At 43.5% G+C, this 62,390-nt stretch overlaps 2 protein-coding genes and 1 non-coding gene across 3 annotated transcripts; 2 read left to right on the top strand and 1 right to left on the bottom strand.

Moving 5' to 3' along the window:
• Nucleotides 1–32,088: 32,088 nt before the first annotated feature.
• Nucleotides 32,089–32,962, top strand: LOC124681957 (dehydration-responsive element-binding protein 2C-like). Its single transcript, XM_047216730.1, has one exon. The coding sequence runs from the start codon at nt 32,127–32,129 to the stop codon at nt 32,787–32,789; it is 663 nt and encodes a 220-aa protein (XP_047072686.1). The 5' UTR covers nt 32,089–32,126; the 3' UTR covers nt 32,790–32,962.
• A 4,032-nt stretch (nt 32,963–36,994) lies between these two features.
• TRNAL-AAG lies at nt 36,995–37,075 on the top strand. Its single transcript has one exon. It is a non-coding gene; the product is annotated as a tRNA-Leu (tRNA).
• A 604-nt stretch (nt 37,076–37,679) lies between these two features.
• On the bottom strand, nt 37,680–47,100 carry LOC124681947. Its single transcript, XM_047216721.1, has 9 exons — nt 46,762–47,100; nt 46,194–46,352; nt 45,640–45,687; nt 45,470–45,532; nt 45,215–45,307; nt 44,976–45,119; nt 38,671–38,778; nt 38,077–38,128; nt 37,680–37,996 (listed from the first exon to the last, which is right to left on the bottom strand). Exons 1-9 carry the CDS (start codon nt 47,098–47,100, stop codon nt 37,959–37,961), a joined length of 1,044 nt encoding a protein of 347 aa, XP_047072677.1. The 3' UTR covers nt 37,680–37,958.
• Nucleotides 47,101–62,390: the final 15,290 nt, after the last annotated feature.

The following is a 62,390-nucleotide window of genomic DNA, read 5'->3' as shown; positions in this document are numbered from 1 at the left end:
CACGAGCTCCGATCTGAGCAGCGACTCGGAGAGCATCGACAACTTCGATTTCATCGACAGATCTACTTCTATTCGGGAGGTCTTCGCCGATCTATATGGCGGTGTCACCAACCCTGAAGATGATGGAAACACAACTACAATATATCAACAAGTCCGTGCGATCGTGGAATTGAGCCGACAAGAGGATGAAGCGTCGAAGACTTTCGATGACTTGGGCAATCCATACATCGACCCTGCAGATCGTACGCGTGGAACAGGAAACAAATACATCAGGTCCACGCCGCGAGAGAAAATACAGCTATCGCATGCAGCTTGTAGAGCTCAGAGAGCCATGAATGGCACAGAGCCGATGACTACCACGGCTACACCGAAAGCACGCAGACATATCAATATAAACTCGCTCGTGCTGGACGAGAGTTAGAGAAACAAAGAATAGCACTCGACGAAAGGAGAGGTGCAACTTCTACGTCAAGTGCGCGTGGGGCCGCCCTAAGTCGACAATCAGGAACTTCGGGAGATAGTCACAGAGATGCCCGTGCGAGAGGAAGATCTCGACTGGCAAATGTGCCCGAGAATGAACGAGAGAACCTGATCCAAAACCTCGATATGTCTTTTATGTTGATAGACACGAGAGGGCACATCATCCCCAAAACACCGGAAGCTGGATATATGTCGACACATGCCTTCATATTGGCATCTAAACCACCTCCATGAGATCCTAGGGAAGCACTCTATCAGATGGTCATGGCAGGAGTTGGAATCATGGGAACAACAATAGCAGGATCGAGTACACCGCAACCCAAAAGTGCTCCAAGAAATAGTCCAAGGCAAAATAGTCCTCGACCCACTACGGTGGCGCGAGATCCTCCACGAGAAGGTGACGCGAGAAACACGGTGACACAAGCACAAGTCGACAGAGCACGACAAGAGAGAGACCGTGAAAACAGAACAAGAGAGCGTCAACACTCACTAGAAGTTAGCAAGGAGGATTTATGTGGGCTCCCTTGCTTCAGACGACGAGTTCGCAAGACTAAAGTGCCTTCTAGTTTCAAGTTACCTGACAACTACAAGAAATTCGATGGATTTCAAGATCCTGAGGACTGGATAGTTGATTACTTGGAAACAGTGAAGCTGATGGGTGGAGCCAGAGCAACGGCCATGCAAAGTATTCAGGTTCACCTCAGCGGAGCCGCAAGATTTTGGATGAAGAATTTACCGGAAGGATCCATCGACAGTTGGGAAACTTTCGAGGACTTCTTCGTGAGGAATTTCCGTTCCACGTGCAAGAAACCCGCGTCAATAGAGCAGCTAAGGACCTGCAGACAAAAGTCGGATGAATCAATGAGGATGTACATCCAAAGGTGGAGCATCATAAAAAAACTCGGCCGAGAACGTGTCAGATGAAAGGGCAATCGACGTGTTTATCGCAGGAATCCGAAGAAGAGATCTAATCGAGAAATTGGGAAGACCAAACCCAAAGACAATAGCTGATCTCATGAAGATAGCAAATCGCTGGGCTGACGGAGAAGATGTTGTTCATAACAAACGGTAGAGGTCACCCGAGGAGGATCGTAACAGGAATAACAATCAAAATAGGCGACGTTTTTGACCCTTCACAGATTATGACGGTCCCAGCCAGGTGGCGACTGGCTTCCGAGAAAATAGTGGAGGAAATCATCGGGATGATTACCAGCGGAACAATGACCAGCGCAACGATCATAGAGATGCGCCAAGTTCTAGCAGGCAAAATAACCGGCCTAGGTTCCTAAGGCCATACAACATGTCACCTGGACCTGGCCCGTGCCTAGGGATGGTCTGGGGCCACCAGGCCTCCACCGACCTCGCCCTTCCACCTATATAAAGCTCCCGACGCAAAAAAAAAACCCTAAATATACAAGCCTCCGTCCATGAAAAGTTCCGTAGCTCCGCCGCCGTCGCAGACAAGATTCGGGGGACAGAAGTCTCTGTTCCGGCACCCTGCCGGGACGGGGAATTTCCCTCGGAGCCATCTCCATCGACTTCACCGCCATCTCCATCGTCGTTGCTGACTCCTATGATGAGGAGTGAGTAGTTCTCCCCCGGGGCTGAGGGCTCTACCGGTAGCTATGTGGTTTATCTCTCTCTTCCATGGTGTGATCTTTATGTGACCATGAGCTTGGTAATCTAGATGTCGTTATGATATTCAAGTGGATTTTACTTATGTGATCTCCGGAGACTCCTTGTCCCACGTGTGTAAAGGTGGAGTGTGTGCACCGTGTGGGTCTCTTAGGCTATATTTCACAGAATACTTATTCACTGAATTATGATTTGAGTTGGATGTCTCTATAAAATTGTGGTGTGTTAGTACCGCCTATGAATTCTCAAAGTGCAGCGTGGGGTGTTCATTAGTACTTGAGAATACATTTTTAAGGTTTGCTTTTGCAGACCTACGCAGTGGATTAGTGTTCGTTATCCAGCCGGAGAGTCTTTCAGAGTAGCATAGTGAAGTATTTATATTTATATTCCTTTATGATATCATTGTTGAGAGTGACCACTAATGAAAGTATGATCCCCGGGCCTTGTTTCCAAACATCGAATCACCGTTTATTTGCTGTTTTACTGCATGTTTACTTGCTGCCATATTTATTTCAGATTGTTATTACCACTCATATTCATCCATATCACTTGCATTTTACTATCTCTTCGCCGAACTAGTGCACCTATACATCTGACAAGTGTATTGGGTGTGTTGGGGACACAAGCGACTTTTTGTATCGTAATTGCAGGGTTGCTTGAGAGGGATATCTATCATGCCTATGTTTAGAGTACTTAGATCCTAGCTCACAATGCTTTACATGCTTGATTAAGATTGTGTTGGCTTCATGTCACCTCAAAAATTATCTTTTATTATTACTTACCTACTCGAGGACGAGCAGGAGTTAAGCTTGGGGATGCTTGATACGTCTCGAACGTATCTATAATTTTTTATGCTCCATGCTTGTTTTACACCAATTGCTATATGTTTTATTTACACTTCGTGAAACTTTTATGCATTTTCTGGAACTACCACAGTTGTTCCCTGTATTCTGCTGTTTTTGTATTTCAGAAAAGTTGTACATAAAATATTCTCGGAATTGAATGAAATAAAAGCCAAATTTCCTATTTTTCCCGGAGCGAAGACGGAGTCTAGAGCAGAGACGGAGGAGGGCCACAGGGTGGCCAAACCTACCCTAGGCGTGGCCTGGACCTGGCCCGCGCCTAGGGGTGGTCTGGGGCCACCAGGCCTCCACCGACCTCGCCCTCCCGCCTATATAAAGCTCCCAATGCAAAAACCCTAAATATACAAGCCTCCATCCACGAAAAGTTCTGTAGCTCCCCCGCCGTCGCATACAAGATTCTGGGGACAAAAGTCTCTGTTCCGGCACCATGCCGGGACAGGGAATTTCCCCCGGAGCAATCTCCATCGACTTCACCTCCATCTCCATCGTCGTTGCTGACTCCTATGATGAAGAGTGAGTAGTTCTCCCCCAGGGCTGAGGGCTCTACCGGTAGCTATGTGGTTTATCTCTCTCTCCCATGGTGTGATCTTTATGTGACCATGAGCTTGGTAATCTAGATGTCGTTATGCTATTTAAGTGGATTTTACTTACGTGGTCTCCGGAGACTCCTTGTCCCACGTGTGTAAAGGTGGAGTGTGTGCACCGTGTGGGTCTCTTAGGCTATATTTCACATAATACTTGTTGAGTGAATTATGATTTGAGTTGGATGTCTCTATGAAATTGTGGAGTGTTAGTACCGTCTATGAATGCTCAAAGTGCAGCGTGGGGTGTTCATTAGTACTTGGGAATACATTTTTAAGGTTTGCTTTTGCAGACCTACGCAGTGGATTAGTGTTCGTTATCCAGCTGGAGAGTCTTTCAGAGTAGCATAGTGAAGTGCTTATATTTATATTCCTTTATGATATCATTGTTGAGAGTGACCACTAGTGAAAGTATGATCCCTAGGCCTTGTTTCCAAACATCGAATCACCATTTATTTACTATTTTACTGCATGTTTACTTGCTGCCATATTTATTTCAGATTGTTATTACCACTCATATTCATCCATATCACTTGCATTTTACTATCTCTTCGCCGAACTAGTGCACCTATACATCTGACAAGTGTATTGGGTGTGTTGGGGACACAAGAGACTTCTTGTACCGTAATTGCAGGGTTGCTTGAGAGAGATATCTTTGACCTCTACCTCCCTGAGTTCGATAAACCTTGGATGATCCACTTAAGGAAAACTTGTTGCTGTTCTACAAACTTCTGCACTTGGAGGCTCAACGCTGTCTACAAGAATAGAAGCGTGCGTAGACATCACATAATCAAGAAAGGCATTCCATATTGAAGCGAGCAAGATCTTCATCATCTAGCTCAAGTTTAAAGCACAATGTTAATGTTTGTTCTTGATAGGTACTTTCTTACTGTACTCCTAGCATAGTTGGTAGACCGGTTTATAGAATAGTTGGTCGTACTATAAAGAGGACTCTCGAATGAGTAACTGATCATATTGTTCGAATAGAGATCAAACACTTGCATGATTTGCATCGTCTTTCTTGGTTGTTCTTAGTTCTCATCCATGTGCTGTTTTAGAGCTTGTGTTCATTCTCATGACAATCTCTAGCTCATCGAAAATGAATTTCCTATGAAAAACTTGTTGCATTTTTTATATTGGAGTACTGGTTTTTCATGTTAAGAGGTTTCACCTCTAAATTCATGAAAAATCTATCCCACTTTTTATCAATACCTTTTGGGGTAGCCCTTCTGTTCTTCTTTCCAACAAAATTGGTTTCGCCCAAATCGTACTTTCCAAACTTAAGTTATTGTGTTTCTCATATTTGCTAGTTACGCCGTTTATTTAAAAGAAAATATGTAGATAGAATTTGTTTTGGCTTGGGCGGTACTTCCTCCCTGGTTGTCGGGCCACTACCGGTACCCGGCCTGCTTGCCCCGCGTGGCCTTATGTGGCCGGTTTGTACCAGACCGGTACCTGGCTGGTACCACCGGGCTAAGCCGCATACTCCTTGCATGTACAAGTCCGTTACTACCGGGCCGGCTTAGTCGTCCCTGCCTTGGTTCGCTGCCTAGCTGGGCGTTGACCACCACACACGTGCGGGGGCGTTAGTAAGCCTCCCGGCCGGCCCAAGACATAGTTAAAACTCACAAAATTCTTGACAAGAAATGGTTCGATGTTCGCCGAGCAAGTGATGGAAACAACTCTGTGTACCAATTTGTTGGGACTCCAAGTGCAGAGTGTTGTAGCAAGCGTATTTTCCCCCCACAAGGGCAACTTGTGGGTTTATATCGAACTCTCGGGGAATTGACTTAGAAGCTGACTTCTTTCTCTCCTATTGTAGCAACCTGCAAAATAAAGTTCTTGCCTTGTGTCCCCAAATCCACCATGTGGTTGTCAAGCACTAGGTTTCGTATTATCCATAGGAAATACAAGTAAAGTAAATTAAAGTAAACAACCCAAGTAAACTAAATAAAAGAAAATAAAGGCTAATGGTATCTGAGTTTTCTTTGTGTGCATGTGGAGAAAGTATTTTTGTTTTTTTTCCAGATTATTAAATAACAATAAATATAAAGTGCGATAAAAATGTTGGAAAGGTGTTTCTAATGATTTAAAATGGACCGGGGTTCACTTGTCTACTCTCTTTTTAAGTTTTAGTGGACACAAATAATTCATCAATGATATAATATTGATGAAACTTCAACATGTGTTTGATAAACATTCATATGGACATTACGTCATAGGATAGAGATGATGCAACACATCTCTCTTATACTCCTCAATAAAGGGAATTCCAAACAATCTTGAATTAAGAATCAATTGAATATAGCCTTAAGTAATTTGACATAGTTGTTGAATATCAAATATGCTACCTTGAACATACAAGATTATCACACCGTCACATGATAGTTATAGCACATGTATTCACTTTATCCCTAGTGAGCCAGCAAAACAAAGGTAAATACCATAGTAGATCTTGAATTTGTTGCCACTATTTAATCACTACTACCATGCTACTCCATCTAATACACACTTCTCCCCACACATGTTCTTGCATACAAGTTGAATTAGAACAAGTACTTAAGAATGGGTTACACGATATGCATATATCAATACATCTTACACATCACATGTTCCAATCTCATATACCAATATTGTAGAACAAAGATCCACCACATAGGAATTACATATATGATCATAATCATCTTGGGCAACTCATATGTGAAGAACAAGAGAGAGATAGATCAAGCTATTGCCACAAACCCATAGTACAGAGGTGGAATACTCCCTTTTCATCATGGTTGATGATGGTGGAGACGTTGGAGAAGGTGGAGATCCCTTCTGCGGCAACTCCAATGGAGTTTCCCCCTCCAATCTTTGCTGGTCCTGACTCTATTTCGGTGTTTCTCTATTTCCGCTGCGCTCTCCTCGAGGAAGCCTCGGGAATTCCTTTATATAGGGATTTTTTAGGTCAGACAGAGTCTGTGGGTGAAGAATCAAGCGAATCAGATGGTCAAGGAGGGAAAGAGGTATGGTGGCACGCCCCCCTAGCTAGGCGCGCCACCTGGCCCTCGTGGCCCATCTCGTGAGATCCAAGTGCTCCAGATGTTTCTCTTGATGAAATACTGAAATCCCCGGAATCCTAACTTAATTTGACTTCGTTTAGTTCCCTGAAAGTTAAAAATACACAAAGCATGGTTTTTCTATCCTGCAGATTTATAACCAAAATAAGGAAAATCATTGGTAAATCGCAAAAAATCAATATAATACATGGATACAACATCATATATGTTGCAAATATGTGGGAATATATGTCAACGAAGTACAAAGTTTATGCATGCATTTTACATGCATCAGCAAGTCAAAACTCGCATTGCAGTTTTCGCGATGGGTGGTGAGTGTGTCCTCAACCCACGCGATGAACTTGTAAGTCGACTCCCGATAAATAACTGTCTCGAGCTGAGCAAAAAAGGACATGCTGGCATTGTGCTCCATGGTATGAAAGTCCTCCTCGAGTACTCCCCTTGAGAGGATCAGAAGGTCTCGTCGGCCCAACGAGTGGCTATCACCTTCCGCTGCGACACCCGCTCGTAGGCGGCGTCGGAGTCAATGCGGAGGCGCTCATCCCCCAACAGCGCTTGGAGTGGCCCGTGGATGAACCCGAACCACGGAACAAACAACTTGCCATACCTACACTAAAAACTTTCACAACAAAACCATATGCATCAGGTTTATATATCGTCTAAATACAATTCTACGTAAAAACTTTGAATACGAACCTTGAGCCATAATATAGAATCGGAATAGATGATACTCATCTAGATAGCTAATGCAAGAGATTTACCTAACCAAAATCCAAAGACAAGGGATGGATGAGAAACTTACAGATGCGAAGGATTTCCAAGTCAAATGGACGAAATCGACAAAGAAACGAAGATTCGAGGAATTAGGTTTCTGTTTGAGAGAGAAAGAGTGAAGAGCAATGGCTGGTTTGGGCTCCTAGCCAGCTGCGATTTAGCAATGGCTGGCACAGGCGAGTAGTACGACCACGTTCAGGTCGTACGAGTGCTTAGATTTTTCCAATTTTCGCAGTGTTGCCTCGAGAGCTGCCGTACGGGCTCGTAGTACGAGCAAGGTATGGTCGTACGAGTGCAACCTAAACACTCTGAGACTTTTTCCAATTGGGAATTGCTTCACACACGACGTTTCTTGTCCGATAACTATACGATAATAGCCTAAACCCAAACCGTACGTGAAGCACTTTGGTGTGAACACGAATCTGATATTCTAGCGTCTTAAGCTGAGGTGATTTCCTTCTATGCATGTGCTCTAAGCCTTCCACAACTCCGTCTGTTCGCTCTACAACATGACAACTCATCTTCTTCACGATATCTTCTTTGTTGATCTACAAATCCAGTCTCGTTTATTTGTGATCTTTCAGGGCATGTGAAGCCAATCTAGTGAGATGCAACCTGACAGCGACAATAAGGCATCTTGAGTGACCCGACGTATTTCGGATATTAAAACTAACGGTGCGCGTCCGTTTGTGTCTCGCGGACGCGAAAATATCCTTCGGGTCACGACTGTCTGTTTGTGTATGGAGGTGCCCCGAGCGGCATGAAGCATTTATTGTTCACACAAACTTTTTTTACATTATATTGCATTAAAAATAAAAACATGAAAATTAAAAAAGGCCATGACCTGCTAAAACCCTAACCCTAGAATATGATTCTTCGTCGTTGGGCACCTAAGAGAGCTTGACGAAGTTGGGGACCGGTAGAGGAAATGCCGGTGTGGGCGGTGGTGGAGGTGGAGCAGCCGCTGGTGCCCACGCGGGCGGAGGTGGAGCGGCCGCTGGTGCCCACACGGGCGGAGGTGGAGCGGCCGCTAGTGCCCACGCGCTCGATCTCTTCTTCCTTCTCCAGGCCGGAGTGCGGCATCGGTGAGATGGGCACCAATGTAATGTTGAGGCTCCACCCGTCAGGCAGCTGCACGTCCCTCCACCCCGTGCACGGATGCCAGTGCTCGTAGAACATCCGAGCGACGTCGGAAAGGAGGGGGAACCTCATCCATGGTTTTTTCTCCTTTGCCGCCTTCGGCGACCATGCCTCGTGGTTGTTCTTCTTTTTTTCCATGGTGTTGTGGCGGCGCGGTGCGGCTGTCGGTGTGTTCGGGTGGAAGCGTGGCTCGGAAGGTGTGGACGATGACATGATGTTGCCGACGCAAATTTTACATCCACGTGGTCGCAAGCTAACACAGAGCGTCCGTTTACGTCGGGCCGCTGGAGATACCCTACGCCTGCAATCCGTCTGGAGTAACCAGGCACAAGGGAGAATAGACATCGATTTGTTCTAATGGATTGGTCTTGGGCACAGCAGTTCAGCTTAAGTTTTCGCTTATGCTAGTCAGAAAAGTGGAGTCCTCCGTGAAGCCACACTGCCATCGTACAGTCGTCGGACAACATTTCGTCGTACGTATAGCAGAACTTTTCCAATTTGCGTCGCGCTGCCTTCAGCCGTCGTACGGGCGCGTGGTACAGGCGGAGTCCCGTCGTATCAAATCCCGTTATGATTTAAAATTCATGTATTTTGGTCTTCTTCTTCTTCCATTATTTTCCCAAAAGTATCAAAACCACCTTTGTCAATGAATATTTTTCTACAGAACTTAAATCTTGAAAAGTTTATAAAAAAATATCTAAAAATAAAAAGTTATTGAAAGCTAAAACAGATCACATAACACATATGAATATCAATTTTACCAATAGCACAAGAGATAGTTGGTATACCTAGGTCTGCTTGCTTTGCTGGAAGTTTTTCATTATGTGGATAACTTGTCATTACCGCAACTATTTCAGGTATTTTCTTATTTCTATTAAGAATATCTCTCATGAATTTTATAAGAGTGAGAATTTGTATAGCATCAACCATAGGAAGTTCTAAACTTAAGTCCTTTAAAACATTGGCAAAAGAGTTATATAATCCTTCATTAGGATCATTCTTTCTACGATTGGTGTAAGAATTCTTCTTTAGCCTAGAAGTATATCTTACCTTTAGAGTAGGTTTGCGATTGGCCATTGCCTTCTTCTTTTGCTGCTTTGGCTTTTCAGCCTACTTTTCTTTTACCATTATCACTTCTTACTTTTGTTCATTACTGACTTCACTTTTTTCATTTGCATCAATAGTTTCAACATCGAAGTCGTAGAAATTGTCTTGCTCTTCTGTATTCTCTTCAGAGTTCTCTTCAGTTGTATGATTTTATCTTCGAGCTTCAGGTTCAGCATTGTTTTGAGAATCAACAAGGTTCTCATCTTCTAGACTCATCTCTTTGTGTTCCTTTTTTCTTGCGGGCTTTTTCTACTTCCCAATGAGATGGTCCCACTGGTCCTTTTTTCACTTTTAATGTTAGTGGAAACATGAATATTACTCTTATTAAGAATTGAGTCAAAATCATTTTAATATGCTTAGCTAATTTTGAATTCGTATGAGATTTATCATCATAATTTTCTTCTAAATCATAAAGGCATTGCTCATTCATTTGAACATGTTTAGACAAACTTTCGTGAATCTTCTCGTGTTGGTACATGCATTGTTTAATTGTCTTAGCTAATTCATCTTCTTCTACAAGCCTTTGAAAGGTATCACCTTTACTATCTTTAAGTTGTTCAGCGTGTATACCTTTCTCCTTCATAGATTTCTTTACTTCATGCATTATATCTTCAGATATAATAAGCATACCATTTTTAACTTCAGTACTTGTATCAGGATTGTATTGTTCATCATGGGAAGCTCTCACCTATATGAGTTTCTTACACTCTTTTATTGGTAGTTTACTCAAAGGTCCTCCTGCAGATAAATAATTCATTTGCTTATATTCACTATTAATACCATTATAGAAGTATTGAATAATAGCATATTCAAAGAATCCATGATTAGGCACTGTATTAAGGATTATGGAAAATTTCCTCCAAGCTTGAGCAAAACTTTCTCGAACCTTCTGCATAAATGGGTTATCTCAATTCTAGCCTCAATCATTTTGTTAAAAGATAGAAATCTTTGTGTAATGCATTCTTTACAAATAGTTATACCATAATGAGGTAGAGCTTGTAACTAAGCAAAGGCTTCATCCTTTAAAGACCATCTAAATAATTTTAGGTAGATAAATTCTTTAGAAACTCCTTTGGGTCCTAGGATATAGTAGAGACTACTAAAATCAAAAAGATGGCGCATAGGATTTTCATCATTTTGTCCTTTAAAATCTTGCTGCTAGATTTTAATTATTAACTCAGTTTTAGTTTCGAATTCTTCAACTTCAACATCAGGAACATGTATGGGCTTCCTAGAAGCATGTCTAGTAGGTGATCCATATTCCCTCAAAGTTTTCTCGTGCTCCTTCTCGGTCCATTCATGATGGTCAGGTCTGCCATCAAAGAACACAAACTATTCGTACCAATAGTGTTGGAGTTTGCAAGATTATTAAACATATCTGAACATCTGGATTCTGGTATTCGATCCGAATAAGGGGGTAAATAAGTTTTTCCCGAGCATGTAGATCATCTGTCTTCAATAGAGATCATTTATATCAAGACTTAGTAATGTCAAGAAACAACACTTAGCGCTTAGCTCCCTGACAACAGTGCTAGAAAATAGCTTGATGACCTGCAAGAGCACATAATCATTTAAGCACGTTTAAGTTGAAGTATTAATTCCGGTTTTATATCGATCCCAACAAAGAGACGAAAGTTAAGTGTTTTATAGGTGTAACTGCCGCACCCTAGGTGTCACAAGTCTTGAGTGAATTGACTGCAAGTAATGAAAGGGGAAAGGATGATTGATGAGTGTGGTTGAATACAAAGTGGTAAATAAAGTACAAAATTAAATAACATAAACAGTAAAAGATTACAAGAGTTGTTTGGAGTTCCTGCAGATGAGAAGTTAGGCGTGGAGAGATTCAGTTCATGATAACAGTGAATGTGCCAAATGGAATAAATGGAATACGTGTATTGTGACAGTAAAATATTATGATATGAATAGGCAAGCAACCTGTAAATAGTCAAGACTCCTCTTGGTAGATTTCATCTGACTTTATTAGTCCTGTTACCTGTTACCACCAGCCATGGTCAGTGCAACAATAACGGTCTAGAGACCGGATCAATGCAATAAGCTTTATGGTTCCTTGTTATCCCCAAGTCATACTAGATCAACTCTGAGGTCTGACATTTAAGTCGAAGGTCGCGGAAGTTCTAGTAAACAAGATCTTGCCTGTGGGGTTCTCGGGAGTTGTTGAGGCCTTTAAATTAGACAAGAAGCATTATGAATAACACAAACAATCAAAGCACTCATAATAATAATTATCATAGGCACAAATGGATGAATATAAAAAAGGCACAACACATCTCACCACATCTCCCATGCCTATGGGGAATTACTCGCACATGAGGGGGGAAAACACATGAGGTAATTATAATATAAATAGAGCTCATCCCAATATTACCGTAGATCTTCACAATAAAGTTGTAGGTCAAACCAAATACAAGAAAATGTATGGATGGAGTTCTTCAAACCCAATTCTTACAAATTTGAATCCCCTCTCTCTCTCTCTCTCTCTCTCTCTCTCTCTCTCTCTCTCTCTCTTATGCAATGGGGAAACAATGGTGAATGGATGATTAAGAGGGTGGAGATGGCAGATCAGATTGAAGTGATGTTCTTCTCCTCTGGACCCCTTCTCCTCTGTTTGCGGATGTGCGGCGACTATTTTCTCTGTTTTCTGTCTTCTCATATTCTTTTTTCCTCTCTCCTCTCTTCACGAAAGTTGTTCCTTTTAAAGAGACGGTGGCACCTGGTACGGCCAGGTCGTACGGGTGGGTTCCCACCATACAGGTGGGTCCTCTCTTCACGAAAGTCTATGAAATGTATTATGGTTTATCCATGAATTAGGAAGTTGCCAAATTTCCTCCAGGTAGCTCATAAATGGATTCCACTCCTCCCAAGTGTTGGGAACGTGAAAGTCGCAATATAAAACAAGGTTTCTCTATTTTCGTAATTGTAGCGTTAGTTGAAACAAGATAACCGTCGAAACTAAACAAGGATGAGTAGAAAACCCCTTGTAAAAGTGATCAAAATAGGAGATATGAACTATATATACAATCATTCAATATCATTGTTGGGATGTGTTACTATTTATATGCAGATTGAAATTGTTGAGCATTTACTCAGAAAGGATCAAAACTGAGATTGATGAGGCTGGTGCAAGATGATGCCACCCTTATCTTCTAAATACTGCTGAGGTTTGTCATTATTCAATTATTCATACGCAGGATGAAACTGTTGGAGATATGCCCAAGAGGCAATAATAAAGTGGTTATTACATATCTTTATGTTTATGATAAATGTTTGCATACCATGCTATAATTGTATTAATCGAAACATTGATACATGTGTGTTATGTAAACAACAAGGAGTCCCTAGTAAGACTCTTGTATAACTAGCTTGTTGATTAATAGATGATCATAGTTTCGTGATCATGAACATTGGATGTTATTAATGACAAGGTTATGTCATTGATGAATGATGTAATGGACAAACACCCAACTAAGCGTAGCATAAGATCACGTCATTAAGTTCAACTTGCTATTAGCTTTCCGATACATAGTTACCTAATCCTTCGACCATGAGATCATGTAAATCACTTATATCGGAAGGGTACTTTGATTACATCAAACGCCACTCCGTAAATGGGTGGTTACAAAGGTGGGATTAAGTATTCGGAAAGTATGAGTTAAGGCATATGGATCAAGAGTGGGATATTGTCCATCCCGATGACGGATAGATATACTCTGGGCCCTCTCGGTGGAATGTCATCTGATTAGCTTGCAAGCATATGAATGGTTCATAAGAGATCACATACCACGGTACGAGTAAAGAGTACTTGTCGGAGACGAGGTTGAACAAGGTATAGAGATACCGATGATCAAACCTCGGACAAGTAAAATATCGCGTGACAAAGGGAATCGGTATCGTATGTAAATGGTTCAATCGATCACTAAGTCATCGTTGAATATGTGGGAGTCATTATGGATCTCCAGATACCGCTATTGGTTATTGGTCGGAGAGAAGTCTCGACCATGTCTGCATAGTTCACGAACCGTAGGGTGACACACTTAAGGTTTGATGTCGTTTAAGTAGATATGGAATATGGAATGGAGTTCGAAGTTTTGTTTGGAGTCTCGGATGGGATCCAGGACATCACGAGGAGGTCCGGAATGGTCCGGAGAATAAGATTCATATATAGGAAGTCATATTCCAAGTTTGGAAATGATACGGTGCATTTATGGAAGGTTCTAGAAAAGTCCGGAAGAAATCACCATGGAAAGTGGAGTCCCGGAGGGACTCCACCTTGCATGGTCGGCCAACCCTAAGGGGGAGGACTCCCAGGTGGACTCCACCTATGGTGGCCGGCCAAACCCCCCCAAGGAAGGGTGGGAGTCCCACCTTGAGTAGGATTCCCACTTGGGGTAGGTTTCGTCCCTTTGGTAGTTTTTGGTTTCGTGTCTTATTCGAAGACTTGGATACCAACACTTGGGGATTTCCACCTATATAATGAGGAGCAAGGGGAGGGGGCCGGCCACACCAAGCCCTAGTTGGCCGCAGCCCCCAAGTGGCCGGCGCCCAACACCCCCTCTCCCCAAACCCTAGCCTCTCCTCCTCCACGCAATACTCCCGCAGCGCATAGGCGAAGCCCTGTCGGAGTTCTCCACCACCACCGCCACCACGCCGTCGTGCTGCCGGGATTCCGAGGAGGATCTACTACTTCCGCTGCCCGCTGGAACGGGGAGGAGGACGTCGTCTTCATCAACACCGTACGTGTGACCGAGTACGGAGGTGTTGCCCGACTGTGGCACCGTCAAGATCTTCTACGCGCTTTTGCAAGCGGCAATTGATCGACTACATCCACCACGAGATCTAATCTCGTTAAGCTTTGCGAATCTTCGAGGGTTAGTCTCTTGATCTCCTCGTTGCTACCGTCTACTAGATTAGATCTTGGCTCTTGTTTTCGTTCTTGCGGTAGGAATTTTTTTTGTTTTCTATGCTACGAATCCCATCAGTGGTATCAGAGCCGTGTCTATGCATAGATTGGTTGCACGAGTATAACACAATTGTTTTGTGGGCGTTGATGCTTTGTTGTCTTTAGTTCGTGTACTTTGCATCTTGCGGCATAGTGGGATGAATCGGCTCGGGCTAACTTTACATGACCGCGTTCATGAGATTTGCTCCATGCTCGACATGCAACTTGTATTGCATAAGTGGCTTTGCGGGTGTCTGTCTCTCCCACTATAGTGAAGATCCAATTTACTCTTTCTATTGACAACACTAGTATCACCGTTGTGGTTCATGTTCATAGGTAGATTGAATCTTACTCGAAAACCCTAAACCACGTAAAATATGCAAACCAAATTAGATGCGTCTAACTTGTTTTTGCAGGGTTTGGTGATGTGATATGGCCATGATGTGATGATGAATATGTATGAGATGATCATTATTGTATTGTGGCAACCGGCAGGAGCCTTATGGTTTTCTTTAAATTTCATGTTGAGTATTATTTCAAAGTAGTTGTAATAGTTGCTACATGGAGAACAATCATGAAGACGACGCCATTGACCTTGACGCTGCGCCGACGATGATGGAGATCATGCCCGTTGATGATGGAGGATCATGTATGTGCTTTGGAGATGAAGATCAAAGGCGCAAAGACAAAGGGGCCATATCATATCACATATGAATTGCATGTGATGTTAATCCTTTTATGCATCTTATATTGCTTAGATCGCGACGGTAGCATTATAAGATGATCCCTCCCACTAAATATCAAGATAATAAAGTGTTCATCCTTAGTATGCACCGTTGCTAAGACTTGTCGTTTCGAAGCATCACGTGATGATCGGGTGTGATAGATTCTACATGTGCATACAACGGGTGCAAGCTAGATTTGCACACGCGGATACTAAGGTTGCCTTGACGAGCTTAGCATGTACAGACATGGTCTCAGAACACGGGATACCGAAAGGTAGAGCATGAGTCATATGATTGATATGATGAACACTTTGAGTGTTCGCCATTGAAATTACATCTTGTCACGTGATGATCGGACTTGGTGTAGTGGATTTGGTTCGTGTGATCACTAAGACAATGCGAGGGATATTGTTTTGAGTGGGAGTTCACCTAGTTTAATTTTTTAGAATTAAAATTTGAACTCAATTTGTCATAAACTTAGTCTAAACTTTTGCAAATATATGTTGTAGATCATGGCGTCCCCATCAATCAATTTTAACCAGTTCCTAGAGAAAGAAAAACTTAAAGCAATGGTAGCAACTTCACCGACTGGTTCCGTCATGTGAGGATTTTCCTCAATTGCGGTAATCTGCAATTTGTGCTCGAAGCACCGCTAGGTCCCCCACCACCCCCTGCAGTATCCAAGGACGTAAAAAATGTTTACGAGACCCGGTTGACTCGTTACTCTCAAGTTTAGTGTGCCATCCTATGCAGCCTAGAGGCAGAGCTCCAAAAGCGTTTTGAGCACCACGACCCTTGTGATATGATCAATGAGCTCAAAGTTATCTTTGAAACTCATGCGGCTGTGGAGAGCTATGAGGCCTCGAAGCAGTTCTTTGGCTGTATGATGGAAGAGGGAAGCTCCGTTAGTGAGCACGTGTTCGCTATGTCCGGACACGCGAAGAAGCTCAGTGACTTGGGGGTTAGGATCCTAACCAGCTGGGTATTCATCGTGTCCTCCAATCACTGCCACCAAGTTACAAGAACTTCGTGATGAACTACAACATGCAGAACATGAACAAGGAGTTACCTGAACTCTTCTCCATGCTAAAATCTGCTGAGATTGAGATTAAGAAAGAGCACTGATACATCTCCAACGTATCTATAATTTCTGATGTTCCATGCTTGTTTTATGACAATACCTACATGTTTTGTTCACACTTTATATCGTTTTGATGCGTTTTCCGGAACTAACCTATTGACGAGATGCCGAAGTGCCGGTTCTCGTTTTCTGCTGTTTTTGGTTTCAGAAATCCTAGTAAGGAAATATTCTCGGAATCGGACGAAATCAACGCCCAGTACCTTATTTTCACCGGAAGCTTCCAGAGCATCGAAGAAGTACCGGAGAGGAGCCAGGGGGGCCCCACACGCCAGGGCGGCGCGGCCAAGGGGTGGGGCGCGCCCCCCTAGTGTGTGGCCCCACCAGGGCCCCTCCGAGGCTGCCCTTTCGCCTATATAAAGCCCCTGCGTCGAAAACCCTAAACGAATAAGCCACGGAGCCAAGATCTGGGGGACAGGAGTCTCTGTTCCGGCACGCCGCCGGGACGGGGAAGTGCCCCCGGAAGGCTCCTCCATCGACACCACCGCCATCTCCATCAACGCTGCTGCTCCCATGAGGAGGGAGTAGTTCTCCCTCGAGGCTAAGGGTTGTACCGGTAGCTATGTGGTTAATCTCTCTCCTATGTACTTCAATACAATGATCTCATGAGCTGCTTTACATGATTGAGATCCATATGATGAGCTTTGTATCGCTACTAGTTATGTGCTACTCATGTGATGTTATTAAAGTAGTCTATTCCTCCTACATGGTGTAAAGGTGCTAGTGTGTGCACCGTGTGGTTCTTGTCGTAGGCTATGATCATGATCTCTTGTAGGTTGTGGAGTTAATTGTCATTATGATAGTATTGATGTGATCTATTCCTCCTTTCATAGCGTAATGTGGACAGTGTGTATGCTATGTTAGTTCTTGGTTTATTTTGCAATGATCTATTATGCTCTAAGGTTACTTGAATATGAATGTCGAATGTTGTGGAGCTTGTTAACTCCGACATTGAGGTGCTCTTGTAGCCCTACACAACGAATGGTGTTTGTCATCCAACAAAAGAGTGTATGTAGCACAAATGAGAGAAGTTATTATTTATTATGCGATCAATGTTGAGAGTGTCCACTAGTGAAAGTATGATCCCTAGGCCTTGTTTCCAATACTGCAAACACCGCTTACTTACTGTTCTGTTGCATGTTTACTCACTGCCATATTTTATTCAGATTACTATTACCACTCATATACATCCATACTACTTGTATTTCACTATCTCTTCGCCGAACTAGTGCACCTATACATCTGACAAGTGTATTGGGTGTGTTGGGGACACAAGAGACTTCTTGTATCGTGATTGCAGGGTTGCTTGAGAGGGATATCTTTGACCTCTTCCTCCCTGAGTTCGATAAACCTTGGGTGATCCACTTAAGGGAAAACTTGCTGCGCTGTTCTACAAACCTCTGCTCTTGGAGGCCCAACACTGTCTACAGGAAAAGAAGCGTGAGTAGACATCAAGCTATTTTACAGCGCCGTTCTTTGGGGAGGAAAGGTAAAAGGCACTCATACTCCGTTCCCAGGTAACTAAGTTATTTTCTGTTGCCGTTGTAAGTGCTCGAAGCTATTTCCTTTAGATCCTACAATTGCATCTTTTGGTTTCTTGTTTACACTAGTTAGGCATAATGGGAAAGCAACAGTGAGCTTCTTATTCTATTTCCTGAGTTAAGAGATGGATAGTTTGCTGCGAAAATTAAAAAACCTATGGAATCTTATTTGCTTGCTAGTAGCAATGATATTAGTATGAACGCTTTGAACACCATTGTTGCTAATGATATGGAAAATTCTAAGCTTGGGGAAGCTGGTTTTGATGAGCATGATATTTTTAGTCCCCCAAGCATTGAGGAGAAAATTTTCTTTGATGATACTTTGCCTCCTATTTATGATGATTATAATGATAGTGGTCTTTTGGTGCCGCCTACTATGGAGAGTAAATTTTATTATGATTATACTATGCCTCCTACACTTGATGAGAATAATAATGATAGCTACTTTGTTGAATTTGCTCCCACTACAACTAATAAAATTGATTATGCTTATGTGGAGAGTAATAATTTTATGCATGTGGCTCATGACAAGAATGTTTTATGTGATAGTTATATTGTTGAGTTTGTTCATGATGCTACTGAAAGTTATTATGAGAGGGAAACATGGTTATATGCATCTTAATAATATTAAGTTTCCCCTCTTTATGTTGAGAATCTTGAAATTGCGCTTGTGTTGCCTTCCTATGCTTGTCACTTTGTTCTTCATGAATTTATTTGTGTACAAGATTCCTTTTCATAGGAAGTGGGTTAGGCTTAAATGTGTTTTGAATTTGCTTCTTGATGTTCTCTTTTGCTTCAACTCTTCTTTCTTGCGAGAGTATCATTAAAATTGTTGAGCCCATCTTAATGGCTATAAAGAAAGAACTTCTTGGGAGATAACCCATGTGTTTATTTTACTACAGCAATTTTTGTTTTGTTGAGTCTTGGAAGTTGTTTACTACTGTAGCAACCTCTCCTTATCATGTTTTTTTGCCAAGTAAAGTCTCTATGTTAAAGTTGATGCTAGATTTGGATTACTGCGCAGAAACAGATTTGCTGTCTGTCACGAATTCGCGCAGAAGTCTCTGTAGGTAACTCAGAAAATTCTGCAAATTTACGTGTGTGATCCTCAGATATGTACGCAACTTTCATTAGTTTTGAGTTTTTCCATCTGAGCAAGTTAAGTGCCCCTGAAAAATTCGTCTTTACGCACTGTTCTGTTTTTGACAGATTCTGCCTTTTATTTCGCATTGCCGCTTTTGCTTTGTTGAATGAGTTTCTTTGTTCCATTAACTTTCAGAAGTTTTGTGCAATGTCCAGAAGTGTTAAGAATGATTGTGTCACCTCTGAACATGTGAATTTTTATTATGCACTAACCCTCTAATGAGTTTGCTTGAAGTTTGGTGTGGCAGAAGTTTTCAAGGGTCAATAGAAGAGGGTGATATAATGTGATCAAGAAGAGTGAAAGGTCTAAGCTTGGGGATGCCCCGGTGGTTCATCCCTGCATATTTTAAGAAGACTCAAGCATCTAAGCTTGGGGATGCCCAAGGCATCCCCTTCTTCATCGACAACTTATCAGGTCACTTCTAGTGAAACTATATTTTTATTCCATCACATCTTATGTACTTTACTTGGAGCGTCTGTGTGCTTTTATTTTCTTTTATGTTTGAATAAATTCAGATCTTATCATGCTTGTGTGGGAGAGAGACACGCTTCGCTTTTTCATATGAACACTAGTGTTCTTCGTTTATGCTTTTAATGTTCAAGGGCGAAAGTTGATCGCTTCACTTGTTGCTATTTGGTTGGAATCAGAAAATGATTCATATGGTTTTGAATAATTTGATACTTGGCAATTGTTTTGAGCTCTCATAAATCATGTTTAAGCTCTTGCATCATGTAGTTAAATCTAGTAGTGGAGAACTACTGTAGAGCTTGTTGAAATTTGGTTTGCACGATTGGTCTCTCTAAGGTCTAGATATTTTCTGATAAAAGTGTTTGAGCAACAAGGAAGACAGTGTAGAGTCTTATAATGCTTGCAATATGTTCTTATGTAAGTTTCGTTGTACCGGTTCATACTTGTGTTTGCTTCAAACAACCTTGCTAGCCAAAGCCTTGTACTGAGAGGAATACTTCTCGTGCATCCAAAACCTTGAGCCAAAACCTATGCCATTTGTGTCCACCATATCTACCTACTATGTGGTATTTCCTGCCATTCCAAGTAAATACTTCATGTGCTACCTTTAAACAATTCAAAAGCTATTATCTCTTATTTGTGTCGAGTGTTTTATAGCTCATGAGGAAGTATGTGGTGTTTTATCTTTCGATCTTGTCATTTACTTGACGAGACTTTCACAATGGACTAGTGGCTTCATCCGCTTATCCAATAATTTTGCAAAAAGAGCTGGCAATGGGGTTCCCAGCCCCAATTAATTAAGTTGCATTAATAATTCTCTTCACATGTTTTGCTCTGATATATCAGTAAGCAACTTAAATTTGCAAATAGACACTCCTCCATGGTATATGAATGTTGGAAGGCACCCGAGGATTCGGTTAGCCATGGCTTGTGTAAGCAAAGGTGGGGGGAGTGTCATCTAATAAATAAAACTAAAGTACATGTGTAAACAAAAGAGAAGAGGGATGATCTACCTTGCTGGTAGAGATAACGTCCTTCATGGGAGCCGCTCTTGAAAGTCTGGTTGATAAGGTAGTTAGAGTACCCATTACCATTCGTTGATAACAACAAACACCTCTCAAAATTTTACTTTTATGCTCTCTATATGATTTCAAAACTTGAAAAGCTCTAGCACATGATTTTATCCCTGCTTCCCTCTGCGAAGGGCCTATCTTTTACTTTATGTTGAGTCAGTTTACCCATTTCCTTCCATCTTAGAAGCAAACACTTGTGTCAACTGTGCATTGATTCTTACATACTTGCTTATTTGCATTCATCATATTACTCTATGTTGACAATTATCCATGAGATATGCATGTTGAAAGTTGAAAGCAAGCTGCTTGAAACTTATATCTTCCTTTGTGTTGCTTCGATGCCTTTACTTTGAATTTATTGCTTTATGAGTTAACTCTTATGCAAGACTTTTTTATGCTTGTCTTGAAAGAACTATTCATGAAAAGTTTTGCTATATGTTATCTATTTGTTAGCAAACTATAGATCATTGCTTTGAATCACTCCATTCATGTCATATGCTTTACAATAATGTTGATCAAGATTATGATGGTAGCATGTCACCTCGAAATTATTTGTGTTATCGTTTACCTACTCGAGGGCGAGTAGGAACTAAGCTTGGGGATGCTGATACGTCTCCAACGTATCTATAATTTATGATGTTCCATGCTTGTTTTATGACAATACCTACATGTTTTGTTCACACTTTATATCGTTTTGATGCGTTTTCCGGAACTAACCTATTGACGAGATGCCGAAGTGCCGGTTCCTGTTTTACTGCTGTTTTTGGTTTCAGAAATCCTAGTAAGGAAATATTCTCGGAATCGGACGAAATCAACGCCCGGTACCTTATTTTCACCGGAAGCTTCCGGAGCATCGAAGAAGTACCGGAGAGGAGCCGGGGGGCCCCACACGCCAGGGCGGCGCGGCCAAGGGGTGGGGCGCGCCCCCCTAGTGTGTGGCCCCACCAGGGCCCCTCCGAGGCTGCCCTTTCGCCTATATAAAGCCCCTGTGTCGAAAACCCTAAATGAATAAGCCACGGTACGAGAAAAGTTCCAGGGCCGCCGCCATCGCGAAGCCAAGATCTGGGGGACAGGAGTCTCTGTTCCGGCACGCCGCCGGGACGGGGAAGTGCCCCCGGAAGGCTCCTCCATCGACACCACCGCCATCTCCATCAACGCTGCTGCTCCCATGAGGAGGGAGTAGTTCTCCCTCGAGGCTAAGGGTTGTACCGGTAGCTATGTGGTTAATCTCTCTCCTATGTACTTCAATACAATGATCTCATGAGCTGCTTTACATGATTGAGATCCATATGATGAGCTTTGTATCGCTACTAGTTATGTGCTACTCATGTGATGTTATTAAAGTAGTCTATTCCTCCTGCATGGTGTAAAGGTGCTAGTGTGTGCACCGTGTGGTTCTTGTCGTAGGCTATGATCATGATCTCTTGTAGGTTGTGGAGTTAATTGTCATTATGATAGTATTGATGTGATCTATTCCTCCTTTCATAGCGTAATGTGGACAGTGTGTATGCTATGTTAGTTCTTGGTTTATTTTGCAATGATCTATTATGCTCTAAGGTTACTTGAATATGAATGTCGAATGTTGTGGAGCTTTTTAACTCCGGCATTGAGGTGCTCTTGTAGCCCTACACAACGAATGGTGTTTGTCATCCAACAAAAGAGTGTATGTAGCACAAATGAGAGAAGTTATTATTTATTATGCGATCAATGTTGAGAGTGTCCACTAGTGAAAGTATGATCCCTAGGCCTTGTTTCCAATACGCAAACACCGCTTACTTACGTTACATTTGCATGTTTACTCGCTGCCATATTTTATTCAGATTACTATTACCACTCATATACATCCATACTACTTGTATTTCACTATCTCTTCGCCGAACTAGTGCACCTATACATCGACAAGTGTATTGGGTGTGTTGGGGACACAAGAGACTTCTTGTATCGTGATTGCGGGGTTGCTTGAGAGGGATATCTTTGACCTCTTCCTCCCTGAGTTCGATAAACCTTGGGTGATCCACTTAAGGGAAAACTTGCTGCTGTTCTACAAACCTCTGCTCTTGGAGGCCCAACACTGTCTACAGGAAAAGAAGCGTGAGTAGACATCAAGCACCAAGTGTTGATGGTCAACAAGACCACCAGTTTCAAGAAGCAAGGCAAACCTAAGAAGGGAATCTTCAAGAAGGGCGGCAAGAAAGCTGCCGCGCTTCCTGAGAAGTCTAAGGGTGGCCCTAAACACGATCTTGCTGCTATTACTTGCAATGGGAAGGGGCATTGGAAGCGTAATTGCCCCATGTACTTGGCTGATCTGAAGAGCGGCCTTGTCAAGAAGAAGAAAGGTATATCTGATATACATGTTATAGATGTTTATCTTACTGGTTCTCGTACTAGTGCCTGGGTATTTGATACTGGTTCGGCTGCTCACATTTGTAACTCGAAACAGGAACTACGGAATAAACGAAGCCTAGCGAGGGACGAAGTGATGATGCGCGTTGGAAATGGATCCAAGGTCGATGTGATCGCTGTCGGCACGCTCCCTCAACATCTACCTTCGGGATTAGTTTTAAACCTCAATAATTGTTATTTGGTGCCTGCGTTGAGCATGAACATTATATCTGGATCTTGTTTAATGCAAGACGGTTATTCATTTAAGTCTGAGAATAATGGTTGTTCTATTTTTATGAATAATATCTTTTATGGTCATGCGCCTGAGATGAATGGTTTATTCTTGTTAAATCTCGATATTAGTTATACACATGTTCATAACATTGATGCTAAACGAATTAAATTGAATGATAATTCTACTTATATGTGGCACTGTCGTCTTGTTCATATTGGAGTGAAACGCATGAAGAAACTCCATTCCGATGGACTTCTTGAATCACTTGACTTTGAGTCACTTGATAGATGCGAAGCATGTCTAATGGGAAAAATGACTAAGACTCCATTCTCTGGTATTATGGAGCGAGCTACAGACTTGTTGGAAATCATACATACTGATGTGTGCGGACCAATGAGTGTAGCCTCGCGCGGTGGTTATCGTTATGTTCTAACCTTCACGGATGATCTGAGTAGATATGGGTATATCTATTTCATGAAACATAAGTCCGAAACTTTCGAGAAGTTTAAGGAATTCCAAAGTGAAGTAGAAAATCAACGTAACAAGAAGATCAAGTTTCTGCGTTCTGATCGCGGAGGCGAATATCTGAGTTATGAGTTTGGCATGCATTTAAAGAAATGCGGAATACTTTCACAGTTGACACCGCCGGGAACACCACATCGCAATGGTGTGTCCGAATGTCGTAATCGAACTCTCTTAGATATGGTTCGTTCTATGATGTCTCTTACTGATTTGCCGTTATCGTTTTGGGGTTATGCGTTAGAGACAGCTGCATTCACTTTAAATAGGGCACCATCAACATCCGTTGAAACGACACCGTATGAATTGTGGTTTCAGAAGAAACCTAAGCTGTCGTTCCTTAAAGTTTGGGGTTGCGAAGCTTATGTAAAAAAGTTACAACCTGACAAGCTAGAACCAAAATCGGAGAAATGCGTCTTCATAGGATACCCTAAGGAAACTATTGAGTATACTTTCTATCACAGATCCGAAGGCAAAATCTTTGTTGCCAAGAACGGAACCTTTCTTGAGAAAGAGTTTCTCACTAAAGAAGTGACTGGAAGAAAGGTAGAACTCGACGAGGTTATTGAACCTTCTCTCGTAGATCAGAGTAGCGCAGTACCGGAAGATGTTCCTGTGCCGCCTGCACCGGTAAGAGAGGAAGCAAATGATAATGATCATGAAACTTCGAACGAGGTAGTTACCGAACCTCGCAGATCGACAAGGGAGCGTACCACTCCTGATTCGTATGATCCTTGTCTAAATGTCATGATTGTGGACAACAATGATGAAGACCATGCGACGTATGAAGAAGCGATGATGAGCCCAGATTCCAACAAATGGCAAGAAGCCATGAAATCCGAAATGGGATCCATGTATGATAACCAAGTATGGACTTTGGTAGACTTACACGATAGCCGCAAGGCTGTCGAGAATAAATGGATCTTCAAGAGAAAAACAGATGCTGATGGTAATGTTACTGTCTATAAAGCTCGACTTGTCGCAAAGGGTTTCTGACAAATTCAAGGAGTTGACTACGATGAGACCTTCTCACCTATAGCGAAGCTAAAGTGATCTGTGAGGATTTTGTTAGCAATAGCTGCATTTTTCGATGATGAGATTTGGCAGATGGATGTCAAAACGGCGTTCCTTAATGGTGACATTGAGGAAGAGTTGTATATGGTACAACCCAAAGGTTTTGTCGATCCTAAAAATGCTGACAAGGTATGCAAACTTCAGCGTTCCATTTATGGACTGAAGCAAGCATCCCGGAGTTGGAACAGACGCTTTGATAAGGTGATCAAAGACTTCGGGTTTATACAGTGTCATGGAGAGGCCTGTATTTACAAGAAAGTGAGTGGTAGCTCTGTAGCATTCCTGATATTATATGTAGATGACATATTATTGATTGGGAATGATATAGAACTATTAAGCAGTGTAAAAGGTTATTCGAATAAGTGTTTTTTTCAATGAAGGACCTTGGTGAAGCAGCGTACATTTTAGGCATCAAGATTTATAGAGATAGATCAAGACGCCTAATAGGGCTTTCACAGAGTACATACCTGGACTAGATTCTAAAGAAGTTTAGAATGGATGAAAGTAAGAAAGGGTTCTTACCGATGTTGCCAGGTAAGGTCTTGAGTAAGACTCAAGGTCCGGCTACGGCAGAAGAAAGAGAGATGATGAACAAGATCCCCTATGCCTCGGTAGTAGGCTCTATCATGTATGTCATGCTGTGTATCAGACCGGATATCGCACATGATGTTAGTTTGACCAGCAGATATCAAAGTGATCCAGGAATGGAACACTGGACAGCGGTCAAGAATATCCTGAAGTACTTGAAAAGAACTAAGGATAAGTTTCTTTGTTATGGCGGTGACCAAGAGCTCGTTGTAACCGAGTTACACCGATGCAAGTTGGAACAACGATCCCGATGACTCTAAGTCTCGGTCCGGGTACGTGTTTATATTGAATGGTGCTTTGCGATAGGCTGGTGCGGCTCCAAGCGGTGCACGGTGGCGAAGTCTTCAAGCTGAATCGGAATACATAGCGGCTTCGGAGGCTTCATCGGAGCGGTATGGATGAAGAGGTTCATTGTTGAGCTCGGTGTGGTTCCTAGTGCATTGGACCCACTAGTCATCTATTGTGACAACATGGGTGCCATCGCCAATGCACAAGAACCAAGGTCACACAAGAAGTCTGAAGCATATCAAGCTGCGTTTTCATTCGATTCGCGAGTACATCGAAGATGGAGAAGTAAAGATTTGCAAAGTACACACCGATCCGAATGTAGCGAGATCCGTTGACTAAAGCTCTCCCTAGGGCAAAGCATGACCAACACCAGAATGCCATGGGTGTTACGTACCTTACAATGTAATCTAGATTATTGACTCTAGTGCAAGTGGGAGACTGTTGGAGATATGCCCAAGAGGCAATAATAAAGTGGTTATTACATATCTTTATGTTTATGATAAATGTTTGCATACCATGCTATAATTGTATTAATCAAAACATTGATACATGTGTGTTATGTAAACAACAAGGAGTCCCTAGTAAGCCTCTTGTATAACTAGCTTGTTGATTAATAGATGATCATAGTTTCGTGATCATGAACATTGGATGTTATTAATGACAAGGTTATGTCATTGATGAATGATGTAATGGACAAACACCCAACTAAGCGTAGCATAAGATCACGTCATTAAGTTCAACTTGCTATTAGCTTTCCGATACATAGTTACCTAATCCTTCGACCATGAGATCATGTAAATCACTTATATCGGAAGGGTACTTTGATTACATCAAACGCCACTACGTAAATGGGTGGTTATAAAGGTGGGATTAAGTATTCGGAAAGTATGAGTTGAGGCATATGGATCAAGAGTGGGATATTGTCCATCACGATGACGGATAGATATACTCCGGGCCCTCTCGGTGGAATGTCATCGATTAGCTTGCAAGCATATGAATGGTTCATAAGAGATCACATACCACGGTACGAGTAAAGAGTACTTGTCGGAGACGAGGTTGAACAAGGTATAGAGATACCGATGATCAAACCTCGGACAAGTAAAATATCGCGTGACAAAGGGAATCGGTATCGTATGTAAATGGTTAAATCGATCACTAAGTCATCGTTGAATATGTGGGAGTCATTATGGATCTCCAGATCCCGCTATTGGTTATTGGTCGGAGAGAAGTCTCGACCATGTCTGCATAGTTCACGGTTTGATGTCGTTTAAGTAGATATAGAATATGGAATGGAGTTCGAAGTTTTGTTCGGAGTCTCGGATGGGATCCAGGACATCACGAGGAGGTCCGGAATGGTCCGGAGAATAAGATTCATATATAGGAAGTCATATTCCAAGTTTGGAAATGATCCAGTGCATTTATGGAAGGTTCTAGAAGGTTCTAGAAAAGTCCAGAAGAAATCACCATGGAAAGTGGAGTCCCGGAGGGACTCCACCTTGCATGGCCGGCCAACCCTAAGGCCTTGTTCGGCACACAGGTTTTTCAGGGATTAGAGTGTTTTAGTTGCCTTGGGACAGCACCAAATCACTGCAAACGCCCGCAGAACCGTTCGGCAGGCCGGGTTTCTACCGGTTTTGAAGGGTCTGGTCTCCGTTATTCTTACAAAACCTGCTAATACACGTGTGAATCAAAACGCTCGGCAGTGCTCGCGTTTTTTTCTGGCCAGCATGCTGTACGTTTTGTATGCTCGGATTCCCAGCACAGGCGAAGAAACGTCCAGTCTAACAGGCCCGGGGCCCGAGCGCGCATGTTGATAGTGCCTACGCATGCAAATTAAGCTAGCTGAATCGGTGGCCTAGCTTAGCAATTGCCCGATCCCTGAGTGAACCCCGTGTTTTCACCTAAACCACTAGACATATTACACTCTAATCCCTGCCTACCGAACAAGGCCTAAGGGGGAGGAGTCCCAGGTGGACTCCACCTATGGTGGCCGGCCAAACCCCCCAAGGAAGGGTGGGAGTCCCACCTTGAGTAGGATTCCCACCTGGGGTAGGTTTCGTCCCTTTGGTAGTTTTTTGTTTCGTGTCTTATTCGAAGACTTGGATACCAACACTTGGGGATTTCCACCTATATAATGAGGAGCAAGGGGAGGGGCCCGGCCACACCAAGCCCTAGTTGGCCGCAGCCCCCAAGTGGCCGGCGCCCAACACCCCCTCTCCCCAAACCCTAGCCTCTCCTCCTCCACGCAATACTCCCGCAGCGCATAGGCGAAGCCCTGCCGGAGTTCTCCACCACCACCGCCACCACGCCGTCGTGCTGTCGGGATTCCGAGGAGGATCTACTACTTCCGCTGCCCGCTGGAACGGGGAGGAGGACGTCGTCTTCATCAACACCGTACGTGTGACCGAGTACGGAGCTGCTGCCGACTGTGGCACCGTCAAGATCTTCTACGTGCTTTTGCAAGCGGCAAGTGATCGACTACATCCACCACGAGATCTAATCTCGTTAAGCTTTGCGAATCTTCGAGGGTTAGTCTCTTGATCTCCTCGTTGCTACCGTCTACTAGATTAGATCTTGGCTTGTGTTTTCGTTCTTGCGGTAGGAATTTTTTTGTTTTCTATGCTACGAATCCCATCAGAAACTGCAGAGCCTTTACTCAAAAATATTACAGTTGCTGCTGATGAGGCTACTTCCAAGTTACTACTACCCTCGATCACCTTCTAGATACGTCTATATGCACAAGGCCAAGCGCCAGTTAGGTGGTAACCTTTTAAGGAAGCGGGTATATTTTCTTAAGCCACGTATGTGCATATCATGATTTTCGTCTGATATTATTATTGACTTTGTCTAATGCTAATGTGAAGTTCGGAAACAACAAATTAGCTTGTTTTCATTCTATCATATACTAAAATTTTCACTTTTCAGTCTATCTCATACAATATATGCACTATGTTGTGTTCTGCTAGTTTCTTTTGTCAACATTTGTATTTTTGTGAACTATATTTTTTACATACTAAATCTTCCACTTACATTCAGCACTACACATCAGAAATAGCACTGCCTTTTCTTTCACCATCCCGATGCCAAAGTTTGCTGGAATATGCCTGGCCCTTTACATACCCAAAGAGGACAACCCTTAGACATGCAAGTTGTACCTTGTAGACTTCGTTCAAGCGTTAGCTAGCTGTGTCTGCTTAAAATGTAAATAATATTAGTCGAGTAGGCCATAATATCACAAATAAAAAGTAATCAGGATATGTCATGTTTCTTGTACATAGAGACATCAGATACCCATCGGCCAACATCGTTTCTCAATGTTAACAAGCTAAAATTAAACAGTAGGGATCACAAAAATGCAAGAATCCCGTAATATAATGTGTGAAAAATAATTAAAAAAATTCTTGTACGGAGTGGCTGACATTGGGGACTCATCAGCCAGCAACGTCCCTCAATGTTACAAGGCGACAGCGATCGAGAAAAAAAGTCAAATAACCAAAAATCACGAGTAAAAATAATCCAGGATATGAAACTTTTCACGTACAAAGAGGTTGACATCGGCAACCTAGAACCTTAAACAGCTTCATCGAGACGTCAACCAGGTCCAAAGAGAGGGTGTGACCAAAAACAAAAACTCATCAAGTTACGCTGCCATCGTGGCCCCGCAGTCCTCCCAACACCGCGGGGGTGCTGATTTGGGTTGACTTGGCACGCACACCCAAAAATCGGCATCAACCACGCACCGGCCGACCATCTCCAATATTTTTCCAAAATCCATGGCCCTAGAGAGCCTCCAAAAAGAGAAAAAGTTCTGCGATCTACCATGGAATGAACCAAAATTTGTCGGGGATGGGTCTCAACCACGGTCGTCACCCAACTTCATCACCCAAGGCTACTTTTTTTTTGTATTGAATGGTTTTGGGTGTAGCAACTGATCGTCCTAAGGCGTGGTCCCTCTACGAGGCGCGCTATCCAGTGCCACCAGATAAGCGCCTCCCCAGCCGTGGTTGCTGGAAGATGGCAGCCAACGGCATTGGCATCCCGCCGACGCCTATAGGGTGGGGAGTGACTGTTGGTGGCGCAAAATCCACGATTATTGCTAGAGGCTACAGCTAGAGTAGCGGACAAACCTGACGTGGGCCGCGATGAACAAGGACACGTGGTGGAGCGATTTCTTCGACGTGCGGTGGAACAAAGATCTAGGGCGGCTCGATGGGCTCATTGGGCCATCGTACCTGAATAAAGCGCAGGGGCGTGACCTGTTCTGGAGCGTCCCCAGCCGCACGCTCACGTCCGTTCTGTAGGGGATCCGGTGTAGCGACCCGCGCCTGGAGATATCGGCTTTGCCACCGCCATCGCCACGAGCACCAAACTGGTGTCTTCCTGGCAAGGCTACGCCTCTCTCGTCATCTTCAGGGCCGAAGCGTTCTTCGCCGGTGCACGCTCGCGTCTCCCCTAGCTCGCGCCCAAATGCGAGGTAAATGAGGAGGAGTTCACAACGCTAGCGCGAGGAGGTGCAATCCCTCTCGTTGCGTCGTGATTGGCGAGCTGCAGCGATCCGCATCCGTCGGGACCAACCTGCTCATCCCCAAGCCGGAGCCAAAGGAGGAGGATCCGAACGACACCTCGAAGATGTTTGTGTGCCTTCTCCAACAGTGCCTCCTCACCAGCAACGACGATCCAGAGGACACGGCAGGCTACAACACAGTGTGGATTGAGTTGTTGAATGGACACCGTGCATGGAAGTGGAACATCGAGAGCATCACCACGGCGTCGATCCATGACTACGCAAGGCCCCTCGTCGAGCTCACTGGCAACTACGACGACGCATGCCCTAGCAACGTCGTCAAGGACGAGCCCACCCAAGAGCCTATGGACCCACGGGGAAGAACAACGTCAGTAACGACGACTACCGCCACTTCCATGACTACTACCGTGGTGGCGGCGGTTAAGTTTGAATGGAAATTTGATATTTTACACATAGGTTATAATAAATTTCATTCGAAACACTATAAAATATAACAAATATGAATGGAAATTTCAACTTTTGGTTTGATCTTTTTTTTTACTTTGTTAAGGGATACGAGACAGTGCCTCCTAAAGGACTGATGAGATGCTTCTGCCAGACATCGTTTGGAAGAGCCAACTGAAGATGCTGCAGGAGGCTCGGGTGGAAATAGGATTGCCGAATGGGGGCCAAGTTACGTGTAGCTTTTATTTTTAAAATTTAAAATTTCATATTTTAAATTTCAAAAATTCTTGAAAGATCCTAGATGTGGCTAATGATGAAATCTATAAACGTGTAAAATCTTATTTTTTTCGTGTTTTAGGCTACACAAAAATAATAAAATACATTCATCATTTTATGTAGCCTAGAATACAAAATATTTCATATTGCGATTTTGCACGTTGGTAGCATACATCATTGACTACATCTAAGATTTTTCTTCATATAGTTTTTAAAACTTAAATGTATTCTTTTTAATTTTTATAAATAAAAATCTACATGTAGCTCATTTGCGGTTTTGGAGGTGGAAATGCCCTAATACTCCGCCGCCGGCCGCTAGCTGGCTGGTACGTTTGTGTGTCTCGCCAGGGGCATGCAAGCACAGGACGTACCAGGTGTGAGTTGGAGAGCCGCGACACTTGCAAACATGCATGCAGGCACACACGCGCCAAGCGCCCGCGCGCGATGGATGCGAGCACGCAACACCTGGAGCTGTGTTGCCCGTGTCCGATGGTCGATGCCAAACCTAGCTGCCGTCGAACAGGCAAGCCACGTACTTCTCCCGGCACAGTCCGTACGAGCTCCCGCCAAAAACTAACGTCGCCATGCCCAATTGCCTGCTCCAGGACGCACTGTTGCTGCATAGGATATTTGCCGATTTGGAGCCGACTCAGCGAACGCGCACGCCGGAGCCGGATGGATATACACACATGTTTGGCGTGCGACATGGAGAAGATAGACGACGCTCCTCGTCCAAATCTATATCCCGAGCGTCCGGCTCGCTGACCTAGGCATGGACGTCGCTCAGATAAAAAGCTGTGCGCGTTTGCCCTTTGCCGACAGGTATCCGCCACGTGTTCACCGGCGCGGAGACTCGTGGAGCCCACGGCGTCGACCATGTGTCCTGCCCTCCCGGCCCCACCCCTTCGTGTCGCGCGGATTCCTTACTTGGCGCACGCGTGGGAGCGCTCCCCTACACGTCGCCTCACCGCCGTCGTCGCTTTTCCCTTCAAGCCCTATAAATGCCTCCCGGCTATGCCAGCCAGCCAGCAGATACATCGAACATCGACCAACCCGCCATCATCATCAATGGAGCCGGCCGGGGCGCAGCAGCAGCAGCAGGCGGTGATGCCGACGACGAAGCAGAAGAAGTGCTGCCCGCTGCGGCGGTCGCGCAAGGGGTGCATGAAGGGCAAGGGCGGGCCGGACAACCAGCAGTGCCCCTTCCGCGGCGTGCGCCAGCGCACCTGGGGCAAGTGGGTCGCCGAGATCCGCGAGCCCAACCGCGGCGCGCGGCTCTGGCTCGGCACCTTCGGCAGCGCGCTCGACGCCGCACGCGCCTACGACGCCGCGGCCAGGGCGCTCTACGGCGACTGCGCCAGGCTCAACCTCGCCCAGCAGCTGACGCGCGCCCAAGCGCAGCCGCAGCCGATGCCGCTGCAGCAGCTCCCGCCTCCGGTCGAAGCGCCGGGGACGCCCTGCTGCTCCTCCTCCAACAACTCCAACTCCACGGCGTCTACTCCGACTGATGTGGTGGACTGCAGCGCCTGGATGCAGCAGCCGTCCTCGGAGGCGGCGGAGGACTTCGAGGCGTACGTCACGCGCCTGCCCAAGGCGGAGGACTTCGGGCTGGAGGGCTTCCAGGAGGTGCCCCTCGAAGTGCTCGACGAGGCCGGCGGCGGGATCAGCATCTGGGACCTCTCCGTCGCGCCGGACATGGTGGCCGCCGCTTCCACCTCGGCTGCGGCCTGCGCCGTCCCGCACCAGCGGCTGCAGCAGCCCGCATGGTGAGCTCCGTTCCGAGAATACAAACAAGTGACAGTCATAAGCTAGTGTTATACATACAGCATCGTTCGTCTCTACCCCGTTGTTACCGTCGCAGCTGCTGTAGATAGCGGGCTAGTTTGGTACTACCTCAAGTCCTTTTTTTCTCTTCCGTCGTTGCAGTGTAGAGTAAATATTGGTGGGCAGGCAGGTGTGCATGTGTGTGTATATGATATATTTGTGCGTGGGAGGAGGATAGTCGTCAGTCTAGTCTCAGTGCAATGCTGCTAGTGAGATCATCGGTCGATGAGATCGGATGTACAGCGGATCGATGTGCACATATGGTGTAACATGTTATGTGTTGCTACGTCGATCCATTGATCGATCCATCCATCGGTCGGGCATTTTACATGTGATAATGGTGTTATGTTGGTCAATCGCTTCTCCGTATTTTACATGTGATAATGGTGTTATGTTGGCCAATTGCTTCTCCGTTAAGAAAATTGACGCCAATGACAAGGTCGACGACTACGACGAGATGACATGGCAGACCACACAGGGATGCATTGTAACGCAGTGTGCGTATCCTGACGTAACCAAAGCCCCCTTCTTGGCAGGCTACACATGAAGTCGTGTACATGTGTAACGCCCTCGCGCTGCCGCCGTGCACGAGGACGTGTCGACGTGCATGCAGCGCATCTGTGGCTCTGCGCTTCATCACTTCATCAGTCAGTCATCCCGAGGCAGCATGCATCGCCCTGTTTTCTTCCCAGGGTCTCATGTCCAGCGACATGGGCTCAACAGCCGCAAGATTCATTTCTGTTTTCACGAGAGTATCTACAAATTTCCAACACTCCAAAAAAAAAAGCTACGAAAGACATACTCCCTGCCAAAAAATACAGTGCAATAATCATGTAAAAAATTCAGTGCAATGTTCATTTAAAAAATACAATGCAATATTAGTTTTGGTGAAAATCAAACTTCATAAATTTTGACTCAACATATCGGAAATATATATATAATTTACAACGGTCAATTATATGAGTGGAGAGTTTTGGCTCCCGGACACTGGTGATCTCTCGTTGTATAAAAATACATTAGCAGCTTCAAACAAAATTGAAAGAAAAATGATGTAGCCAATTAATGATCCATCTCATAGACTTGCTGAATACTAATTTTAGATACTTCATATTCTGAGCTACACAAAAAACAAATGTGTGGATCTCGGAAGGTATATTTTCATATTTCATCAGATTTTTTTTTTGTGTAGTCCATAATACAAAGAATTCCACATTGCTATTTTTATGCTTGCATTGACTGTCTAGATTTTTCTTGAAACTCATAAATTTGGTTTTGTACTTCTCTAAAATGAAGGGATCGCTCGATATTGGGAACCAAGGACATTTTTGAGAATATTTTGGCTCTGAGGCTCCTGTGATCCTATTATTGTTTTAAATTTTAAAATAATATTTATGAGGTTTATTTTTTAAAAATAAAAAATCTGATGTGGCTAATGATGTATCCTTCAAACGATGCGCAAAATATCAAATTCAAATACTATATATTGTGGGTTACACAAAGCGAACAAAAATGTGAATACTAACTATGCGTATTTTCAGATTTCCTAATTTTATTAGGCTAGAGCTCTCAGCCTGCTACAGTACCCACCGTGGAGTTTACCCTTGTGGATCTTCTCGTCCTTGACCCCTGCCTGTGAATCCATCGCCGGCCTCTCTCCCCCTCGCCGCCGGCGGCCATGGTGGCCGGTGCTGGGTGGGAGAGAGGTCTGGCTCCTAGTAGCTGTAGGTTTCTTTGCCTTAGTTTCCTCCCCGGCGAATAAATCTAAGGTCAGATCTGGAGCCGTTCTTCTTCCTCCTCTTGCCATTCTTGGTGGGGGTGAGGTGGAGTTTAGCTCCTATGCTGACTTCTCCAGGCCGGATCCATGGCAAGGAGAAGCTTTGGCTCTCTTTGCTCCTTCTTCCCCTTGTTTCTCTTTTCTGGTGGAGTCTGGCTTTATGCCAGGGAAGATGGTTACTCCGGTGTCCTGGCGAGGCATCGGATGCTCTCCGGTGAGGCATTCCGACGACCCTCCAAGGTGGGGTGGTGTGGTGGGAGCTGCAGATCCGGCGAGATCTTCTTCAATAAGCGCCGCCAAGAGTTTCTCCGTCATGATCTTCTTCATCTCTGTTGTGCCTCTCGTCGTCGTGGTGGCGGAGGAGGTAGCGGAGCTCTTCAAGGTTGGTGGCGGGGAGGTTCTTGCTGCTTCGGAGCTTCTTCCTGCGCGCAACACACAGCGACGGTCGTCGCTGTGATCATTGGCCGTAGTTGCGGCCCATCTGCAACCTCCAGTAAGGAGGCCATCTCATCCTTCTGCCGGTGCTCGACGCCTCCAGGGTACCAAGTGGTGCGTCCCCGGGATCCTGGATGTGGCCGGTGGATAGGTCTGGTCGCCGGAGCGGAGTCATCGAGCGAGCTGCTCTCTGATCTTGGCGGAGACGCTTTGAGGTCGCCGGCAACGTGTGGCGGAGAAGCCTTAGGACCTGATTGCTTTTTTATCTTTAGTCCTAGGGTGGTTTCTGTAAGATTGAGGGGCCTTATCTTCAAATCCCAGGTTCTTAGTGCGAGTGATGTAAAGGGCCTCTCTGTAAATTATATCAGCCACGTGTTTATGCAATGATAGCTCCACCGGGGTCTCTTTGACCCCTCTGATTGTTCAAAAAAAATTATTAGAATTTTTCATTTTTTGTGTAGCCGACTTCTCGTATTGGGATTTTGCAAGCCTGTAGGTGACATCATTGACTATGTCCATATCTATTTAAAAAAATTAACACTCGATCATAAATATGATTTTTAATTCTTAAATGAAGGGATGAGTTATTCTTAACGACCAAAGAAACTTTTTCATGCAACATGTAATTAATTACATTGTATCTTGGTTCTAACAATACTGATTTGATATGTTAATCTTCATCTTTTCTATACACCTGATCAGATTTATTAGGGACGAGTTTTACCAAAACAAATAGACACTACATTTTGCATAGAGATAGTGTATTGAAATTTTACCATGAAATACCTAATAAGATACAAATCACGAGTCATTAAATTATACCAAATGCTTTGAAGATGACCGTAGCGAAAATATGATTTGAGGTAGAAAGAGATCTTCATCCCATTTTATAAATAAAGACACACGACCAAATTAATATAGTGACAAGGAAACACTTATGCATACATGTAAACGCAAATCAAAGGTAAACAGACACACCATGTATCACTATTACAGAATAGATTATTATACATGGCTGAAATGGCCTTCGCATACGGTAAACCTTATTATCTATGCAAGAGTGGGCGATGAGGTGGAGGAGCAGCTAGGGCGTGCACATCTCCTCTTGCCCTCCTTGGTATAGCGCCAAGCAGCCCTCTCATGGCTTTTAGTGTGTCCTCCTATTAATAAGCAACGATACTTAATTTGGTCCCGCCTTGGCGCGGAATGCTTTCTTAGAGCGGTTGACATTGGTTCCAGGCTTTATCAACCATTTGTTCTTAACCTTTTTGGAAAAAAAAGTCCACTTTTATTTGTTTCATTCATTTATTGTTTTTTGTAGTTCTTCACGTACTTCACTATTTCGTTTTGTCATGCGATAGTTTTTCTACACTGGTTGACAGGTTTTGGATATAGTGATTTTTTGCTTTAATAAAACAAACTTTATCATCTTTGTTTATAAAAGCATTTTACCAAGTCACACACGGGTACACCTGCACCGGCCGGATAAACTCAAGCACCAAAAGATACTTGAAAATGTGAACGTATCACACATGTGCATGATCGAGTTTCTACACTTGTTTGCAAATGTCCATCTCCAAAGAACCATTTATGTGTCCTAAAAATCAAGTCCCATTGCTTAACATGTGTTTTTCCGTTTAATAGTTATTGTCGTGGTTTTAGTTCAAATTTATGGAACGGAGGGAGTACAATAATATGCACTTGACATGTTTTTCATGCATGGGGCATAAAGCTTATCATTTATTCATGAAAACAATTACATGCAATGACAAGACTCGAGCGATGACATAGTATAATATTATTTCAAACTTACTACCAGAATATTTGTTTTCCTTCATGCCCTTTAGAATTGATGATTACATATGCTTCACAAAAAGGAATACAAACACTTATTAGGTGGACGTTTTAATTATTTAGCTATAAATGTGAACGAAATCAACAAGTTGATATGGCCGAGTTGGTCTAAGGCGCCAGATTAAGGTTCTGGTCCGAAAGGGCGTGGGTTCAAATCCCACTGTCAACACTAATATTTTTTATTTTTGCATCTCTAAAGTCTAAACGCATCGATCAGCTTTTTTTTTTTTTTGCATCTCTTAACTCTAAACACATCAATCGACTGTCGTAACAAACGAGCTGTAGACGGCAACACCAATAGCTGGTTCAGCGCTTGGACACATTTGAATCATGTTGGAGTACCTGCTGCAGCGATCTCATGTATATTGGTGTTGCCGTGTACGTGCTGCAGCGATCTCATGTATGTTGCCATCATGAAACTTTGGGCAAAGACCTCTCTTTGCACTTGCCCTTAACTCGTGTACTGATCCTGTGGTCCATGGTTCCATTCCATGATCAATTGAGCCGAGAAACACTACCCCTGTTTTACTGAGAAAAGCTGTGGATGCGCAGTAGGGATGCAAGCTGCAGGGTTTGGGGCAGACTCATTTCCTAATAGAGCAGTTGAGCTAGATGTGGAATTGAAGTCCATTGTACAATTTGTACTAATTATTGTGTTTTTGGGACAAGCAGGATCCCGCTTTTGCAAGCCTAACGCGCAGTACAACAACCCTGAACAACATTAAAGGTCTTTTATAGTGGTACAGTAAGACAGACAAATAGCAGCGCAGTGTCATATTTCCCTTAGCAGGGGCAGCATCAATTCATTTCGCTACTACAGTATCGAGTCCACGTAATATCATAAGCTGGTAGAGACTAGTGCTATGTTACTCAAGCTAGCTCCACACCATCCAAAAATCTACACACGTTTCCTCGGCTTGGACTTTTTATCCAAACATCCCAAATCCGCCTCGGTCACTCTTGTTTCTGTCAACGTGAAACAAGCAAATGTTACATAGCTTCAGTCGCTGAAAAAAGTGGAGCCATACACAGACTGGTATGAAGCACAACCACTAGCATGGGAAGTTTGACTGCTCTTGAATTTCACCAACTGTAGAGAACAAGATATCAGGTGTTGCACATAGATACTATTAGTAGTTCGCAAGAGAGATTCTGAGAACGGTTCCATACCAGGAAGCTCAACAGCAAAGTTAGCTTGGGCATCAGCATCGGCATTAAATTCCTGCATTGCAAAAAAAAAAAAAAAGCAAATACGAGTGAAGGGACCCAAAGTTTCAGCAGGTAGCTGTTCCGAGAGAGTGGGAAACCAAATCATTATGCAATAGAAGCGACCCAAGTCAAGCATGCCCATACTGACATAACAAACACTAACTGAAATGGTATTCAAATGGCTGATATTCAGACAAAAACTCCAGGAAAATGTAAGTTACTGACTTTGGAGAACTTAAATGAAGGTACTCATATTACAAATGCAGGGAGATGTCAGTCTAAATGTTTACAAATATATTAGACATAAGCAATAAATATGTGAAGTAGCAGTTAGTATTGACTTGAGACAATGCAGAGATTAATGACGAATTGCCCAAACAAGGGTCTTGTTGTTGCTGCTTCTCAAAATAGTTATTACGCACCACTGCAGACTTTTGTACCACGAGGAGAAGTATGCAATATGGTATGAAGCATTCATACACCAGAACCTAAAGCTGGCTGGTGCAAGGTGAATCTGTACAAGATCAAAAGGTAATGAAAAGACGTGATACATACCCTCAAAACATGGTTGAGCTGGAACTGAATAAAACTTCTCTTCAGTTCCTTGACTTGCTTGCACAAGTCAGCCATATTATCATGCTTAACACGCCAGATATCTTGAACCTGTTCCAGAAGTTGAATGTGTTAGTTAGAGTTCAAAATTGATAGAGCAGCCAGTTGCTAGATGTTGGACAATATATGGGCTGCATCCTATCTAGGAGTCTGGCTACCTATTCTGGCTCATGTGGCACGTTAGCTCAAGTAACATGGAATGGTATATAATCTGAGGCTGGTCTCTAAGAAACCCTAAGACAAAACGTAGCAGCTGCTGGCTGCTGCACTAAAGGTTAGCCACTCTTCCTCTTCTACATGGTATCAGAGCCACCGGCGGCGGTGGTGGCTGCGCCGGCGACAAATAGGGTGAGGATGATGGTGCTCCTGTTGTGGCTTCTCTAAGGGGCAAGATCTCATAACCAACTCATAGTTCTTCGTTCGGGCACATGGATAGCAAGCTTCCACGCGGCTCTTTTCATGGCTCGTTCTTTGGTGATACTTCAGTCATTCAGATCTCTCTTTACGGATTCCTCACATGTCAAGTTTGGTCTACCCTGTCCTCTCTTGACATTATCAGCATGCTTTACCCGTCCACTATGCACGGGAGCTTCTGGAGGCCTGCGCTGAATATGCCCAAACCATTTTAGACGATGTTGGACAAGCTTCTCTGCAATCGGTGCTACCCCAACTCTATCTCGTATATCATCATTCCGGACTCGGTCCTTCCTCGTGTGGCCACACATCCATCTCAACATGCGCATCTCCGCCACCCTAACTGTTGAACATGCCGTCTTTTAGTCGGCCAACACTCAGCGCCATACAACATTGCGGGTCGAACCGCCGTCCTATAGAACTTACCTTTTAGCTGTTGTGCCACTTTCTTATCACAAAGAATGCCAGAAGCTTGGCGGGACTTCATCCATCCGGCTTTGATCCGGTGGTTCACATCTTCATCAATATCCCCATCCTTGTGTAGGATTGACCCCAAGTATCGAAAGGTGTCCTTCTAAGGCACCACCTGCCCATCCAGGCTAACCTCCTCCTCCTCATGCCTAGTAGTACTAGGACCACACATCATGTACTCAGTTTTAGTTCTACAAGTCTAAAACCTTTCGATTCCAAGGTTTGTCTCCATAGTTCTAACTTCCTATTGACCCCGTTTGACTATCATCGATTAGGACCACATCATCCGCAAAAAGCATACACCATGGGATATCTCCTTGTATATCCCTTGTGACCTCATCCATCACCAAAACAAATAAATCAAAGCTGACCTCTGGTTTAGTCCTATTTTAATCGGGAAATCATCGGTATCGCCGTCTCTTGTTCGAACACTTGTCACAATATTATAGTACATGTCCTTGATGAGGGTAATGTACTTAGCTGGGGCTTTGTGTTTCTCTAAGGCCCACCACATGACGTGTCGCGGTATCTTATGGTAGGTCTTCTCCAAGTCAATGAACACCATACGCAAGTTCTTTTGCTCCTTGTATCTCTCCATGAGTTGTCGTACCAAGAAGATGGCTTTCATGGTCGACCTCCCAGGCATGAAACCAAACTGATTTTTGGTCACGCTTGTCATTCGTCTTAAACGGTGCTCAATGACTCTCCCATAGCTTCATTGTATGGCTCATAAGCTTAATTCCACGGTAGTTAGTACAACTTTGAACATCTTCTTTGTACTTGAAGATTGGTACTAATATACTGCGTCTCCATTCTTCTGGGATCTTGTTTGCCCGAAAAATGGAGTTGAAGAGCTTAGTTAGCCATACTATCGCTGTCTCCGAGGCCTCTCCACACCTCAATGGGAATACAATCAGGGCCCATTGCCTTGCCTCCCTTCATCCTTCTCAACGCCTCCTTGACCTTAGACTCCTGGATTCGCCGCACAAAACGCCTACTGTATCATCAAAGGAGTTGTCCAGTTCAATGGTAGAGCTCTCGGTCTCCCCATTGAACAGCCCATCGAAGTACTCCCGCCATCTATGCTTAATCTCCTTGTCCTTCACCAGGTCTGCTCCGTCCTTGATGCATTTGACTTGGTCAACATCCCTCGTCTTCCTCTCTCGAATCTTGGCCATCCTATAGATGTCATTTTCGTCTTCCTTCGTGCCTAACCGCTGGTAGAGGTCCTCATACGCCTGACCCCTTGCTTCACTCACAACTCGCTTTGCGGCCTTCTTTGTCAACTTGTACTTCTCCATGTTGGCGTCTGAAACAATCTTTCTTCTCCTTAATAGCCTTCTGGACATCAGTGTTCCACCACCATGTATCCCTAACTTTGCTTCTACTTCCCCTGGACACTCCAAACTCCTCTGAGGCCACCTTACGAATACATGTCGTCATCTTCATCCACATATTGTCCGCATCGCCTCCTTCCTCCCAAGGGCCCTCCTTAATGACCCTCTCCTTGAACGCCTGAGCTACCTCCCCCTTGAGCTTCCACCACTTCTACCGACTTTCGCACCCTTATTCCGCTGGACATGAAGTCGAAAGCGGAAGTCAGCCACCACAAGGACAACACTCTCTCCAGGTATCACATGATTGCCACAAGCTTATGCAGAGGAGACACATGATTGCCACAATTGTGGAATAAAAGGGCATCTAAGTCATAACTGTCTTGCTCTAAGACATGGCTATGGAAGGGGTATGACTGAGGAAATTTCAGGGGAGTTAAGAGGCAGGAATGCAAGGTATTCCAACCATCAAGTGAGTGTTAGAGCAAACATGACAGCCATGGAGATGCAAGTTTTGGGCACTTTGTCCACTTTGTCTATTCGGATGAAGGTAAGACTGAAAGTGCCTCTATAGCTATGCATATATTAAATTCAGAATGGATACTAGACTCTGGAGCCTCCAAACATGTTGCTGGTAGCATTTTTAGAGTTAGAATCATATAAACCAGCCTCTCCAATGAATCAAAAAACAATTTAGACCAGCCCAGACAATTTAAGGAACTGGAGTTCGTTGTTCAGTGCACGAGAAATATCAAGCTATCATCAGTCCTACACGTACATTTCCTGTGAATTTACTCTCTCCAAGTGCACTAGTTAATCAAATGGATTGTCGTGTAATCGTTGATAGATGCGTATTCTTTATGCAGGAGAGGCTGAGTGGAAGGAAGATTGGAACCGGACCAGGCATAAAGGCCTTTGGTACATGGACCGTGATGAATCATGCAAGCTAGGAGGTTCAGCACTAGTTGCAGCACTGCTGGAGAAGGAGAAAATTTCTATGATGCATCATTGTATAATGGGACATGTTGCTTTTGATAAAATGACTAAAGTCTTTCCAAATGGAGTGAAGTTGATAAGAATAATCTTAAGTGTGAAGCATGTGAGTATGCTAAACATACTAGAAACACCAATGTGAGTAAGGGGCTCAGAAGTATATCCCCGTTTATGCTTGTGCATTCTGATGTGTGGACATGTCCTATTTCCTCTATAAGTGGGATGAAGTATTTTGTGACATTCATTGATTGTTATTCTTGAATGACTTAGGTGTACCTTATGAAGCATAAGGATGAAGTGCTTTCTTGCTTCCAGAATTTCCATGCATATGTTAAATCCTAGTTCAAGCAGGTCCAAATGCTCATATCAGATAATGGGATAGAATATATTAACAAGAAATTTGGTGGGTTCCTATCTAATCATGGTATTCTACATCACACATCTTGTCCAGACACTCCACTTCAAAGTGGAGTGGCAGAGAAGAAGAACCGCCACATTTTAGAAGTGGCTCAATCATTGATGTATACCATAAATGTCTCACATTTCCTCTAGAGTGAGGTGGGGATGACTGCTACGTTTCTTATCAATCGCATGCCCTCAAGAATACTATATATGAAATCTCCTTATGAACTATTACTAGGAGAGAACAAGTTTGTGGTTCCTCCCGAGGTGTTTGGCTGCACTTGCTTTGTTCGTGATCACAGGCCCTTGGTGACAAAACTTGACCCTAGAGCTATTAAGTGCATCTTCATTGGCTATCGACAATGAGGATATTGGAGTCCCTCTGAGCGGCACAGATTTGTAAGTCTTGATGTTACTTTCTAGGAATCTAACCCCTTTTATGGTGAAAAAAAAGATATGGTCGCTATATTTGAAGGGCTTGATCAGCCACTGAATATTATTGGTCAAGAAGGGGAGAGTGTGGCAGCAGTGCAAGCAACAATAGCTCTCCTCAAGTGGAGCAACAACAACCTCAACAACCTTTGATTGTTGGGTCTATACCACTTGTTGTACCAGAATTGCCACATGCTAGAAGTTGGCCAAAGCTAAATGAAGACCAAGATCTTCGTGTGTACTCACGGAGACCGAGGATAGAAGAACTGGTGGAGCACCATGAACAATGCAGTCAATTGTAAATGGGTCTATATTGTAAAACAAAGCTCCGAAGGAAAGATAGAGATGTACAAAGCGAGATTGATAGCTAACGTATGGAATTGACTACGATGAAACATTTGCACATGTGGCAAAGATGAATACAGTAAGGGTCCTGATCTCATGTGCAACAAACTTTGGATGGCCATTACACTAGCTGGATGTAAAATATGCGATCTTACATGGTGATCTACAAGAAGTTTACATGGAGATTCCTCCGGGCCTAGGTGTGCAGGCTAAAGAAGTCACTCTATGGATTAAAACAATCTCCTAGAGCTTGGTTTGATCGATTTAGAAGAGGTGTGTACGAGATGGGGTATGGACAGTGTAGTGGGGACCACATTGTATTCTATAGACATTCAAATAAAAAATAACAATTCTAGCAGTCTACGTGGATGACATTATAATCACAGGAGATGATGTAGCAGAAATAACAAGGGTAAATAATTGTTTAAGCCAAGCCTTTGAAGTCAAAGATCTGGAGCAACTTAGATACTTTGTTGGAATAGAGGTGGCAAGGTCCAAGAAGGGAATAGTTTTATCACAACGCAAGTATATCTTGGAACTTGTCAATGATATGGGGATGATGAAATGTGGTGATCTCGAACACCCATGGATCAAAATCAAAAGGTAACAGCTCAATGTGACGAACTTATAGACAAGGAGGGATATCAGAAAGTGGTAGGGAGATTGTTATACTTGTGTCACACAAGACCAGATATTGCATATGCAGTTGGCGTAGTTAGCAGATATATGCATGAGCCACGAAATGGACACATGGACGTTGTTCATCGAATCCTAAGATATTTATAAGGAAGTCCAGAAAAAGGATTATGGTTTAAAGCAAATAGACATCTAACAGTTAATGGTTATAGTGATGCCGGGGCAAGCTGTTTAGAGGTCAATCTGTGATTATTGTGTATTTGTTGGGGGAAACTTGGTAGCATGGAGAAGCAAAAAAACAACTTGTAGTATCAAGATCAACGAGCCTGTACAGAGCCATGTCTCCAGAATTAAGTGAGATGCTATGGGTAAGAAACCTTGTGAGTGAGTTGAAGATCTTAAAAGGTGGACACTTGAACGTATGGTGTGATAATAAATCAGCAATATGCATAGCAAACAATCTAGTCCACCGTGATAGGACAAAGCACATTGAAATTGATATATTCTTCATTAAAGAGAAGCTAGATGCTGGGATTATCAAGATCAACTATGTGAGCATAGGGCAGCAGATCGTTGATTGTCTAACAAAAGGTTTGGCTGCCAAGGAGTTTGATCGAGCTTGTGACAAGATGGGGATGATAGATATCTATCACCCATCTTGAGGGGGAGTGTTGGACAGTATATGGGCTGCATCTGGCTACCAATTTTGGCCCATGTGGCCCATTAGCCCAAGTGATCTGTGATGGTACATAAGCTGAGGCTGGTCTGTAAGAAACCCTAACCCTAAGACAGAACATAGCTGCTGCCCCAAACATTAGCCATTCTTCCTCTTATACACTAGAGGAACTCTTCAAAGAGCACTTATTAGTTTTCACCAGATTTTGTATGCCATTGACAATCAGGTTCTAATCCAGTTATGCCTTAATCAAAAACCTGTAAACGTGTTAATAGATGATGTATCATTGGATAAAAAGTTCCTTTCGTGAGGATAAACTGAGGACCATGGATGGTCGGATATAATTTAAGGAGAAAAGAAGCACAGAATATTCTAATTTTTTTATTTGTCCACATATTTAATGTTTTAGTGCACTCTAAAGAGTCGGAATGAACTGCACTGTGAAGAGTCAGACTGAAATACACAACAAGCAGTTACCTATTGATCGTTCAATGGAAGAACACAAAAGGCTGCAAGTGCAAAGTAGGAAAGGTATAACCACAAACCTGGTAACAGACAAGCTTCGAATCTCCTTGGGCACGAATATACTTGAATCCCTTCTTAGCAGCATATCTCAGGCCCAAGAGCAATGCACGATACTCAGCAGCGTTATTTGTTACAACACCCAAACCCTCACGTAGATGAGCAATCTTCAGTTGAAAGATTAGAAATAGCCATCATCAGCTGGCCGCGGTAAGTGAAGACTAAGAAAACAAACCAGCACAGTACTAGTTGTCATACATACCAGAGATCCATCAGGCCGCCTTACTACTACACCGGCACCTGATTTCCCAGGATTTCCTTTACAAGCACCATCAAATTCAAGAATACAGGACAGCTGTAAAGACCAGGTCCAGAGGTGAGAAAAGGTCAACATTTCCTCATAGTGAAGACAAATTGCAAATATGCATGTTAATTATAAATCTAACTGCAACCCAAAACCAAGTAAGACAGGAGGAACATGCATTGTTGGCGGTTAGAACATCGCATTCATACTCACATGGCTGTCAGGTAATGGTTCCTGTTCAGCAACTTTGGGATGCTTCTTCGACGGTCCGGTTTCCTTCAGCAAATAATCATCGGTGGCAAACACATTAAAGGTACAGAACACTTCATCAACGCAGCATACATTCATGCTTAGCTTGGAGAGGGGAACAAATCGCTACTCACCGTCTCTTGTAGCCTTTTCAGAGTAGAGGTTGCATTACCATCCGGTTGCTGAAACCAAAAGTGGCACAATGAACAATCTACAAGAAAGTCTATGGGAAAATGCACAAGTAGTAATGCAACCACCCTTTGAGGATATAACATAGAAGATCATCTCAACTGTCAAGGTAAATAGCCTTGGAACTGTGTTCGAGCAAAAAAAAAATGCCCTGGGAATTATGGGCAGTTACCAATCAAGATAAGGGAATACGGAGTATATACTATATCAAAATTACAAATTAGTATTTTAGTGATGATTGCTTTCTATTACAACTAATACCATGTCTACAGAAATTGGGGGCAGCGAGTACATAAAACGCAAGTCTAACTAAAAGTGGTAACATCAGTACCATCACATATTGCAAAGTGATTGCAAAATAAACTAGAACACAGAGCATCAAGATAGCTTCCATAGGTAAGCCAAAAAGGGATCAAAAGTCTATACAAACATTGGCATATGTAACGAACATCATATCAGGTAAAACAACTGAAAATATAACTATGAAGCAAAATTTTACCTGGAAAGGGCAGGGAGCCAGATCATCAAACAATTCATCTTTTGCGTCTGCTGCATTAATGGAATACATAGCATTCTTTAACCCACGCGCAGCAAGATACTCCTCTGTATCTTTACGCAAGGAATAGCCTTTGTACACAGTCACAGAAGGATCACAGACCTACCAAGATATGTTTCACATAAGTAATGTGTATTGACATGGCAATAAGAAGTTATTTTATTGTGCAATTGCCTATTTGGTACCACAGACAACTGAATTTTGCAGCAATTGAAAACCCAGTGGTTTTTTAGCAATCATGTGAGCTGCAGCCCACACAATTGTGAGATAAAACTATAATGGCATTGTCTATATTTTCTTATTCCAGGAAGACCATTAGAGAGGTACCGTTATCATGTGTATATCTGTCTGCTGATGATGCTGCATTCGGTGGAGTTTTTTTCACGAGTTAGCAGGTTTAGGGTTTTTCAAGGGAAACGTTGAATGGACATAAAATAGACACTGGATGCTTAACGTACCACAAGTTGAAAGGTAAAAAATGGTAAAACGAAGCAGAAAAAAAGATGTTTACCGAATTGCTGACTTGCGCTTGGCAGTCGGCGAGGTTCTTGTAGATGCCGATGACGTCGCCCTTGCGGACGACATAGAACGGTTCGCCGCTGGCAGAGTCCATCGGGGCGCCCTTCTTCGTGGCGGATCTCTTGGTGGTGCGCTTGGAGGAGGAGGAGGAAGAGAATAAGCGCTCAGCAAGGCTAAGGGCAATGGGCGGCGTCGGAGGCCTGAGGGGGAGGTATCGCAGGCTGCGCTGGTGGTGGTGGTTGCCGCTCAGACTCAGAGTGCCGGCCAACGCGTGCCTCCACGCCGCTCTAGAAATCCCACAGAGAGAAGAAGGAGAGCAGCAACTCCTCATCGACCGCCGCCACCTGCCAATGCGAAATCAATCAGGGCATGGGGCTGCTTCTGCTTACCAACAGCAGCTCGGCCGCCCGGAAGAGAAGTAAAGAAGCCAACAGGCGAGGGGTTCGCGAGGGATTACTTCACTTCGCCGAGAAGGAGGCCGCCGCCAGTCGGCGCCGGCGCCGGCGAAGGTGGGAGAGGAGGCAGCGGCGGCGGCGCTGGGGATGGAGAGGATTGATACGGCGATTTGGGCTTTATTTCTCATCTAATCCATTTGAATTACTCAACTGCTGAGCATCTTCTTACCAGTTTTGTGTGGGCCACCTATCAGTCTCTCTGTTTGTACATGGGCTACTTTTGGAGTTTGCTGCTCAGCAGTTGGCCCATAATCTCCTTTGCCGAAATTACTACTTCCTACATACAGGTTTAGTGGAGGTTAGTGGAGGTCTCCGGGGTGAAAACCTATGTTAGGAGGGCGCGATGGCGATGTTCTCAACATCGTCACTCTGTTGAGAGCATCGCGTTTGGAGATACAGCGTTGCAGGTACCTTGTCGCGTTCCTCTGGTGTTCGTCATTGTCCAAGCTCGACCTTCATGGGTGTCGTACATGTTAGGCATCAAGATTTATAGAGATAGATCAAGACGCCTAATAGGGCTTTCACATAGTACATACCTGGACAAGATTCTAAAGAAATTTAGAATGGATGAAAGTAAGAAAGGGTTTTTACCGATGTTGCCAGGTAAGGTCTTGAGTAAGACTCAAGGTCCGGCTACGGCAGAAGAAGGAAGAGAGAGGATGAATCAGATCCCCTATGCCTCGGCAGTAGGCTCTATCATGTATGTCATGCTGTGTACTAGACCGGATATAGCACATACTGTTGGTTTGACTAGCAGATATCAAAGTGATCCAGGAATGGAACACTGGACAGCGGTCAAGAATATCCTGAAGTACTTGAAAAGAACTAAGGATATGTTTCTTTGTTATGGCGGTGACCAAGAGCTCGTTGTAACCAGTTACACCGACGCAAGTTGGAACACCGATCCTGGTGACTCTAAGTCTCAGTCTGGGTACGTGTTTATATTGAATGGTGCTGCAGTAAGCTAGTGCAGCTCCAAGCAGTGCACGGTGGCGAAGTCTTCAACTGAATCAGAATACATAGCGGTTTCGGAGGCTTCATCAGAAGCGGTATGGATGAATAGGTTCATTGTTGAGTTTGGTGTGGTTCCTAGTGCATTGGACCCACTAGTCATTTATTGTGACAACATGGGTGCCATCGCCAATGCACAAGAACCAAGGTCACACAAGAAGCTGAAGCATATCAAGCTGCGTTTTCATTCGATTCGCGAGTACATCGAAGATGGAGAAGTAAAGATTTACAAAGTACACACTGATCTGAATGTAGCAGATCCGTTGACTAAAGCTCTCCCTATGGCAAAGCATGACCAACACCAGAATGCCATGGGTGTTAGGTACCTTACAATGTAATCTAGATTATTGACTCTAGTGCAAGTGGGAGACTGTTGATGATATGCCCAAGAGGCAATAATAAAATGGTTATTATATATCTTTGTGTTTATGATAAATGTTTATATACCATGCTATAATTGTATTAACCGAAACATTGATACATGTGTGTTATGTAAACAACAAGAAGTCCCTAGTAAGCCTCTTGTATAACTAGCTTGTTGATTAATAGATGATCATAGTTTCGTGATCATGAACATTGGATGTTATTAATAACAAGGTTATGTCATTATGTGAATGATGTAATGGACACACCCAATTAAGCGTAGCATAAGATCACGTCATTAAGTTCATTTGCTATAAGCTCTCGTTTCATAGTTACCTAGTCCTTTCGACCATGAGATCATATAAATCACTTATGCCGGAAGGGTACTTTGATTACATCAAACGCCACTGCGTAAATGGGTGGTTATAAAGGTGGGATTAGGTATTCGGAAAGTATGAGTTGAGGCATATGGATCAACGAGTGGGATTTGTCCATCCCGATGACGGATAGATATACTCTGGGCCCTCTCGGTGGAATGTCGTCTAATTAGCTTGCAAGCATATGAATGGTTCATAAGAGACCACATACCACGGTACGAGTAAAGAGTACTTGTCAGAGACGAGGTTGAATAAGGTATCGTGATACCGATGATCAAACCTCAGACAAGTAAAATATCGCGTGACAAAGGGAATCGGTATCGTATGTAAATGGTTCAATCGATCACTAAGTCATCGTTGAATATGTGGGAGCCATTATGGATCTCCAGATCCCGCTATTGGTTATTGGTCGGAGAGAAGACTCAACCATGTCTGCATAGTTCGCGAACCGTAGGGTGACACACTTAAGGTTTGATGTCGTTTGAGTAGATATGGAATATGGAATGGAGTTCGAAGTTTTGTTCGGAGTCTCGGATGGGATCCAGGACATCACGAGGAGTTCTGGAATGGTCCGGAGAATAAGATTCATATATAGGAAGTCATTTTATAAGTTTGAAAATGATCCGGTGCATTTATGGAAGGTTCTAGAAAAGTCCGGAAGAAATCACTATGTAAGGCGGAGTCCCGGAGGGACTCCACTAGCATGGCCGGCCAACCCTAAGGGGGAGGAGTCCCAGGTGGACTCCACCTAAGGTGGCCGGCCACCCCCCTCCAAGGAAAGGTGGGAGTCCCACCTTGAGTAGGACTCCCATCTTGAGTAGGTTTCCCACCAAAGGCAAGTTTTGGTGTTGGGGTCTTATTCGAAGACTTGGACTACAACTCTTAGGGCTTCCACCTATATAATGAGGAGCAAGGGGAGGGGGCCGGCCACACCAAGCCTCCCTGGCCGCAGCCCCCAAGTGGCCGGCGCCCCAAACCCTAGTCCCTCCCCAAACCCTAGCGCTCCTCCTCCACATAATACTCCCGCAGCGCATAGGCGAAGCCCTGCCGGAGTTCTCCACCACCACCGCCACCACGCCGTCGTGCTGCCGGGATTCCGAGGAGGATCTACTACTTCCGCTGCCCGCTGGAACAGGGAGGAGGACGTCGTCTTCATCAACACCGTACGTGTGACCGAGTACGGAGGTGCTGCCCGTTTGTGGCACCGTGATACGTCCAATTTGCATCACTATTTTATATCATAATTTGTTGTTATTCATTGATATATTTCATATTTGGATACAATACTTATGTTATTTCATCTATTTTGCATATTTCATGATTATTGGAGGATCGAGCACCGGAGCCAGGATTCTGCTGGAAAAAGCACCGTCAGAACGCAATATTTCGGAAGATCAACTGTGGAAGGAAATTATACCAAAAATCCTATTTTTCCAGATGACGGAGGGAGCCAGAAGGGGGAGAAGAGGGGACCCGAGGTGGGCCCACCCCATAGGCCGGCGCGGCCCAAGGCCTGGCCGCGCCGCCCTATGAGGAGGGGGCCCCACAGCCCCTCTCGCCTCCTTTTCTTCGCGTACTCCTTCGTCCCGAAAACCTAAGCCACAGAGGGTACCTCGGGAAGAGTTACAGCCGCCTCTGCGGGGCGGAGAACACTAGAGAGAAAAGAGCTCTCCGGCGGGCAGGAATCCGCCGGGGAAATTCCCCTCGAGAGGGAAATCGACGCCATCGCCATCGTCATCGAGCTGGACATCATCTCCATCATCATCATCATCATCTCCACCATCTACACCGCCATCACCACCGCTGCACCTCGTCACCGCTGTAACGATTTGGGTTGGATCTTGATTGTTTGATAAGGGAAACTTTCCCGGTGTTAATTTCTACTTGTTATTGATGCTATTGAGTGAAACCGTTGAACCAAGGTTTATGTTCAGATTGTTATTCATCATCATATCACCTCTGATCATGTTCCATATGATGTCTCGTTGACAAAGGATTAATTTGTCAATGCCTACAGATTGTAGACTAGGGTTTTGCTAGAAGTAGAGGGCAAGTAGATCTCGAAGGTTCAGGCGAAAAGTACTCGACGATTATGAAAACTAGGGTTATGTTGACAGTAAATTCGGTCCTTTCTTTGTCCCTCGACTCCCCCTTATATAGGAGGCGGAGCCGAGGGTTTCGTAGTACACAAGTTACGTAGTTCGGGAGGGTTTCGTACCCAACCCGTAAGATTACAAATCTCTATCTTTCCTAATACAAACTATCTTTCCTTAACACTAAATGGGCTTCCAAGTCTTCTTATTCTTCGAGTCTTGGGCTTTGATTAAACCCCGGGTACCATCTTTGGCAGGCCCATTAGGGATGCCTATGTCAGTAGCCCCCGAGATTTTTCTTGAATCGAAGAATCAGGGAAAATCTCCAATTTTACTCATTACATAATCTTTCGATATGCAAACACTATTTTGTACAGGGATAACGGTAATTGGGGCTAGTTCATCTGACGGATCAGGTACTAGTTAACTCGCTCTAGTGGCAATCCGCAAAAACCTACTTCAAAATCACGTCCCCGGACATGATCTCGGGATACCGGTGTAAACTTCGACGGGTGCCGCTTAAGGTCTTACCATTCCGTCGAGTCCCGGTCATATTTTATCGGGTACCTAACGCGTCCATTAGGATTTTTCTTCGTATCTCGTTGATACGGAAAATAGTAGCAATCCGCCGTCGGAGACGGTGCCACGCCGCTCGTAACGGATCCGGGGTCTTACCTTCGCAAAGTTTTGCGGCATTCGGAGATTTATTCGCGACTTTTAGCGCTCTGAGAAATATTTTGTCGAGTGCTTTTCGGCTGCTGGAATAGCACATTTTATCGAGTCATATTTGATGACTTATTTTGTCCTCCCGATGGGAGTATATGTAGAGTTATCTGTGTAACTCGAAATATACTCACTCCTACTTCTTTCTTTTAATGAAAATTCATCGGGCACGCGAACAGCGTTCCCGATGGGAGTAGCCCCCGAGGCTACAGCCAAGGACTTGTGCTTGGGTGTAGGCTCCAAAGATTAGTATCCTTTGCCGCTATATTTACAATCCTTCTCGATATTTTTCTATTTATCGGGTGCGCGATCAGCGCTCCCGATGGGAGTAGCCCCCGAGGCTATGAACAAATGCTTGCATTTGGTCATAGGCTCTCTTCAATTCTATCTTGTCATACTCGAATTTTTCTCTTTTGCAGCGTAGCCCCCGAGCGTTTGGGCAAAAACTTGTATTTGATCAAAGGCTCCCGAAATAATCTTGCGTTGTCGATAAACTTTCCAAGCTTCATAGTCGAGCTTTTCTTTTACCTTGATGACGTCGTTGCTGATGATAGCCACGATTTCTGTTTTGGAAATATGCGATGACCGCTTCTCTCACTGCCTTGTGGGTCCTAAGTAACCATTATCTTGGCACGTCGTTCTAGTGGTGGACACACGTCCTCCGCTTTTTCTGGCGCACGTACCGTAACTTCTCAATGTTAAAATACTGTTTTACCCTCGTCTCCACGTGGTTATCATCTGCCGCATACTTTTCCATCCAACGGTCCGCCGCTTCACCACACCTCTATATAAGATCTCCTTCTTCTACCTCGAGCACTTCCGCTCGCGCCGTTCCCCTGCTTCTACCTGCAAAACTTCCTCCTGCGCCCCACAACTCTCAGAGCTCATCCCTTCGCAGCTGCATTCCTCCGCCATTGTTGATGCCACCGCGTCGCTTGACCAGGCACACCACGCCAGAATCATCAATGGCTGCCGCGGATCTAGGAACCGCGGAGCGGGAAAGGTCCAAGATCACGAACCAAGACATGAATCTCTTGAAGAAGCTGGGGATTAGCAAGAAACCCAAAGCGGTGTGCTTCCCCAGTGAAGAAAGCTACCCAACCCCTCCAATGGGGTATCGGGTAAGTTTTGTTGATCATCTCATCCGCGGTCTTTCCGCCCCCATTCATCCTTTTCTTCGAGTAGTTCGTTTAGTTCTTGAGGACATGGGTGAAGTCTAAATGTTAGTAGTGAACTATGGTTGAGTAATATTCAATGTTATGATATTTAAGTTGTGGTGTCATTCTTCTAGTGGTGTCGTGTGAACGTCGACTACACGATACTTCACCATTTATGGGCCTAGGGGAGTGCATCTTGTATTCGGTTGCTAATTGCGGGGTTGCCGGAGTGACGAAACCCGAGCCCCCGTTAGTATATCGATGCAAAAGGGATCGCAGGATCTCGTAGTTTAAGGTCGTGGTTAGATTTATCTTAATTACTTTCTTGTAGTTACGGATGCTTGCAAGGGGTATAATCACAAGTATGTATTAGTCCTAGGAAGGGCGGTGCATTAGCATAGGTTCACCCACACAACACTTATCAAAACAATGAAGATTAACTAGCTGTATGAAGCGAAAGCACTAGACTAAAATCCCCGTGTGTCCTCAAGAACGTTTGGTCATTATAAGTAAACAAACCGGCTTGTCCTTTGTGCTAAAAAGGATTGGGCCACTCGCTGCAATTATTTCTCTCGCATTTTATTTATTCGTACTTTATTTATCTGCTATATCAAAACCCCCTGAATACTTGTTTGAGAGCATTTACAGTGAATCCTTCATCGAAACTGCTTGTCAACACCTTCTGCTCCTCGTTGGGATCGACATTCTTACTTATCAAAGATACTACGATACACCCCCTATACTTGTGGGTCATCAAGACTATTTTCCGGCGCCGTTGTCGGGGAGTGAAGCGCTATTGGTAAGTGGAATTGGTAAGGAAAACCTTTATCGTTTGTGCTGATTTTATTTCTGCTCGTCGCTATAAGTCATTATGGAGAGATCTTCTCTTCAATTTCTATTTGGGAAATCTACTACTACCGCAACGGTAGTGGATGAAGCGCCGAGTGAGGAAGTGATACCATATAAAATACCTATGAAAATTATTGAACGTGTTATGGATAACCGCTATGAAGGGGATGGAACTGTTCATCCTGGTGATCATTTACTGTTTTTACATGAATTATGCGGGTTATTTAAATGTGCAGGTATTGCTATGAATGAAGTTAGAAAGAAACTATTCACTATATCGCTGTCTGGTAAAGCGGCGCATTGGTATAAATTGCTGAAGAATGGTGATTCTCTTGATTGGGAGGACATTGTGCCTTTATTTTATTCTAAATTCCATCCTCCAAGTGAAATTCACAAAGATCGGAACCGCATATATAATTTCTGGCCTCATGATGGAGAGAGTATTGCCCAAGCTTGGGGGAGATTGAAGTCTTTAATGCTCAAATGCCCCATTCATGAGCTTCCTAGTAATGTTATTATTGATAATTTCTATGCAAGACTTTCTTTTCAAGACAAGACCTTGCCGGATACTTCTTGTTCCGGATCATTTACACGCAACAAAGAAGAGTTTAAAAGGGACCTTCTTGATCGGATCCAAGAAAATACCGAAGGATGGGAGAACGACAAAGATAGAGAATCGAGTATAATTTATGATTATAAATGCATTGAAGCCTTTATGGATAGTGATAAATTTCGTAATATGAGTGCTACATATGGTCTTGATTCTCAAGTTGTTGCAAATCTTTACAAAGCTTTTGCCTCTCATTATGAATTGCCTAAGAAGAATTTTGATAAGTATCATGAACCGTATAAAGATAAAATTGATTCATCTGTAAACAAATGTGTAGTGATTGAAACTGCTGATCATGTTATTCCTGAAGCTTATATTGAAAAAACTCCTTTCCCTGCTAAAATGAGGGAGTACTCTGTCATATCTAGTGCGGTTAATAAAAGTGAAAAGAAACCTATAGAACCCGAAGAACAAATTAAGGTTGAACCTCGTTGTTGCAATAGTTAAAGATCTTGTGACCGAAAATGTGGAGGATGGTCATATTATTTTCTCGTGAAGATGCTTCTAATATTGTTTCACATCCTAATAAACCCAAACAAGTTAGTGTTCCTATGCTATCTCGTTAGAATTGGTGATCATTGCTATTATGGTTTATGTGATATTGGTGCAAGTGTTAGTGCTATTCCTTATGAGCTTTACACGGAGATTATGCACGAAATTGATTCTTGTGAACTTGAAGATATTGATGTGGTTATTCAGCTGGCTAATAGATAAACTATTTCTCCAATTGGTATTGTTCGAGATGTGGAAGTTCTATGTGGTAAGATTAGATATCCTGCTGACTTTTTGGTACTTGGTTCTGCCGCTAGTGATTATTGTCCTATCATTTTTGGTAGACCTTTTCTAAATACTTGTGGAGCTATTATAGATTGCAAGAAAGAGAAAATTTTGACTAAATTTGCTGGTGAATCTTATGAGTTTAACTTCTCTAAATTTACCAAAATTCCTTATAAAGCTGATTTGCCTAGTGATGATTTTAAAATGGAGCAGTGTGCATCTATTGTTCTTGTTCCTAATAATCCTTTGCAAAGCAACATTTGGAGAATAGCGAGAGTGAAGTTTTTAGGAAAGAAAGAGATGAGCTTGAGGAAATTTTTCTTCGCCAACCTATTCTCAAGCATGATTTACCGGTAGAAGATTTGGGTACAACACCGCCACCAAAGGAAGATCCTGTTTTTGATTTAAAGCCTTTACCCGATAATCTTAAATATGCTCATATTGATGATAAGAAAATATATCCTGTTATTATTAGTTCTAAGCTTTCAGAGATTGAGGAAGAAAGGTTATTGGAAATATTGAAGAAACACCGAGGAGCTATTGGCTACACTCTTGATGATTTGAAGGGGATTTCTCCTTCTATTTGCCAACATGCTATTAATATGGAAGATGATGCAAAGCCTGTTGTTGAACATCAACGTCGTCTAATTCCGAAAATGAAGGAAGTGGTAAGGAATGAGGTATTAAAACTTCTTGAAGCAGGTATTATATATCCTATTGCTGATAGTAGATGGGTTAGTCCTGTGCATGGTGTTCCTAAGAAAGGAGGAATGACTGTTGTGCCTAATGATAATGATGAGCTCATCCCTCAAAGAGTAGTTGTAGGGTATAAAATGTGCATTGATTTTCGAAAAGTTAATAAAGTTACTAAGAAAGATCATTACCCTTTACCCTTTATTGATCAAATGCTAGAAAGATTGTCTAAAAATACTCACTTTTGCTTTCTTGATGGTTATTCTGGGTTTCCACAAATTGCTGTTAAAGCTAAAGATCAAGAGAAAACCACTTTCACTTGTCCTTATGGAACTTATGCTTATAGGCGTATGCCTTTTGGTTTATGTAATGCTCCTGCTACTTTTCAAAGATGCATGTCTGCTATTTTTCATGGCTTTTGCGAGAGTATTGTAGAGGTGTTCATGGATGATTTTTCTGTCTATGGGAATTCTTTTGATAATTGCTTGCGAAACCTCGATAAAGTTTTGCGGAGATGTGAAGAAACTAACCTTGTTCTTAATTGGGAGAAATGCCACTTTATGGTTAATGAAGGAATTGTATTGGGACATAAAATTTCCGAGAGAGGTATTGAAGTTGATAGAGCTAAAGTTGAAGCAATTGAGAAGATGCCCTATCCGAGGGATGTTAAAGGTATTCGTAGTGTTCTTGGTCATGTTGGGTTTTATAGGAGATTTATTAAAGATTTCTCTAAAATTTCAAAGCCTCTTACTAATCTTCTTCAAAAAGATGTACCTTTTGTTTTTGATGATGATTGTAAGGAAACTTTTGAAACTCTAAAGAAAGCCTTAACAACCGCTCCTCGTAGTTGAACCTCCTGATTGGAATTTGCCTTTTGAAATTATGTGTGATGCTAGTGATTTTGCTGTAGGCGTTGTCCTTGGACAGCGAGTAGATAAAAAATTAAATGTTATTCATTATGCTAGTAAGACTCATGATGCTGCTGAAAGAAATTATGCTACAACTGAAAAGGAATTGTTAGCTGTAGTCTTTGCTTGTGACAAGTTTAGACCCTATATTGTTGATTCAAAAGTCACGATTCATACTGATCATGCTGCAATTAGATACCTTATGACAAAGAAAGATGCTAAGCCAAGGCTTATTAGATGGGTACTTCTTTTGCAAGAATTTGATTTACATATTATAGATAGGAAAGGTGCCGATAATCTTGTTGCTGATAATTTGTCTAGATTGGAAAATTTTGCTTATGATCCTGTTCTGTTAATGATAGTTTTCCAAATGAACAATTGGTTGTAATAAAGGTGAGCTCGCGAGAGAGCCCTTGGTATGCTCGATTATGCTAACTTTATTGTTTCGAAGTATTTGCCTCCAACCTTTTCAGCTCCAGCAAAGGAGGAAATTCTTTTATGACTTGAGGCATTATTTTTGGGATGACCCACACTTATATAAAGAAGGAGTAGACGGTATTATGCGAAGATGTGTTCCTGAATATGAACAACAGGAGATATTGAGTAAATGTCATGGGAGTGTTTATGGAGGACATCACGCTGGAGATAGAACCGCACAAAAGGTTCTACAATCAGGCTTTTATTGGCCAACACTTTTCAAAGATGCAAGGAAGTTTATCTTATCTTGTGATGAATGTCAAAGAGTTGGTAATATTTCTAGACGCAATGAAATGCCTATGAATTATACTCTTGTTATTGAACCATTCGATTGTTGTGGATTCGACTTCATGGGTCCTTTCCCTTCTTCAGAAGGTAACACTCATATACTTGTCGCTGTTGATTATGTTACCAAATGGGTAGAAGCTATACCCACAAAAAGTGCTGATGGTGAGACTTCTTTAAAAAATGCTTTTAGATATTATTTTTCCTAGATTTGGAGTACCTAGATATATTATGACTGATGGAGGTTCTCATTTTATTCATGGAGGTTTTAGAAAAACTCTTGCTAAGTATGGTATTAATCATAGAATTGCTTCCGCTTATCACCCTCAAACTAGTGGTCAAGTAGAATTATCAAATAGAGAGATTAAATCTATTTTGGGAAAGACCGTTAATAAATCTAGAAAGAATTGGGCTAGTAAATTGAAGGAAGCACTATGGGCTTATAGAACTGCTTATAAAAATCCTATGGGAATGTCACCTTATAAAATGGTTTATGGAAAAGCTTGTCATTTACCTCTAGAACTAGAGCACAAAGCTTATTGGGTTGTTAGAGAACTAAATAAAGATCCGAAACTAGCCGGTAATAAGAGGTTGCTGCAATTAAGTTCTCTAGATGAATGGAGAAGTGAGGCTTATGAAAATGCTAAACTCTTTAAGGAGAAAGTTAAGAAATGGCATGATAGAAGGATTATCAAAAGAGAGTTTAATATTGGGGATAAAGTCCTATTGTATCGGTCTCATCTCAGATTCTTTGCAGGGAAATTACTCTCGAAATGGGAAGGACCATATGTTGTTGAGGAGGTGTATCGTTCAGGAGCAATTAAAATTAGCTCTCTCCAAGGCAATGCTACGCAAGTGGTGAATGGACAAAGACTCAAGCATTATATCTCGGGTGATTCTTATAATGTTGATGTTGATATTATTCAAGTGGAAACACCGGAGGCTTTCATCAAAGGACAAATTGACAATCCGCCGTAACTCGACTTTGAATAGGTAACAGTACAGGTAATAAAAGTCCGCGTTTAGCTTTCCGAACAATATTTCTGGTGTTTTAGGAAAATATGAAAAATTACGGAATCGAAACGGAGTGGAAGAGACGCGCGAGGGCCCGTCACCATAGGCCGGCGCGGGCCCCACCCTGGCCGCGCCGCCCTATGGGGACAGCCCCTCGGCGTCCCGTTTCCACTCGTTTTCGGCCTGGAACCTTCCTTTTATCGTAAAAATATTTGCTATATAATCCCCTGGACCCCTTGACAAAGGATTAACTTGTCAATGCCTACAGATTGTAGACTAGGGTTTTGCTAGAAGTAGAGGGCAAGTAGACCTCGAAGGTTTCAGCCGAAAAGTACTCGACGATTATGAAAACTAGGGTTATGTTGACAGTAGATTCGATCCTTCCTTTGTCCCTCGACTCCCCCTTATATAGGAGGCGGAGCCGAGGGTTTCGTAATACACAAGTTACAGAGTTCGGGAAGGTTTCGTACCCAACCCGTAAGATTACAAATCTCTATCTTTCCTAATACAAACTATCTTTCCTTAACACTAAATGGGCTTCCAAGTCTTCTTATTCTTCGAGTCCTGGGCCTTTAGTAAATCCCGGGTACCATCTTTGGCAGGCCCATTGGGGATGCCTATGTCAGTAGCCCCCGAGATTTTTCTTGAATCGAAGAATTAGGGAAAATCTCCAATTTTACTCATTACATAATCTTTCGATATGTAAACACTATTTTGTACAGGGATAACGGTAGTTGGGGCTAGTTCATCTGACGGATCAGGTACTAGTTAACTGCTCTAGTGGCAATCCGCAAAAACCTACTTCAAGATCACGTCCCTGGACATGATCTCGGGATACCGGTGTAAACTTCGACAAGTGCCGCTTAAGGTCTTACCATTCTGTCGAGTCCCAGTCATATTTTATCGGGTACCTAACGCGTTCGTTAGGATTTTTCTTCGTATCTGTTGATACGGAAAATAGTAGCAAGCCGCCGTCAGAGACGGTGCCACGACGCTCAGAACGGATCTGGGGTCTTACCTTCGCAAAGTTTTGCGGCATTCAGAAATTTATTCGTGACTTTTAGCGCTCTGAGAATATTTTGTCGAGTGCTTTTCGGCTGCTGGAATAGCACATTTTATCGAGTCATATTTGATGACTTATTTTGTCCTCCCGATGGGAGTATATGTAGAGTTATCTGTGTAACTCGAAATATACTCACTCCTACTTCTTTTCTTTTAATGAAAATTCATCGGGCACGCGAACAGCGTTCCCGATGGGAGTAGCCCCCGAGGCTACAGCCGAGGACTTGTGCTTGGGTGTAGGCTCCACAGATTAGTATCTTTTGCCGCTATATTTATAATCCTTCTCGATATTTTTCTATTTATCGGGTGCGCGATCAGCGCTCCCGATGGGAGTAGCCCCCGAGGCTATGAACAAGTGCTTGCATTTGGTCATAGGCTCTCTTCAATTCTATCTTGTCATACTCGAAATTTTCTCTTTTCCAGAGTAGCCCCCGAGCGTTTGGGAAAAAACTTGTATTTGATCAAAGGCTCCCGAAATAATCTTGCGTTGTCGATAAACTTTCCAAGCTTCATAGTCGAGCTTTTCTTTTACATTGATGACGTCGTTGCTGATGATAGCCACGATTTCTGTTTTGGAAATATGCGATGACCGCTTCTTTCACTGCCTTGTGGGTCCTAAGTAACCATTATCTTGACACGTTGTTTTAGTGGGGGACACACGTCCTCCACTTTTTCTGGCGCACGTACCGTAACTTCTCAATGTTAAAATACTGTTTTACCCTCGTCTCCACGTGGTTATCATCTACCACACTTCTTTTCCATCCAACGGTCCGCCGCTTCACCGCACCTCTATATAGGATCTCCTTCTTCTACCTCGAGCACTTCCGCTCGCGCCGTTCCCCTGCTTTCACCTGCAAAACTTCCTCCTGCGCCCCACAACTCTCAGAGCTCATCTCTTCGCAGCTGCATTCCTCCGCCATTGTTGATGCCACCGCGTCGCTTGACCAGGCACACCACTCCAGAATCGTCAATGGCTGTCGCGGATCTAGGAACCGCGGAGTGGGAAAGGTCCAAGATCACGAACCAGGACATGAATCTCTTGAAGAAGCTGGGGATTAGCAAGAAGCCCAAAGCGGTGTGCTTCCCCAGTGAAGAAAGCTACCCAACCCCTCCAATGGGGTATCGGGTAAGTTTTGTTGATCATCTCATCCGCGGTCTTTCCGCCCCCATTCATCCTTTTCTTCGAGGATTGCTTTTTGTTTACGGTCTCCAACTTCACCACCTCACGCCCAACTCAATCCTTCATATTTCCATCTTCATCACCCTCTCGCGAAGCCTTCCTTGGTGTCCAGCTCTAATCGGGCATTATGGAAGCGCATTTTCTCTCGTCGCCGTAATGGCTCTTCCAATGTCGCCTATAATATAGGCGGCGTTGTTATTTCCGTTCGCTCCTCAGTCAATTACTTCGACGTCAAACTCCCTGACTCCGTTCAAGGATGGCGCAAGAAGTGGTTGTATATTCAGGAAGAAAACCATGGATGCGCTGAAGACAATATCCCTCCGTTTGATGGCGCCGAAAAAATCCTTCGCCACCGTTCTTGGGATGCAGAGGCTACCGAAGAGGAAAAAGCTTCGACAGAGGCATTGATGACTCGCATCCATGAGTTGCAGAATACTCGTGGCAAAGGACTGTCTGGTATCCAAATTACAACGTATTTTCTTAGAGCCAGAGTGCAGCCTCTTCAGGCCCGCAAAAACCCTCTCTGGAATTATGCTGGCGATGAAGATACAGATCGTTTGTCGACAAATCTGGAAGCCAAGGATTTGGATAGGCTTGTCCGAAAAATCTCATCTCTCAACAAGAAAGATTCCATTCCTTCCTCTTGTCGTGTAAAACCATACAGCGCCACCAATGCGCTTCCTAAGGTAAACATTGTCGCTATATTTGTCATTGCCGTGCTATTTTTATTGTTACTTCTTTTTTGACATCCTTTCCTATTTTTATACAGGACCATCCAAATCTTGTTTCGCTTCCTCCCCTTCCTGAAGGTGGAGAAGTCGAAGAAAGGGCGGTCATTGCCGATGATAACCAAGATGCCTCCTCGTTTGTGACTGAACCCGCAGATTCTCGAAAATCTGCGGGATCTGATGAAAAGGAGGGTGCCTCTGAAGCCACTGCGTCGGCACAATCTCCTCCTCCTGCTGTTTCTCCAAAGAACAAAAGGAAAAGGAATGATGCCGAAGATTCCGGCACCTCCAAGCCCGAAGAAGCTGTTCCTTCTCGCCAGAAGGCAGCTTATGATCCATAGCTCGAGACCCTCATCAGTTCGTAAGTCCCTTTTTTCTCGCTCTTTTTTTTTACTATAAGATTTTTGTCTATATTGCTTTTTATATTGCCGACATTTAATTCGTAGTGATGATGAGGAAGTAGTACCAGCTTCCAATGTGGCGGCTCGAACGATCACGTCACATACTCTAGTCGCCTCAGAGACACCAGTTGAAGGAGAAGAAACTTCGCCTCCTCAACAAAACGTTGGCGCTGCTACTCCTCCTTCAAGCCCCCTTGTCCCTTCACCAAAAAGGGCAAGGGTTGAAACAATCCCGGAGCCTACTCTTCAATTGAGTAGCTCCTCTAACCCTCTCTTGGATGATGTAAGTTCGTAATTTGCTTGTTACTGTCTATATTTTATCCATTTGCTTCTGCGTGCCGTCATTTTTCCCATACCGACATTTCTTTTCTTTGTCCTTCCTTGATAGCCTACGATCAAAGAGCTTCTTCGCATTGGTGCTCAATTCATTGGGTACCGTGATTACGCCAGCAAAACTG

The sequence above is a fragment of the Lolium rigidum genome, chromosome 1, assembly GCF_022539505.1.
Source record: "Lolium rigidum isolate FL_2022 chromosome 1, APGP_CSIRO_Lrig_0.1, whole genome shotgun sequence".
In the NCBI taxonomy this organism is placed as follows: domain Eukaryota; kingdom Viridiplantae; phylum Streptophyta; class Magnoliopsida; order Poales; family Poaceae; genus Lolium; species Lolium rigidum.
This window is presented reverse-complemented; position numbering and strand designations above follow the sequence as displayed.

Excerpts from the sequence above, each read along its gene's own strand:
- LOC124681957 (XM_047216730.1), top strand. The coding sequence starts at position 32,127 with ATGCCGACGACGAAGCAGAAGAAGTGCTGCCCGCTGCGGCGGTCGCGC.
- LOC124681947 (XM_047216721.1), bottom strand. The coding sequence starts at position 47,100 with ATGAGGAGTTGCTGCTCTCCTTCTTCTCTCTGTGGGATTTCTAGAGCG. Across the intron at positions 45,688-46,193 it reads TGGCTCCCTGCCCTTTCCAG|CAACCGGATGGTAATGCAAC; the intron begins GTAAAATTTTGC and ends TTTTGGTTTCAG. Across the intron at positions 38,779-44,975 it reads CGAAGCTTGTCTGTTACCAG|GTTCAAGATATCTGGCGTGT; the intron begins GTTTGTGGTTAT and ends CTTCTGGAACAG.